The sequence below is a fragment of the Pseudophryne corroboree genome, chromosome 10 (genome assembly GCF_028390025.1).
Source record: "Pseudophryne corroboree isolate aPseCor3 chromosome 10, aPseCor3.hap2, whole genome shotgun sequence".
NCBI lineage: Eukaryota > Metazoa > Chordata > Amphibia > Anura > Myobatrachidae > Pseudophryne > Pseudophryne corroboree.
In genome coordinates this window covers 289,206,589-289,278,677 of record NC_086453.1, presented here as the reverse complement: position 1 = coordinate 289,278,677, position 72,089 = coordinate 289,206,589, and the positions used below count along the sequence as shown (strand labels likewise).

The following is a 72,089-nucleotide window of genomic DNA, read 5'->3' as shown; positions in this document are numbered from 1 at the left end:
ATTTACATGGTTGTTGAAGAAAGGATAAGGAACCTCACCAGAGTTTCCAGATACACATAATAAATTGACCTTCTTATGCATGGGAAGGTAATACTGAAATTGAAATAAAATCCTAAAATCTTAGTATTTTTGTCTGTCCACATATATTAGCTCTACCTTATTGATAGGTATGCTGTCAGTCAATTTCGGCTTCAAGATCTAAGAAATAAAATTATATATAGTTTTACTCGTATGGACGACTACTAACAGATAAGCTGTTTTTTTACCTTTACATTGTACGGGCAACTATTTCATTATTAGGACCAGTTTTTGAATAAATGTGTTTTATTTTTTATAAACGTATTGCACTATTGGTCCTTTCTGCTTTTTATCCTATATATGTGAGGTTAAAACCGGGGAGAAGTACCACCAGGATTACTCTGATGAAAAATATCCCTATTACACATTGAAAACGTGGTATTATGCCATTCAATTAGGTGGTTGGAATTCCACCATCCAAGGTACACCTTGAATTCACTGGAGTGATACTAAAGTTGGAGGTCACAATATATGTGAGATACTGCACTAGGAGGCGCCTATTCTCATTTTTTGTCTTTTAGATTTTAAAAACGGTGTTCAGGAAACCACTGGAGAAAAGGGCTGCCACCCCATTAAAACGAGGGAGTGCATTTATAAGACGTCCGATTACCATAAAAAGGGAAAAGGACATTCATCAAGCTTCAAGGGAAGGAGTAGCGCCAATTACCACCCAAACAATTTATTCATATATAATAAGAATTTACTTACCAATAATTCTATTTCTCATAGTCCGTAGTGGATGCTGGGGACTCCGAAAGGACCATGGGGAATAGCGGCTCCGCAGGAGACTGGGCACAAAAGTAAAAGCTTTAAGACTACCTGGTGTGCACTGGCTCCTCCCCCTATGACCCTCCTCCAAGCCTTAGTTAGGATACTGTGCCCGGACGAGCGTACACAATAAGGAAGGATTTTGAATCCCGGGTAAGACTCATACCAGCCACACCAATCACACCGTACAACTTGTGATCTGAACCCAGTTAACAGCATGATAACAGAGGAGCCTCTGAAAAGATGGCTCACAACAATAATAACCCGATTTTTTGTAACAATAATTATGTACAAGTATTGCAGACAATCCGCACTTGGGATGGGCGCCCAGCATCCACTACGGACTATGAGAAATAGAATTATCGGTAAGTAAATTCTTATTTTCTCTGACGTCCTAGTGGATGCTGGGGACTCCGAAAGGACCATGGGGATTATACCAAAGCTCCCAAACGGGCGGGAGAGTGCGGATGACTCTGCAGCACCGAATGAGAGAACTCCAGGTCCTCCTCAGCCAGGGTATCAAATTTGTAGAATTTAGCAAACGTGTTTGCCCCTGACCAAGTAGCTGCTCGGCAAAGTTGTAAAGCCGAGACCCCTCGGGCAGCCGCCCAAGATGAGCCCACTTTCCGTGTGGAATGGGCTTTTACAGATTTTGGCTGTGGCAGGCCTGCCACAGAATGTGCAAGCTGAATTGTACTACAAATCCAACGAGCAATAGTCTGCTTAGAAGCAGGAGCACCCAGCTTGATGGGTGCATACAGGATAAACAGCGAATCAGATTTTCTGACTCCAGCCGTCCTGGAAACATATATTTTCAGGGCCCTGACTACGTCCAGCAACTTGGAATCCTCCAAGTCCCTAGTAGCCGCAGGCACCACAATAGGCTGGTTTAAGTGAAATGCTGAAACCACCTTAGGGAGAAATTGAGGACGAGTCCTCAATTCTGCCCTGTCCGTATGAAAAATTAGGTAAGGGCTTTTATAGGATAAAGCTGCCAATTCTGAGACACGCCTGGCTGAGGCCAGGGCTAACAGCATTGCCACTTTCCATGTGAGATATTTTAAGTCCACAGTGGTGAGTGGTTCAAACCAATGTGATTTTAGGAACCCCAAAACTACATTGAGATCCCAAGGTGCCACTGGAGGCACAAAAGGAGGCTGTATATGCAGTACCCCCTTGACAAACGTCTGAACTTCAGGAACTGAAGCTAGTTCTTTTTGGAAGAATATTGACAGGGCCGAAATTTGAACCTTAATGGACCCTAATTTTAGGCCCATAGACAGTCCTGTTTGCAGGAAATGCAGGAAACGACCCAGTTGAAATTCCTCTGTAGGGGCCTTCCTGGCCTCACACCACACAACATATTTACGCCAAATACGGTGATAATGTTGCACAGTTACATCATTCCTGGCTTTGATCAGGGTAGGGATGACTTCATCCGGAATGCCTTTTTCCTTCAGGATCCGGCGTTCAACCGCCATGCCGTCAAACGCAGCCGCGGTAAGTCTTGGAACAGACATGGTCCCTGCTGGAGCAGGTCCTTTCTTAGAGGTAGAGGCCACGGGTCTTCCGTGAGCATCTCTTGAAGTTCCGGGTACCAAGTCCTTCTTGGCCAATCCGGAGCCACGAGTATAGTCCTTACTCCTCTCCTTCTTATGATTCTCAGTACCTTGGGTATGAGAGGCAGAGGAGGGAACACATACACTGACTGGTACACCCACGGTGTTACCAGAGCGTCCACAGCTATTGCCTGAGGGTCCCTTGACCTGGCGCAATATCTGTCCAGTTTTTTGTTGAGGCGGGACGCCATCATGTCCACCTTTGGTTTTTCCCAACGGTTCACAATCATGTGGAAGACTTCTGGGTGAAGTCCCCACTCCCCCGGGTGGAGATCGTGTCTGCTGAGGAAGTCTGCTTCCCAGTTGTCCACTCCCGGTATGAACACTGCTGACAGTGCTATCACATGCTTTTCCGCCCAGCGAAGAATCCTTGCAACTTCCGTCATTGCCCTCCTGCTTCTTGTGCCGCCCTGTCTGTTTACGTGGGCGACTGCCGTGATGTTGTCCGACTGGATCAGCACCGGCTGACCCTGAAGCAGAGGCCTTGCCTGACTTAGGGCATTGTAAATGGCCCTTAGTTCCAGGATATTTATGTGAAGTGACGTTTCCATGCTTGACCACAAGCCCTGGAAATTTTTTCCCTGTGTGACTGCTCCCCAGCCTCTCAGGCTGGCATCCGTGGTCACCAGGACCCAGTCCTAAATGCCGAATCTGCGGCCCTCTAGAAGATGAGCACTCTGCAACCACCACAGGAGAGACACCCTTGTCCTTGGAGACAGGGTTATCCGCTGATGCATTTGAAGATGCGATCCGGACCATTTGTCCAGCAGATCCCACTGAAAAGTTCTTGCGTGGAATCTGCCGAATGGAATCGCTTCGTAAGAAGCCACCATTTTTCCCAGGACCCTTGTGCATTGATGCACTGACACTTGGCCTGGTTTTAGGAGGTTCCTGACTAGGTCGGATAACTCCCTGGCTTTCTCCTCCGGGAGAAACACCTTTTTCTGTACTGTGTCCAGAATCATCCCTAGGAACAGCAGACGTGTCGTCGGAATCAGCTGCGATTTTGGAATATTTAGAATCCATCCGTGCTGTCGTAGTACTACTTGAAATAGTGCTACTCCGACCTCTAACTGTTCTCTGGACCTTGCCCTTATCAGGAGATCGTCCAAGTAAGAGATAATTAAGACGCCTTTTCTTCGAAGAAGAATCATCATTTCGGCCATTACCTTGGTAAAGACCCGGGGTGCCGTGGACAATCCAAACGGCAGCGTCTGAAACTGATAGTGACAGTTCTGTACCACAAACCTGAGGTACCCTTGGTGAGAAGGGCAAATTGGGACATGGAGGTAAGCATCCTTGATGTCCAGAGACACCATATAGTCCCCTTCTTCCAGGTTCGCTATCACTGCTCTGAGTGATTCCATCTTGAATTTGAACCTTTGTATGTAAGTGTTCAAGGATTTCAGATTTAAAATAGGTCTCACCGAGCCGTCCGGCTTCGGTACCACAAACAGCGTGGAATAATACCCCTTTCCTTGTTGTAGGAGGGGTACCTTGATTATCACCTGCTGGGAATACAGCTTGTGAATGGCTTCCAATACCGCCTCCCTGTCGGGGGGAGACGTTGGTAAAGCAGACTTCAGGAACCGGCGAGGGGGAGACGTCTCGAATTCCAATTTGTACCCCTGAGATACTACCTGCAGGATCCAGGGGTCCACTTGCGAGTGAGCCCACTGCGCGCTGAAATTCTTGAGACGGGCCCCCACCGTGCCTGAATCCGCTTGTAAGGCCCCAGCGTCATGCTGAGGACTTGGCAGAAGCGGGGGAGGGCTTCTGTTCCTGGGAAGAGGCTGTCTGCTGCAGTCTTTTTCCCCTTCCTCTGCCCCGGGCAGATACGAGTGGCCTTTTGCCCGCTTGCCCTTATGGGGACGAAAGGACTGAGCCTGAAAAGACGGTGTCTTTTTCTGCTGAGAGGTGACCTGGGGTAAAAAGGTGGATTTCCCAGCCGTTGCCGTGGCCACCAGGTCCGATAGACCGACCCCAAATAACTCCTCCCCTTTATACGGCAATACTTCCATATGCCGTTTGGAATCCACATCACCTGACCACTGTCGCGTCCATAACCCTCTTCTGGCAGAAATGGACAGCGCACTTACTCTTGATGCCAGAGTGCAAATATCCCTCTGTGCATCTCTCATATATAGAAATGCATCCTTTAAATGCTCTATAGTCAATAATATATTGTCCCTGTCCAGGGTATCAATATTTTCAGTCAGGGAATCCGACCAAGCCACCCCAGCACTGCACATCCAGGCTGAGGCGATTGCTGGTCGCAGTATAATACCAGTATGTGTGTATATACTTTTTAGGATATTTTCCAGCTTCCTATCAGCTGGTTCCTTGAGGGCGGCCGTATCAGGAGACGGTAACGCCACTTGTTTTGATAAGCGTGTGAGCGCCTTATCCACCCTAGGGGGTGTTTCCCAACGCGCCCTAACCTCTGGCGGGAAAGGGTATAATGCCAATAATTTTTTAGAAATTAGCAGTTTTTTATCGGGGGAAACCCACGCTTCATCACACACCTCATTTAATTCATCTGATTCAGGAAAAACTACGGGTAGTTTTTTCACACCCCACATAATACCCTTTTTTGTGGTACTTGTAGTATCAGAAATGTTCAAAACCTCCTTCATTGCCGTGATCATGTAACGTGTGGCCCTACTGGAAAATACGTTTGTTTCCTCACCGTCGACACTGGAGTCAGTGTCCGTGTCTGGGTCTGTGTCGACCACCTGAGGTAACGGGCGCTTTAGAGCCCCTGACAGTGTTTGAGACGCCTGTACAGGTATTAACTGATTTGCCGGCTGTCTCATGTCGTCAACAGTCTTTTGTAAAGTGCTGACACTATCACGTAATTCCTTCTATAAGACCATCCAGTCAGGTGTCGACTCCCTAGGGGGTGACATCACTAATACAGGCAATTGCTCCGCCTCCATACCATTTTCCTCCTCATACATGTCGACACAACGTACCGACACACAGCACACACACAGGGAATGCTCTGATAGAGGACAGGACCCCACTAGCCCTTTGGGGAGACAGAGGGAGAGTTTGCCAGCACACACCAGAGCGCTATATATATACAGGGATAACCTTATATAAGTGTTTTTCCCTTATATAGCTGCTGTATAGATTCATCTGCCAATTTAGTGCCCCCCCTCTCTTGTTTTACCCTGTTTCTGTAGTGCAGGACTGCAGGGGAGAGTCAGGGAGCTTCCCTCCAACGGAGCTGTGAGGAAAAATGGCGCCAGTGTGCTGAGGAGATAGGCTCCGCCCCCTTCTCGGCGGCCGTTCTCCCGCTTTTTTATGGAAAAACAGGCATGAGTTAAATGCATCCATATAGCCCAGGAGCTATATGTGATGCATTTTTTGCCCCCTAAGGTGTTTATATTGCGTCTCAGGGCGCCCCCACCCAGCGCCCTGCACCCTCAGTGACCGGAGTGTGAAGTGTGCTGAGAGCAATGGCGCACAGCTGCGGTGCTGTGCGCTACCTTATTGAAGACAGGACGTCTTCTGCCGCCGATTTTTCCGGACCTCTTCTGCTCTTCTGGCTCTGTAAGGGGGACGGCGGCGCGGCTCTGGGACCCATCCATGGCTGGGCCTGTGATCGTCCCTCTGGAGCTAATGTCCAGTAGCCTAAGAAGCCCAATCCACTCTGCACGCAGGTGAGTTCGCTTCTTCTCCCCTTAGTCCCTCGATGCAGTGAGCCTGTTGCCAGCAGGTCTCACTGAAAATAAAAAACCTAAAACTAAACTTTTTTCTAAGCAGCTCAGGAGAGCCACCTAGACTGCACCCTTCTCGTTCGGGCACAAAAATCTAACTGAGGCTTGGAGGAGGGTCATAGGGGGAGGAGCCAGTGCACACCAGGTAGTCTTAAAGCTTTTACTTTTGTGCCCAGTCTCCTGCGGAGCCGCTATTCCCCATGGTCCTTTCGGAGTCCCCAGCATCCACTAGGACGTCAGAGAAATATATATATATATATATATATATATATACTTTAAGATATATATATCTTACTTTTAAATATCTCTTACCTTTACAAAGATCTATTTTGTAGTGGCCACGTGAATCTTCCCATGGCAGGGGAATGTCAACAGGACATTATGTCAACAGTGTAATGTTGAAATCATTTTTCTTGACGATTTTTGGGTTAGGCTGCAGTTAGAGTTAGGCTTAGGCTGCAGATAGAGTTAGGATTAGGTTTAGGGTTAGGCTGCAGATAGAGTTAGGGTTAGGTTTAGGGTTAGGCTGCAGACAGAGTTAAGGTTAGGTTTAGACTGCAGATAGAGTTAGAGTTAGACTTATGGTTAGGCTGCAGTTAGAGTTAGGGTTAGGCTTAGGCTGCAGATAGAGTTAAGGTTAGGTTTAGCGTTAGGCTGCAGATAGAGCTAGGGTTAGGTTTAGGGTTAGACTGCAGATAGAGTTAGAGTTAGACTTATGGTTAGGCTGCAGTTAGAGTTAGGGTTAGGCATAGGGTTAGGCTGCAGTTAGAGTTAGGGTTAGTCATAGGGCTAGGCTGCAGTTAGAGTTAGGGTTAAGATGCATTTAGAGTTAGTGTTTGGCTTAAGGTTAGGCTGCAGTTAGGGTTATGCTTAGGGTTAAGATGCCAAGCGGTAAATGGACTACCCAAGAGTTAATCTTGAACTAATATATGAAAACTCTTATTTGGAATAGCCCACAATCTGGTACAAGTTCCAATGTCAATCTTTTTATTCAGCCCAATAATTCAGCACATCTTACAATTTATTGTATCTGCTGGCCCCATGCCTGACCCCCTTACAGCATGTGGTGGCTGGTACCATATGAAATGTAGGTCTGGGAGCCTGACAGATCTGAAGTATCATGTCCCACTAATACTCTGTAACTGCATCGGATGCAAGTGGATGGAACCTATGGTTATCTGCAAACTTCGCATATACACTACACGGGTGTGGTATTGAAAGTCGACAGTAACTAGGTCGACAATGTCTAGGTCGACCACTATTGGTCGACAGTAACTAGGTCGACAGGGTCTTTAGGTCGACATGTTCTAGGTCGACAGGTCAAAAGGTCGACATGAGTTTTTAATGTTATTTTGGTGTCGTTTTCTCCGTAGAGTGACCGGGAACCCCAATTAGTGCACCGCGTCCCCTCGCATGGCTCGCTTCGCTCGCCATGCTTCGGGCATGGTGCCTTCGCTTCGCTCGGCACAGATTACTGTTCCAATCGTAGTCCGCGTGGATCGTTAAGTATGTAAAGGTTCAAAAAAAGAAAAAAATTGTGAAAAACTCATGTCGACCTTTTGACCTGTCGACCTAGAACATGTTGACCTAAAGACCCTGTCGACTTAGTTACTGTCGACCAATAGTAGGTAGACATTGTCGACCTAGTTACTGTCGACTTTCAGTCCGGATCCCACACTACACACAGTGGGCAGAACCTCCCAACATGTATCCAGGGACAACAATTCCAGACCCAGAACTGTGATAAGATGCCCCAGTTTGTCCATATAACAGATAATGCTAACTATATCTGCTTTTGATAGACAGACAGCTGTACTTTAAGTATATATATTTTAGATGTGGTAACTTGCGCCCTTCTAGCCGCTGCTTAGCCTCACTCACAAGAGCACCAAACTCGTTCAAAACATATACACAAACAATGGAGAGCGGTTCTCAAGCGCTGCTAGATGATCCAAATATTTCTTGACGACCTGCACACTATACTGTTGTCACCGTACAGGAACCTTCAGACTCACCGTAGCTTAGTGAGATGCATTCACATAAAGGTTTCTTTAATTGGTCGTTGTTTATCTTCCACCAATAACCATATATAGACGCATATAAAATGACACTCACCTGGGCTACAAAGCCCTATATGCACCAAAAGGTTTCTTTAGTCCAGGTATTCTCCACCAAGCAAACGTGACCCAAGGTTCATAAAAACAATTTATTTTTTCATAAAAAATAGTCCATATAAAAACATATAAATGCTGTATTTCTTCCTGATCTAGCTGAAAGGTGTTTTGTTCCACTCTAAACCCCAAAGGTTATAGAAGAATTTCTTTTAGGAGGCAACACTCCTCACCATCCTGGGAATGGTATGGTGAGGAGTGAATGCATCTCACTAAGCTACGGTGAGTCTGAAGGTTCCTGTACGGTGACAACAGTATAGTGTGCACCTATTGATTGATTGTACCCTTCCACCTATATCAACAGTATACAGGTCGTCAAGAAATATTTGGATCATCTAGCAGCGCTTGAGGACCGCTCTCCATTGTTTGTGTAGCTGTACTTCAAGGGCCTTGGCGAGTACTTCCAAATGTACAAAAACAGACAAATGTGATCCAACAGATAATAAGAAAACAATTCTATTATAATGACAAGTCACCAACAGAATCTAGCTATCAGACAGATGAGTTCCTGCATTCAGTGATCAGATACGCAGTGTCATTCATACAGATGTAACAACTAATACTCCTTTCAGACTGACACAGCCGGGTCGTACCCGGGAATTTGTAGACAGGTGCTTTCCAGGTGCAACCCAGCTTTCAGACGTGCGGCCCGACCTGGCATGTTGCCAGGTTGGTGACGTCACCGCTGACGCTACAGGAAGTGGCGCTTGGAGATAATCATCCCAAGCGCCGCCTCCTCCTATGCAGAGAACAGGGTGGCGGGTCGCCTTGAGCTCATACCTGTTAACACTGCACACATCCTGGGCCGATTCTGGCTTCAACCCAGGCCGTGACCTGGTATGAAATGCCAGGATACTCGACCCGGGATATTTCTTTAGGACCCATTCAGACTAGGCAGAAACCCAGGTTTATGCGTGTTCACGTGCAATAACCCGGGAAATTTTTGCTAGTCTGAAAGGGGTATAAGAAACAAATGCTGCAGTTTATATGGGAGCAAAGAGTGACTTCTGCTTGACTGCTCACATTATGACCTGTAAATTGTAACATAGTGACAGCGACTCTTGTGTGACTACAGGCTGGCCTTAGCAGATATTGTTTACAGACAAAGAGTTAGCATCACACATTTATATCTACAAATATATAACTCTCTATATATAACCATTAAGTAACATAACCCCTTTATAACTTAATCTTACCTAATGTAAATATTTCCCTCTCTCCATTATCCGCCCCAAGTGAGTGGGGAGCCTGGACATTTGTCTTTCACTGCACCATAAGAGGGAAAAATGGGCAAGGCTAAGGATCTGAGCTGACAAGGGCCAAACAGTGATGGCTCAGGGCATCTTCAACACAACATTTCTTGTGGATTGTTCCCAGTATGCCGTGGATAGTACATACCAAAAGTGGTTCTAGGACGGACAACCGTTGAACTAATGCAAATGGGGAGTGAAGGCTAGCCCATCTGGTCCTATTCCACAGAAGTCCTAAATGTTGTACACCCTTCATGGCAGTGGTATTCCCTGATGGCAGTGGCCTCTTTTAGCATTGCTCAGAAGAACCAACTCGGGTTAGTTTGCCTTGTAGTTGATTGCCGCTTTAAAAATATGGATATTCTTGGATGAATTCCCGGACTTTGGGCAACTCGGACCCTATTAAATTTACCCCTAAGACTTCTGTTTTACAAGTATTAATCTGATATCCTGAATATCGAGAATAAAGTTCTATCTCTGGCAAAAGGGCCTGCAAGGGCTGGGGAGGTATTAGCCAGTGAAATTAAAACTTCATCAGCATACAACGCGATTTATGTTTGGAAAAACCAACTGTTATTCCAACAATGCTAGTATTACCACAAATCTTTGCTGCCAGGTGTTCCATGATTTGGGCAAAAAACAAGTTTTATGGTAAGAACTTACCATTGTTAAACCTCTTTCTGCGAGGTACACTGGGCTCCACAAGGATAGACATTGGGAGTGTAGAGTAGGATCTTGATCCGAAGCACCAACAGGCTCAAAAGCTTTGACCTTCTTCCCAAGATGCATAGCGCCGCCTCCGTGTACAGGAGCTCAGTTTTGTTAACCAGCCCAATGCAGTAGCAAGTAAAAGAGACGACAACTGCAAGTTGCCACAAACACCACACTCTCCCAACAGGAGAAATTGTCAGCGGCTATAGCCACACCAACCCAAAGAAGCTAAGTGCATCAGGGTGGGCGCCTTGTGGAGCCCAGTGTACCTCGCAGAAAGAGTTTTAACAAAGGTAAGTTCTTACCATAAAACTTGTTTTCTGCTGCGGGGTACACTGGGCTCCACAAGGATAGACATTGGGGATGTCCTAAAGCAGTTCCTTATGGGAGGGGACACACTGAAGCGGGCACAAGAACCCAGCGTCCAAAGGAAGCATCATGGGAAGCAGCAGTATCGAAGGCATAGAACCTTATGAACTTGTTCAATGAGGACCATGTAGCCGCCTTGCACAATTGTTCAAGGGTCGCACCACGGCGGGCCACCCAAGAAGGTCCAACGGACCGAGTAGAATGGGCCGTAATGTGAGCAGGAGCTGACAGACCATCCTTCACATAAGCATGTGCAATCACCATTCTAATCCATCTGTCCAAAGTCTGCTTGTGAGCAGGCCAGCCCCATTTGTGAAACCCAAACAGAACAAAGAGAGAATCAGATTTCCTAATAGAAGCAGTTCTCTTCACATAGATACGGAGAGTCCGTACCACATCCAAAGACCGCTCTTTGGGAGACAGATCAGGAGAAACAAGTGCCGGAACCACAATCTCCTGATTAAGGTGGAACGAAGAAACCAACTTAGGTAACTATCCGGGACGAGTCCTAAGAACCGCCCGGTCACTGTGAAATATCAGATATGGGGAACTACAAGACAAGGCACCCAAATCCGACACTCTTCTAGCTTAGGCAATAGCCAGCAGAAACACCACCTTAAGGGAAAGCCACTTAAGATCAGCTGAACCAAGAGGTTCAAATGGAGACTCTTGTAATGCCTCCAAAACCACCGATAAGTCCCAAGGAGCCACAGGCTGGACATAGGGAGGTTGGATATGCAACACACCCTGAGTAAAGGTATGCACATCAGGTAAGGTCGCAATTTTTCTCTGAAACCACACCGACAAGGCAGAAATTTGAACCTTGAGGGAGGCCAGACGCAGGCCTAACTCCAGGCCCTGCTAAAGAAAAGCCAACAACTTGGCTGTACTAAAGTTGGAAGCATCATAATTGATAGATGCGCACCAAACAAAGTAAGAATGCCAGACCCTATGGTAAATCTGAGCAGAAGCCGGTTTCCGGGCCCGCAACATAGTTTGAATGACCACCTCAGAAAACCCTTTAGCCCTCAAGCCGGAAGCTTCAAGAACCACGCCGTCAAAGACAGCCGGGCTAGGTCCTGGTAGACACAGGGGCCCTGAACGAGGAGGTCTGGGCGTTGTGGAAGTAGAATTGGACGCTCTGACGATAGGCCCTGCAGGTCTGAGAACCAGTGCCGTTTGGGCCACGCTGGAGCTATGAGAAGCAGGATTCCTCTTTCCTGCTTGAACATCCGAATTACCCTGGGCAGGAGTGACACTGGAGGGAACACGTACGGCAGCCGAAAACTCCACGGCACCGCCAGCGCATCCACGAATGCTGCTTGAGGAATCCTTGTCCTTGCTCCGAAGACCGGAACCTTGTGGTTGTGTCGAGACGCCATCAGATCCATGTCTGGAAGACCCCACCTTTCCACTATGAGTTGAAACACTTCTGGATGGAGGCCCCACTCTCCCGCGTGTACGTCCTGACGACTGAGAAAGTCCGCTTTCCAATTCAGGACTCCCGGAATGAATATCGCCGATATGGATGGTAGATGGCGTTCCGCCAATTGCAGAATCCGTGAGACTTCCTTCATTGCCAAATGGCTTCGAGTGCCGCCTTGATGATTTATGGAAGCCACTGTGGTGGCGTTGTCCGACTGTACTTGAACAGGACGTTCTGAAGTAAATGCTGGGCCAGGTTCAATGAGTTGAAGACCGCCCGCAATTCCAGAATGTTGATCGGGAGGAGAGACTCCACCTTGGTCCACCGACCCTGAAGGGAGTGTTGCTCCAGCACCGCGCCCCTACCCCTTAGACTGGCATCTGTCGTCAACAGGACCCAGTCGGATATCCAGAAGGGACGGCCCCTGCACAATCGTTGGGCCTGGAGCCACCAGTACAGGGACAGACGTACCTCTTAGTCAATGAGATCATGTGAGACCTGATCCGGTGAGGCAGGCCATATCACTTGGCCAGAATTAGCCTCTGGAGGGGGCGAGAATGGAATTGAGCATACTCCACCATGTCGAATGCTGACACCATGAGGCCCAGCACCTGCATCGCCGAATGTATCGACACTTGTGGACGAGAAAGAAAGCAACGATTCCTGTCCTGAAGCTTCAGGACTTTCTCCTGAGACAAGAACAACCGCTGGTTGTGAGTGTTCAATAGCGCTCCCAGGTGCACCATGCTCTGAGCAGGGACCAGGGAGGATTTCTTCCAGTTGATGAGCCACCCGTGGGCTTGCAGAAACCAGACAGTCATATCCAGATGACGCAGGAGAAGTTCTGGGGAATTTGCCATGATCAACAAGTCGTTCAGATACGGTAGAATCCTGACCCCTTGATGGCGGAGTACCACCGTCATCACCACCATAGCCTTAGTGAAGACTCGCGGAGCCGTAGTTAAACCAAAAGGTAATGCCCAAAACTGGTAATGGAGGTTGCCAATCGCAAACCTCATGTATTGCTGATGCGACACTGCTATAGGAATATGCCGGTAAGCATCCTGTATATCCAGGGAGACCATATAATCCCCAGGTTCCAAGGCCAGAACTATAGAGCGAAGAGTTTCCATACGGAACTTGGAGACTTTCACAAACTTGTTCAACGCCTTGAGGTTGAGAATGGGCCGGGAGGACCCATTCGGTTTCAGGACTAGAAACAGTGGAGAATAGTACCCCCGGCCTCTCTGAGCAAGAGGCACCTGTACTACCACTCCTGTGTCCAGGAGGGTCTGTACCACCAAATGTAGAGTTTTTGCCTTTGTCTGGTCCAAAGGGACGTCTGTCAGGCAAAATCGATGAGGGGCACGGTTTTTGAAGGCTATGGCGTAATCTCGAGTGACGACTTCCCGTACCCAGGCATCTGAAGTGGTCTTCAACCATTCCTGGGTATACCCTAGAAGCCGGCCCCCCCACCCTGGGATCCCCCAGGGGGAGGCCCACCCCGTCATGCAGCAGGCATATCGGTCTTGGAAGATGGCTGATGGGCAGTCCAGGCTCTTTTGGGCTTTGGCTTACCAGGTTTGGAAGTGCGGGCCTGCTTGTGGTACGCCTGACCTTTTGCTTTACCTGAAGGACGAAAGGAGCGAAAGGAAGTACCTTTAGCCTTCGACACAGAAGGAGCGGTACTTGGCAGACAGGCAGTTTTGGCAGTAGCCAAGTCAGCCACTATCTTATTTAAGTCCTCCCCAAACAGAATATCTCCCTTGAAAGGGAGTACCTCCAGGGTTTTTCTAGAGTCCAGATCCACAGACCAGGATCTCAGCCACAGTATCCGGCGAGCCAGGACTGACGTAGTAGAGGCCTTGGCTGCTAGAATACCGGCATCAGAAGCCGCCTCCTTAATATAGTGAGAAGCTGTGACAATATAGGACAAGCATTGTCTAGCATGGTCAGAAGAGATTTCAGCTTCCAACTCTAGGGCCATGCTTCAATAGCCTCTGCAGCCCATAGTGGGCCTTTGTGCAGCACCCGTGAGGGTGTAAATCGCTTTCAGACAACCCTTCACATGTTTATCCGTAGGCTCTTTCAGAGACGTGACGGTAGTGACAGGTAGAGCTGAGGAAACCACCATCCTAGCCACATGCGAGTCCACTGGAGGAGGCGTTTCCCAATTTTTGGACAGCTCTGGCGCAAGGGGATAGCGAGCAAGCAGCTTCTTGTGAGGCACGAACTTCTTACCTGGATTTTTCCCAGGATTCCTGATGTATATCAACCAGGTGATCAGAGTGAGGTAAAACTTGTTTAACCACCTTCTGACGCTTGAATCTATCTGGTTTCTTAGGAGGAATGGATGGCTTGGGATCATCCGTAATAGCTTCCAATAGATCAGGAACATCCACTTGTGAACTACTATCCCCATCAGTATTATCAGTGTCAGAATCTGTCGGGTCAGTGTAAACGCCATCCTCATCAGACGAGGTGTCAGTGACAGCAGTGGATTGTGAGGAAGTAATGGCCTGCTTAGAGGACTCCTTGGTCTTAAGCGGGCGAGGGCTAGAGTTTTTTAGTAGTCAGGGACTGGTTTATAACTGAGCGAACAATCTGCCGCTGGGGAACATATACGGTTGAACCGGCATAGGAGGTCCCACAGGGGGCGTTAGTTTAGTAACTAGCATATTCAGTAGCGTAGAGACGGTAGCCCACGGCGGGTCATTCTGGACCCCCGTTGCTATAGTCCCACTTTGGGGGTAAAGAACCCCTAGAACCAGAGCCCTCAGCTGCTGTAATTTCCTCAAAAGTATCTGTGGCCTCAGCACCACTACTAGTGTGTTCAGCCCTAGTTACCCTCATAAGCAGACATGTTATAACTTGCAGTATAAGGTAACATAGTACAAATTGTCAGCAGCACAATACCTGACCCAAACCCCTGCACAGTGTTGTCAGCACAAACAAGGATTCAGGAGAGATATGGTGACTAAAATCACAGAGAAAAATACAATTACAGTATACATATCTTGTAAATATCCTATATTACAGTATTATAAACCTGACGCACCTAGCCCCCTCAGGTTATAGAATAGAGGGATGGCAAGCTGAGTGAGAGACACGAAATGGAGGTCACACAGCAGGCCAATGCACACACATATAGTCACATTTGTACCATGCAGAGGTTATTACAAACAATAATACTGCACTGGACTAGCTTATATATAGCTATGTAATCAATAGATATAACACTGCACAGTAAAGACTGGATGTATATCACAGTGTACTTTTACCAGATAGCCCTGACTAATGGGTCCAGTTACTTACTAACAGTACTCTGCTCCCTGCGCTATTCCTCCTCCTGCTTCGTTTGCTTAACGCTGTGTTCCTGGGTGCATTTACCGCTTCTATTACTAAGATTCTGCTAGACGAAGCGGCTGAACGGTAACTCACCCTCTCTGCGATGACTGTCCTAGTTCATAACGCTGGTATACTGCGCATGTGCAGTTTCCCTTGGCCAATCCCAGGCGGGCCTGCTGTGATTGGTTGAGAAACGCTCCTTACACACTTCACAGCTGCGTCAGCCTGCCTCGAGGACACAGAGTGAAGCCACGTCAGCTGACCTGCTCCAGCAGGATTTTTTTTTACAAACAAGAAAAACTTTAATCAGAAAACAAAAAAAGGACACTGCAAGTCAGCAGATAATGGCTCTGTGCTGCAGGGAGGGCTGTTAATGGCAGCTAAACCTGACGAAGCAGGCACAGGAGGAAAGGGGCAGCGGTGAGTCATCAGAGGTTTTAGTAATAGCAGAGGGGAATATTGCCGCCATAGTAGCCTATGGCAGTGCGATATTAGGCACAGTACTTAGCCCAGGCAGATAACAGTCAGTGAAAATGCTTTAGTACATGCAGAGAAGCGATATGTACAAGCATTTTCACTGAATTTTTCGTTATGGAGGCTTATCTCCGTTTAGTCCATGGACCCCTAAATACACTTTTTCTTAACTAACACTGTCTAAACGACATGTAGAATACTTAAGTGTCTTGTAAAGGCACAGCGCTGACTATCAGGTGGCTTTACAAAGGAGGATTTGCCCTAGCAGTCCCAAGAACAGTGTAGCTGGGGAAATGGCACCCAAACACTGACAGAGAGTGAGGGAGAGACAGATATGCAGCTCCAGGGCGGGAACATTTACTGTAAATGGCACCCTGGGGCTGGGGGAGGGGCTCCAGGTCTAAGCCTTATCCCCTCTGCTGGCAAAACCACCTGGTACTGCGGGCTACTTGTAAAAAGGTTTAGAGAGAAAACCTGACCTGCACCCATGCCCTGGTGATCTAGTGGGATCACCTGTACTGCCACAGTGTCCACCGCCAGCGCGCACGGCCCGCCTCCCACTAGCAGCGCCGGATCGCGATAAAGTGCGGGTCCTGCGAGCGGGACCCACTGACCTCCTCCCGAAGTGCGGCCACGCGATCCCGGAGAGCCCCAGCCGTGTGTGACTGACTTGGAAGAAAACCGGAGCCTCCTGCTGTAGGTACCCGGCAACCAGGGTGCGGGAGTGTACAGCGCCGCTGGGGGAGAGATGGAGCTGCAGCAGGTGATGTCTACTGACATCTAACACAATCTGTGCCTCTGCTGCAGCCCTTGTAGTCTTCTTTTTTCCTCAGAAAAAGTTTTTTCTAGAGCTGCTGTGAGGAGCTCTTCCTGTTACATGCTTGCACTGCAAGCACCAACTACAAAACTGAGCTCCTGTGCACGGAGGCGGGGTGATACAGGAGGCGGCGCTATGCATCTTGGGAAGAAGGTCAAAGCTTTTGAGCCTGTTGGTGCTTCGGATCAAGATCCTACTCTACACCCCCAATGTCTATCCTTGTGGAGCCCAGTGTACCCCGCAGCAGGAAGGAAAGTGGACAACCCTGCCTTGTGACATTGAGTAGAGACACAATAACACTTGTACACCCTCTAGAAGTTTGCCAGAAAAACCCATAGCTCTAAGCACAGCAAATGACCAAGAAATGTGGAAGAGACCTTGCTGATGCAGTATAACTACCTTGCATCTTGTTTCTGTGCTCAGTCTTGCCATGGTGTATGACCTGTGACATGAAACTCTCTTCCACAACCTAACCTTTGTAGCAGAGTTTGGCTGTTCCTCACCCAGTTTTAAGCCTCCTACTCAGCTGTTTCTTGGTTGTGACATCATGTGACCCGGCAGACGGCGCAATGGCGCCCCTGAGCACAGTGATGGGATGGTATTTAGGTAAGCACTGTACCATTGTATTGTTTGATACTGACAAAAGTTAATACAACCAAAAGGTTGATTGAGGGGTGACTCCTGTGTCTGTTTTATTACCTGCTTGATGAGAGTGCCACCCTTTCTGTATATGTATTCAAGTTGGTGATAAACACTGTGGGATTGCACCTGGACATTTACCTGGTTGTGGACTAAGTGCCGGTATCTGTTAAGGGCCCCATACACTACTGCGACATGTCCGTCTGATCACCCTGGCAGCATCCCGGGCAGCAGGATCGCCCAAGTTACATTGTATGCATTCCTTTTGCATATGATATATCTTGGGCGATCCCAGCCATGCCTGTGGGGTCCGACATATCACGAGTACAGCACGTTCAATCTGGGGGATCCGATCCGATGCTCACGGGAACGCGCATCGGATCAGAAACACCTCTAAAATGCCCGATTTCACCCAATATATCGGGCTGAATGCCCGAAATTGGATGAAATCGGGCATTATCATTCTAGTGTATGGGGTCCTTTACACACACATATATATATATATATATATATATATATATAATATGTTTTTTTATTCTGTGGAGGCATTGAGTTTCACTTGTGTCCTATGGCAGCAATGTGTTTACATTTTTCCCTGTGAGGGCATTGTGTTTTTTCCCTGTGGTGGTAATGTTCTAAAAATTTTTTCCTTTGGTGGCAATGTTTGTTTTTTTCCCCCTGTGGGCAATGTATTTATTACTGTGTGGGGACCAAGGTGTGATATCAAGCAAGACCCTACACCCCCTGCAAGCGAGGCCACGTCCCCTTTCTGTAATGCCACACACCTTTTTTGGGTGCAAGTGTGCCACCCTGGTAGATTTTTGGGGCAATTAAAAAGTAAAGTAAGAAGCAAACAATAACCCAGTACAGAACGCTAATAAAAAAAAATAAAGTAATTAAAAGTAACATAAAAACATTTTTATAGTGCACCCTGAACAAATATGCCCATAGCATGTGCTCAGTATGCTGTGAAATACAGCACTGCCTGAAGCTGGGAAATTGCCGGTGATAATGAACAGTTGGCCTAATACCGCAGCTAGGGCCTGATTCAGCTCCTGCTGCTGTAATTGTGAAGTAATGGTGTTCGGTACTTTGCGCATGTGCAGGACCCGTACTGTGCATCTGTAGTATGGGTTCTGCATCATCGGATGCACAGCGGCTGCAGTCCTCAAGTGATTGACAGTCCACAGCAATTTGGGAGCGGGGAGCGGTTGGCGATGGCCTTGTTTCCCAAAATGGAAGCGAGTTGCCTCTGTGTTGTGGGAGTGCCAAGACCAGAGTCTCCGTCTCCTGACAGAGATTTCCTGGCCTCCTGGAAGGAGCTGCAGCGGTCAACTTGTGTGAACCCGTGGGTCACGCAGCCGGCCAAAGGTGTCACAAGTGATCCAATGCTGCATCCTTAGACACAGCACTGGCTCACAAATGCATGGAGGAGCGTCTACTTATACAAGACGCCTCCTGCTGCATCACCATATCTGTGCATCACTGCTGCTTACAAGTATGCAGCAGCAATGCACTCTCCAACCACATCAGATTCAGACCCTTAGTGCCGCACCAAGTGACTGCAAAGCACAATCAGATCATTTTCTTGCATTGGAAAATGCAGAAGGAACACGACAATTACAGATGTAAGTGTGTGAGGCTAACTTTCAATTGCAGTTGTAAGGCATCAGTGTACGGCATAAGCATAGCCATATTAAGGGGGGGGGGGGGGGTCGCAGGGTATACTATCCGGGGGCCCCCTTTGTCAGGGCCCCCCCCGGCCAGAGCACACTGACATCACTAGCTTTCTCTCTTATGCAGCAGCAAAACCAAGCAGCCAGACTGTAAGCAGGACGGTATGCAGTGCGGGCAGGGACACAGGATTATCAGATTTCATGAGCTACCTATGGAGCTTTCCCACAGAGGAGCGTTAGGAGGGTGGAGAGAGCTGTAAGTGACCCAGCTTCTCCTCCTCCCTGCCTGGGTGTCTGGGTCCTGTGTAACCTGTTATCTATTGAGGGTCTAGAGTGAGAGACACACAGAGAGTCCTCCTGAGTCATGTTCCAATGAGTAAGTAGTACAGAAGCTGCTACTATTCTTGCATGTGATAAGATAAATTATAGATTTTCTTTTTCTATGTGTATTTTAGGGGTTAAGTTGTCTTTGTTCCACTACAATACATTTTATAAAATAGTTGTGTCTCAATTAGGTGGAGTTATAAACAGTACCCAGGCATTATTAAACTATTAGTTTAAATCTAATCTACACCATTGGTTTAAATTTAATATACACAGTCCAACATGACCCATTCCTGGAATGGGTGTAGTATGGTATGCCGGCGGCCGGGCTCCCGGCGACCAGCATACCGGCGCCGGGAGCCCGACTGCCGGCATACCGACAGCGTGGCGAGCGCAAATGAGCCCCTTGCGGGCTCGCTGCGCTCACCACGCTGCGGGCACGGTGGCACGCTATGCGCGCAACGCTATTTTATTCTCCCTCCAGGGGGTTGTGGACCCCCACGAGGGAGAAAAAGTGTCGGTATGCTGACTGTCGGGATTCTGGCGCCGGTATACTGTGAGCCGGGATCCCGACAGTCGGCATACTGAAGACCACCCCCTGGAATGGGTCATATTGGGCGGTATGCCCAATCTAATATACACCCCTCATTCCAAAAAGAACCCCCTGTCTTAAGTGCCCGGGGCACCTCCAAGGCTTAATCCGGCTCTGGGCATAAGGCATTCCTCTGCATCACATCAACTCTAAGCAGTGGCGTCACAAGGTGGGTGCAGGGTGTGTGGCCAGCACCCGGGTGTGACGCCAGGAAGGGGTGACACCAAAATGGGGGCTCCTCCGCAGTGACAGGAGCCAGGTGCTGCAGTGAGAAAGTCTCTTACAGCACCCGGCTCTTAGAAGAGGAGCAGTCAGTGCTGGGAGACAGTCTCTGGGGGCTGCCCAGTACAGCCCAGCTGGAACGCCCCCCCAGAGTGACGATCCTGCAAGACCATGCCCCCTATACTTATGACCACACCCCTTCTGCTGCAAGCGTGCCCCAGGCGCGCTGGGATATCAAGGGTGCACACCGGGTGACACCTGGTGATGCCTCTGGTTCTAAGGACCTGTTTTATAGTTAGAGATACTCTAGGTCTATTGCGGCCAGAGGAAGACAGTCTTTAAAGAAAAAAGAGGACATTTTTCTGCACCAGAATATAAATGGTTCTTTTTAGGGAACACAGAACTTAATAATTGGAACGATTATGTCTCCATATTTTATCAAATCGTCTGTATTGGGTGCAACCCACCAATTATCAGAATATGATATACTATGAAAGGGAAAAGGAATTGGATTCAATTAGGTGCACTCCGTCCCTTAAATTTAATTGCTGTTAAAATGTATTTTATTAATTTAAAAACAGGTATCAACAAAATACTCAATTCAACAGCCTATATGGCCTATGATTTATATCTGTTCTGTATTTATTATATCTTTAGCCTATGGTAGGCTGATTGAGCAAAGTAAAAAATATTAGAAAATAAAAAAGTGAAAGAAATATATAGAAATGTGAATAAAGATTTTAAAATTATACCAAGTGTCACGTCTCTTATTTAACTTTTTATATATAACATTCCTATGTGTATGCTACCAGTGAGTTATATATAGAAGACCAGTATTTGTAGTATATTATATACTGACATTTCTGGTGTTTAATAATTATTCCACAAACATGGGAATACAGTATCTCATTTGTAGTATTATGACCCTGAGTAGTTACATTCTAATACCTCGTTCACACTGCCATGAAAAATCCGGGTTATTGCACGTGAACGCACAGTAATCCGGGTTTATGTGCAGTGTGAACGGGGGTCCTGACAAATTCCCGGGTCGTCTGACCCGGTATTTCAACCCGGGAATAAAGAAGGGTTATTCCCGGGTGAATACCGGGTCAGGCGCAGTTTGATGACAGTGTGAATGGTGTTAAGTGTTCCCATGTCGATGCGATCCAGGACCCTTCAACACTATTGGAGCAGGCGGTGCTTGTAGATCATCTGATCTCCAAGCGCCGCCCCCGCATGTGACCCGGTGACGTCATCAATACAGCTATATGCCGTGTCGGGGCCGCCAGTCTGAACGGGGTCTCAAGCGGGTTGCACCTGGGAAGGTCTCGTGCACGAGTCCCGGGTGCAACCCGCCAATTGTCAGTGTGAACGTAGTAAGACATATTTATCACTTTGTATCAATGATGGCCACTCTCATTTTCTGAATTGTAGCTAGTCTGTCTAACAGCTGATGATTACAGTGTTTGGGATATATTGATCATTGGCCTGCAGCCATATAATATTCAGCTGCAATGGCTCTGATGGTTATACTTGGGATTATAATTCCCAGCTACGAATCATTCAGTTTTTTATATATTAGTATTATTATGGTCCACATATGATAATGGTAATAGTACATATAAATCCCTGTTATTACAGGTAATGTTAATCTAGACCTTACTAAACAGTTATAACCATCCGTTTTTGGATGCTGTATAGACTTTATTCAGGGCTACTACACTCCGCACCCATGGATAGTACTACAGTTCAGAATATGCATAATTGTGTTCCTTATATTGGTATGAACATTTTTCTCACTGATAAAACATACATATAAATGTGTGTTTATGCACTGTATCCAGAGGGCGTCCCCGCTGTGCTGGGCCATTCTGATCGGACCTGCTACACACCGCTCTGATCCCACGCGGCTGTCTCCGCCGCTATCTTAATAAAGACCGCGGTGAAGCAAATGCACACACAGGATTCATGGGCTATAACAGCAATACTAGGAATATATAGGTATATTGTATGTCTAGGACACGATACACTGTCCACCAATGCGCATTTTGCATTACTGCCGTGAGGAAGCCCGACACCGGAGCAAAATGGCTGCCATTTTTTTGGAGTCCTGTGAATGCGCTGTAGACTCTGGCACTGTGCCAGAGTCTCTAGTGGTCAGTGCGCTAGCAGCGGTGTGACGGCTATGGGAGAGGAGGGGGCCCACACACAGTCAGCAATGGACTCCGGAAAGGTAAGTATAGGAGAAATGGGTGCAGTGTGTGCGTTGTGGGCCCCACCCTGGACTCAGTGCACCCATTATAGAAACGCCAATGTTACGGCAGCCAGTCCCCCTTTTTACACATTAGGTAGATGGATAGACAGACAGACAGAATAGATGATAGATACTCTCCAGTCAGGCTCCTCGGTGCAGCTGCTCAGCTGCTGGCAGATCCCGGGCAGGGAAGAAGGAGGAGGAGGGAAGGGGACTCGAGAGCATTGCAATGAGTCAAACTAACTAATTACAAGCCGCCTGAGCAAGGAGTGAAGCAGCTCCGGAGGCAGGGGCCTCGGGAGCCACAACAGCAATACTAGGAATATATAGGTATATTGTATGTCTAGGACACGATACACTGTCCACCAATGCGCATTTCGCATTACTGCCGTGAGGAAGCCCGACACCGGAGCAAAATGGCTGCCATTTTTTTGGAGTCCTGTGAATGCGCTGTAGACTCTGGCACTGTGCCAGAGTCTCTAGTGGTCAGTGCGCTAGCAGCGGTGCGACGGCTATGGGAGAGGAGGGGGCCCACACACAGTCAGCAATGGACTCCGGAAAGGTAAGTATAGGAGAAATGGGTGCAGTGTGTGCGGTGTGGGCCCCACCCTGGACTCAGTGCACCCATTATAGAAACGCCAATGTTACGGCAGCCAGTCCCCCTTTTTACACATTATGGCAGCCAGTCCCCCTTTTTACACATTATGGCAGCCAGTCCCCCTTTTTACATATTACGCAGACAGTCCCCCTTTTTACACATTAGGTAGATGGATAGACAGACAGACAGAATAGATGATAGATACTCTCCAGTCAGGCTCCTCGGTGCAGCTGCTCAGCTGCTGGCAGATCCCGGGCAGGGAAGAAGGAGGAGGAGGGAAGGGGACTCGAGAGCATTGCAATGAGTCAAACTAACTAATTACAAGCCGCCTGAGCAAGGAGTGAAGCAGCTCCGGAGGCAGGGGAGGAGGAGGGAGGGGCCTCGGGAGCCACAACAGCAATACTAGGAATATATAGGTATATTGTATGTCTAGGACACGATTCACTGTCCACCAATGTGCATTTCGCATTACTGCCGTGAGGAAGCCCGACACCGGAGCAAAATGGCTGCCATTTTTTTGGAGTCCTGTGAATGCGCTGTAGACTCTGGCACTGTGCCAGAGTCTCTAGTGGTCAGTGCGCTAGCAGCGGTGCGACGGCTATGGGAGAGGAGGGGGCCCACACACAGTCAGCAATGGACTCCGGAAAGGTAAGTATAGGAGAAATGGGTGCAGTGTGTGCGGTGTGGGCCCCACCCTGGACTCAGTGCACCCATTATAGAAACGCCAATGTTACGGCAGCCAGTCCCCCTTTTTACACATTATGGCAGCCAGTCCCCCTTTTTACACATTATGGCAGCCAGTCCCCCTTTTTACATATTACGCAGACAGTCCCCCTTTTTACACATTAGGTAGATGGATAGACAGACAGACAGAATAGATGATAGATACTCTCCAGTCAGGCTCCTCGGTGCAGCTGCTCAGCTGCTGGCAGATCCCGGGCAGGGAAGAAGGAGGAGGAGGGAAGGGGACTCGAGAGCATTGCAATGAGTCAAACTAACTAATTACAAGCCGCCTGAGCAAGGAGTGGAGCAGCTCCGGAGGCAGGGGAGGAGGAGGGAGGGGCCTCGGGAGCCACAGCAGCGCACTGTAATTGGTGGCGGTGCCGCTGCAGCTGTCCCTCTCCTTCCACATTGGCTGGCCACCGCTGTGAATGCTGGGATGAGGAAAGCGCATCCTAGCATTCACAGCAGCGGCGGCCAGCCTATGTGGAAGGAGAGGGACAGCTGCAGCGGCGCCCCCACCAATTACAGTGCACTGCTGCGGCTCCCAAGTCCCCCTCCCTCCTCCTCCCCTGCCTCCAGAGCTGCTCCACTCCTCACTCAGGCGGCTTGTAATGAGTGAGTTTGACTCATTACAGTGCCGCTGAGTAACATCACGGGGATGTGGCCAGTTGTGCCCTCAGTGAGCCTGCGCTGTGAGCCAGGCACACCTGACACACATGTAGTTACGGCCCTGATTCGTGTCACAGGGCGACACTACACAAAGTGCAAACTCATGGGGAGACTAGTTACCCCCCCCCCCCCCCCCAATAGCAGTTCTATCCCCTCTCTCCCAGAACAGCAATGATGATTTGGCTTATTGGACCATCCTATCCCATACAATTGCCACTTCAGCAGAATTTAAAGCTAACACCACCAGCACTGGGGATATGGGGACACCAGGTAGGTGATGGCTGGTTGGAGAAGGGCCATAGAGACTGAGGACACCCCCCTCACTGACAGATATGGTTCCATCACCTGTAAAACCCCTGGGAGCCCTATCCTGCAGCACACAGCCACTCATTTATCACCACACACAACCCCTGGCCTTATCCCCCACATACACCCCATATTCTTCTAACCCCTCAAATCCCTTAGTCCTCCTGTCCCCCCCACATACACAGCCACGCACCTGTTTGGTGACCACCTCCATCTTCCAGTTTGGGCCGGAGCTCCCTCAGCAGCTGCGTGGCCCCCTCCAGCCTGGAGGCTCCAGGTAGCCCCTATGCAGCACGGTCAGCTCCACACAGAAGGAGCCAGCCCCTGCTCCTGTACCCAGCACTGTGTGTGTCAGCCCCTTTCCTGTGCCCAGCCCTGTGTTTCAGCCCCTGTACCCAGCCTTGTGTGTGTGCCAGCCCTCGCTCCTGTACCCAGCCCTGTGTGTATGCCAGCCCACTCTACTGTACCCAGCCGTGTGTGTGCCAGCCCCACTAAAGGGTCAGGAGTTGGTATTAACTGGGTTTGAACCAATTTCTGGGGTGATTCCTGGCTCCATGGATGAGGAGTGATGATATTTGTTATCTTTGGGCAGTGAGTTTGGCCTCTTTGTTTTAATGATTGTGTGTCTATTTGCTGGAGGTTTTGGGGTCTGTGTTCAGTCTCGGTGGTGGTGGCAGCTGGGTGTTATTTGGAATATGGAGGTTTGGGGTTTGTCACTGCAGGTTAAAGGTCTGTGAGTGTTGGGGCCACGACTACCAATAACATTGAAACCAACAACGTTCACACAAGTGTAGTGATGTACTTATCCTGCTTACTTTGGTGTTTGTCCCGCCTACAGTTCATTTGGTGCCGCCCATGTGAGGCCACTTCTATACATTTTTCCCGTATCACTTTTAGTTCCCAATCCGCCCCTGCCACTAGATGTGTTAAGCCTGGAGAAGGGATAAAAAAGTGATAAAGCAGTGATAAGAGCACCAGCCAGTCAGCTCCTAACTGTCATTTTTCAAATCTGTAATGATTGGCTGGTGCGTTATCACTCCTTTATCACTTCTTTATATCTTCTCCAGGTTAATGCATCTGCCACCATAAGTGTTATGATCTCCTGTATATTCTGGATGGAAATGTCATTTGTAAAGCTGTAGGCCCAAAGCACCATTGCGTAATTAACTTCAGGTAATAGACTGAAGGGACATTTACTAAGCAGTGATAAGAGTGGAGAAATGAGCCAGTGGAGAAGTTGCCCCATCAACCAATCAGCAGCTCTGTATCATTTTATAGTATGCAAATTATAGATGTTACTTCAGTGCTGATTGGTTGCCATGGGCAACTTCTCCCCTTGCTCACTTCTCCACTCTTATTACTGCTTAGTAATTGTCCCCATGAGTCTGGAGACATCGGAATTGTTAAGGAAAATGTATGTGTATTCTAACCAGCAGGGCGCCTGTGTAACTGGTAATGTCTCCTGGCTGTCCACAAGAGGTGTCGGACCTCTTTGACGTAGGGCAAGGGAAATTGCTTAAGAGAAGCATTTGGTCTGTCCTTTCCTATTAAGTCCATAACACCTGCAAATTACTATGTATTGGTAGATCCCAGATATTACACTTCAGACAAACGGAAGCAAATAATTAAGGGCCAAATGTATTAAGCCTTAAAAAGTGATACAGTGGAGCTGGATAAGGAGTGATAAATGACCAGCCAGACATTTTTCAAACACAGCTTGTGACATGGCAGTCAGGAGCTGATTGGTTGGTACTTTATCACTCTTTATCCGTCTCCACTTCATCACGTTTTAAGGCTTAATACATTTGGGCCTGGGGGTCTGGTAGGAAAACCCCTCAAATACCTCAAGACAAACCATTAATTCAGGTTTTGGAGGGGTTAAAAACCCCGAAGGGTGTAGGTGTGTGTCATGTGTAGTTGCTGCTGAGATAAATCTGCCTGGCTAGGTGCGTTCTGTGGGGACACCCATGCAGTGAGGGTGCTCCATACCACCTATATCTGTGAAGCTCCCACAGCAGAACTCTTAGGGCGGGATGTACTAAAGAAAAAATGTGATAAACCCCTGTTTTTGTGGGTTTTATCACATTTTCAAATGTACTAGGCCGCAGGGATGTGCGGTGGCGTACATTTCTCAGGAGGCACTGGTTAATACCAGAGTGAGATTTACACACAATATATGAGCTAAATGGTTCATGTGTGCATTATACACAGGTACAACAGTATAAACTCCTGAAAATTTGGTGGGTTTTGATCAGAGATGGGCGGAAAGGATAAACAGGTGCCATAGACTTTTTACTTGATTTGGCTATAAAAATGATTAGAATAATACAAAGAAGATATTTTTATTTTTTAACATATTATTTGTATTTTTCACATACTTTATGCAGTCAAAACTCTGGCACAAATGTTAGTAAGACAGGAAAGGCTCTGCCTCACCTGCCCGATGCAGAGGGTATCGCCATCTTTTTATGGTGATACTCTATAGAAAGGTCTTACCGCAACCCTCCTCCTCCGCCGCCCCACTCACACCAACCTCCCCTGGCATACCTGTGTGTAGGCAGCCCGTGGTCCCGGAGCCCTAACTCCTCCTCCCCCAGCAACACAGCCAGAGTGCCTTACGGCTGCAGGAAGGAGGAGGAGGAGCCTGGGACTGACTGCTGATGTCACCTCCTGGGGCTGGGACGTTACAGAGACACCTGGGAGGTGACAGATTCCCCCCCCCCCACCTTCTCACAGGTATCGCGGGGGGTCTCTGTCATTGCATTGCGATGTTAATTGCATATGTTAGTACATATGCAATTAGCATCGCTGCGGTGAGCGGCGAGGGGCGGCGATGTATTAATACATCCCGTCCTTAAGGTCTTGTTAGTAAGCTCTGGAATTTCTGAAAATGTATCTTTTTATTTTCTGAAATCATCATCTGAGTGTTTTAAAATATAATCATATCTACTTTGTAACTATCTTTGTAACTGTAAGCTCTGAAGTATTCTTATTCTTGAAATTTAAATGTAATTTCTTGTTCTGATCTCTGTGTTCTTAACCTACGCACTGTGAGGTTCATCTTACCTATTTTCAGAAATATTATGTATGCAGGTAGCAGCAAAGTACTACCTGGTGTCAGTACATTGATTCTTTCCTTTGCTGGTGGCAGTTACAGTGTCGGAAGTAACCCATAAGTCACTGGCAGCGATTTTCAGATTGCAGTATCTGGAGAATCAGCTGGCCAATCATGACAAATTCAGGAGGAGTCTTGTGTAAATGGACGCTTCCTGCTGGCCTCCCTGATCCACAGCTGCATCCAAATAGGCAGCACTGGATCATCTGCAGGAACATTTGTCACCTGAGTATCCCTCAGGTTACTTAGGATGGCTGCTTTTGTATGCTGCAAGAAAATGGGGCTGACACAGTGGTGTCGCAATGCTTTTTTGACACCTGGTGTGGCGGAAATACCCCATGTGCACGCTGAAGGTGTACGCTGGCAAAGCAGTGTGGCCTTATAGGAACAGGGTGTGGCTTCACAGGGAGGGGACATGACCTTATTGCCCGACACCCGCATATTATCACTCTGGGGGCCCACGTAGATGCTAGTTTGCAGTGCAGGCTCCTACACTGTCACAGGAGCCGGGTGGTGCACATAATGTTACAGTGCACCACCCGGCTCCTGTCACTGAGGAAAACCCAGCATTTTGATGTCACCCTTGGCGGGTGACACCCAGGCACGGACCCCAATCCCCGCACCCCTGTAGTGATGCCACTGGGCCAACATTCCCCCATTTTCTGAAACACTGACCGAACTGCGAGTCTTCTTTTAGAATGAGATCTGCACATGCGTAGGTCTACATCTGAGCTGATCTCACGCCAATGGAGATGTATCGGTTTACGTACATCTCTGAATTAGGTCCTGTGTCATAGTAAATATGCCTGAAAAACATCTGCAAACCGGCAGTATGACAAAATCGTTGTTTCAGTAAATTTACCTCTGGGGGCTTGAAAGTGGAACAAGCAGGTTCCTCCAACAGCACAAATATATGACTTGTTTCACTTTTTTTACTTTGCCATTCATATGAAAATATGTAATTTCATTGCTAAGATTTAACGAAGTGAAGCTGCTGAAGAAACATAAAGTCCGTAAATTGTTATGCTGTGGTTTTTTTTTTTTTTATTCAGCTTCACATTTATCCTAATACATAACATGGCAAAACAGGATTACATGTTTTTAACTATAACTTCTGTGTACTGCCAATGGGCCAAATTCTTTGTAATCAGCTGAAGTGACCCACATATCCCTAAAAGATTTTAAGCTTGTCAGGACAGAGGCTCCGATCCAGACAGAAAATAGCCTCTGGTTTGGGGCTATTATGTTTACCTGAACCCCGCCAGGAGTCAGTGCTTTCATCTCCTTGCAAATCCTATCTTCCATTCCCAAGAAGAGTGTGGAACCACCGGACAATATAATGTTGCTATAAAGAGCCCCCCGAACATCTCGGTCACACTTCTGAATACTATTAAAAATCATTTTGTGCAATCCGGGTGCCTCTACACCAATGTTACATGGTGAAAATAGGATCTCCGGTGCGCGAAACCGTTGATTGCCAACGACGATGACATTGCCATCTGGAAGGCTATAGTTATTCAAAACATATTTGGGGTCTTTGTTCATTTCCTCACATAGGTCCAAAGCCACATAGCAAAGCTCTTCCTTTATTTCTTTGGCGATCTCTTTCTCTGAGCTGCTAACGAGGGATGTTCCTGACTCCAGTAGAAGCCTTGTGAAATATTTTGTAATGTCTCGACCGGCAACATCAAGGCGTTTCCCAGCATGTGCCATAAAAAAGCCTTCAAAAATGGGAAAGGTGTGGGTGACGCCATCTCCGCACTCCACAACTAAGCCTGTCATGCGGCCATTAGCGTAGAGAGGCAAGGTGGGCTGCAATGCTATGTGCATGGCTGGGACTCTGAAAGTCTCGAACATTACTTCAGCTGTCCTCTCGCGTTGTGAAATTGGATTTAATGGAGCTTCTGTTAACATAACTGGTCTTTCGCTGGGTTCAATCTGAAGCTCACAATTGTAAACGTGCTTCCAGATTTTTTCCATGTCTGGCCAAGATGTCACTATGCCATGCTCCATTGGGTGCTTAAATGATAGGATCCCTCTTAAGGCCTGAGCTTCATGTCCTATATAGAACGGTTTCTTCTTGGCTCCTATCAAAGTGAGACTGTTCCTACAACGGCCAACCACTGAGGGGATTAATGATCTTGGGGTGGTGTCACCAGATATTCCAGCTTTACATAGTCCAGATCCGCTGTCAAAAATCACAGCCGGCTTGTCTAAACTCTGGCCATTATACATTGTAGCTGGCATTGAAAGTTGCTGTTAGAGTTCACTGGCCTAGCAAAGAGAACTTATTGACCAACAAGCTGTTGTTTATGATGCCATGAAATAGATTGTTCTCCTGGCTGTAGCTGCAGATGTATCCAATACCTAGCGCTTGAACTATAAGTAGGCACTTGGCTATAGGTTACACAATAGGTGTTGCCAATGTTGAACTGGAGTTTGCCCAGGAAATTCAACTAAATAGGCCCACTGTAGAGTGAAAAAGAATATATGCTATTAATCAAACATACATTTTAAAGTCTAAGGGGCATATTTATTAATTGGGTTTTAAATTCGGTAATTATAATGTCTTGTTGTTTATGCCTAAATTTATTACAATACAAATGCCCGTACAGGGGTTCAGCCACGCTATTGCATATGCGCAGACAGCATTTTATGCATGAGTAGGCTTACCATAACATCACTTTAAACCAGGAGGCTCTTGGATTACACAGGTTCTGTAAATAGAGAGAAACAATTGAAACTTCAATAGGCGCTGATTAGGATTACATGCAACACAAATATAGATTAGGATTTGCACCCCCTAACATAATTTTATTATAGAAAAAAACCTTCCTTATGTAATAAATCAGCTCATTGAACATCTGGACGATGAATCAGAAATTTCTTTTAATCCTGTTTGATTTTGAAGTTCTTCATCTGTTCGATTCTCAAGAGGATACCCAAAAATGGAAGGAGTAAAAAATATAGTGCAGTACTGTATATACACCAATTGATGAATTTACTGACCCCAAAAGTGAAGGAATAAGTAATACTGTAGTGCAAATACGTTTTTTGAAAACAGATAAAATGTATTTAATAAATCACACTCACAAAAATAAAACATATAAAGGCATATCTACCACACAGTGGGTTTTCCAAAAATTGTGGAAAGAAATAAACGCTCCTCAAGGATGGAAAAAGACGCTGGATCAGGTCCGGACAAATCCACGTGCTAGAGTATTTCATCCCTCCACAATTCCGGGTCTACACACAGTATATGTTTTATTTTTGTGAGTGTGATTTATGAAATACATTTTATCTGTTTTCAAAAAACGTATTTGCACTATTACTTGTTCCTTCACTTTTGGGGTCACTGAAAACGAGTGCTTCGCACTAATCATCCCTATAGAATAAGGACATCCAGCGTCTGAAGTGGAGGACGTCTGTAATTACTCACAGTTAAGTGAGATACGTGCCTATTTATTCCTATTGATTGTGAGTGCAAACGCTCAGTAAATTCATCAATTGGTGTATATACAGTACTGCACTATATTTTTTCCTCCTTCCATTTTGGGGTATCATCTTGAGAATCGAACAGATGAACAACTTCAAAATCAAACAGGATTAAAAGAAATTTCTGATTCATTGTCCAGATCTTCAATGAACTGATTTATTACGTAAGGAAGGTTTTTTTTCTATAAAAATTATGTTAGGGGGTGCAAATCCTCATCTATATTTCTGTTGCATGTAATCCTAATCAGCGCCTATTGAAGTTTCAATTGTTTGTCTCTATGGTTCTGAAGTTGGGGTGTAACTTCTTATAGACTTCTTGGCTGTTGGTGTGGGGTGTGATACGCCTATTCATTGACCATCCACTATTCACTTTACACAGGTTCTGTGGCTGATTACAACCAGGTGAAATGCAGGTTTGAAGTCAGCCAGCCACATAGCCTGTGTAATGCATTAGTGTTCCAGTTTAAAGAGATAGTATGGTAAGCCTATGCATGAGTGAGCAGCCATTGCTGGGGAGGGATTCTATTGATCCCTCTCCTGGTAAATTTTGCGATGTGTAGCCCAAAGTCTACAACGGCTAACACCATCTGAAGATGACGTTAGCTACAGGGTCCAAGGTCCAGAATGCTACAAGGGGACTGGTTTTGTAATAAAAAAGGGGGGACCAATATCTGCTGTGGTCCCCTGTAGATACAGTTAAGTAAAACTTTATATGTGCAGGTGCCAGGTACCCCACAAAAATTCCCATTTTAGGTGATATCCAGCAAATATGTTTTGATAAATAGGCCCCTGAGTATAGAGATAGGACTTAATATTGATCTTGTATCTGAGAGGTATATTTACTAAAGCTTCTTAAACAAACAAGTGACATTGCTAATAGCAACCAGTCAGATTTTATAATTTTCTAGAATGTAATAGAGAAATTATAGCTAATATCTAATTGGTTGCAATGGGCAACACCCCAATATTCCATTATTACAAGCTTTACGAAATCTTCCTTTGGAGAATTAGGATTGAAATAGATGTAAACGCTTGGAGAACAAGATTGGGTAGAAAAAAACAACAACTTTATAAACATGCCGAATGTTTGAACATACTATAGAAGGCCTTTTTATACCTTAACTTTTCAGCACAGCGTGATGTCTCCCCACACAACTGTGTCAATGATCTGATGAGGAGCCAGTTTGTATTGTTCCCACACACTTCCAGCAACATCACAATCAGATGGTGACAACTGAAAACAAAAAGGTGCACATACTCCGTTATACACATCTCAAAAATACCATTCAGGAAAACAGTCTGATTAAACTCTATGCAGAACATATTTAAAAGTTCAAGGAAACGCCTGCACTGAATGGACATCAATTTCTACATACAGTAACAAAGGGGGTGTCTTAGCAGTGTCGAACTGGGGCATGAAGGACTCACCGGTGAATGTAGGTGTAGGGGCCCATGCTTAAGGGTTTGTCCAGGATCCGGGTGGGGTGTGGTCAGCCACCACAGAGGCTAGCCATTCAAAAAGTGTATGGTCTGGGCCCCTTGATAAATATATACAGGTTGAGTATCCCATATCCAAATATTCCGAAATACGGAATATTCCGAAATACGGAGTTTTTTGAGTGAGAGTGAGATAGTGAAACCTTTGTTTTTTGATGGCTCAATGTACACAAACTTTGTTTAATACACAAAGTTATTAAAAATATTGTATTAAATGACCTTCAGACTGTGTATATAAGGTGTATATGAAACATAAATGAATTGTGTGAATGTACACACACTTTGCTTAATGCACAAAGTTATAAAAAATATTGGCTAAAATGACCTTCAGGCTGTGTGTATAAGGTGTATATGTAACATAAATGCATTTTGTGCTTAGATTTAGGTCCCATCACCATGATATCTCATTATGGTATGCAATTATTCCAAAATACGGAAAAATCCCATATCCAAAATACCTCTGGTCCAAGCATTTTGGATAAGGGATACTCAACCTGTACTGTATATAATTATATAGTAAACACTGCTAGTGCATGCATGGAAATGTACAAGATTAATAACAGCATTGGACTGTAGAGCATACACCATAGTCCTGTGCAGTATAATGTATAATGTAAGTGCACTAGGATAGAGTCTGGAACCTGATCCCTAGAGGTGGAGGTGGGGCTAACCAGGGGTTTCCCCCTGTTCCCCGGTGGGCCAGTCTGACCCTGTGTCTTAGTAACTAAGTAGTATGGTAATAAAATCTGTCCAGCTACATTAGGGCTGTTGTCCTGATTTTATATTTATAAATCATGTTTAAGTGACATTGGGCCTAATTCAAGGTTGATTGCAAAATAATATTTTCTCCTAATGGCCAAAACTGTGTGCACTGCAGGAGGGGCAGATATAACATTTGCAGAGAGAGTTAGATTTGGGTGGGTTATATTGTTTCTGTGCAGGGTAAATACTGGCAGCTTTATTTTTACTCTGCTATTTAGATTTTAGTTTGAACACACTCCACCCAAATCTAACTCTCTCTGCACATGTTATATCTGTCCCACCTGCACTGCACATGGTTTTGGCCATTAGAGGATAATTTTATTTTGAAATCAACCTTGAATTAGGCCCATTGTACAGATTTTAACACAGACAAAGTTTGCTGACAAAAGAATCTGTTTAGTGCACTTAAGTGGTTACAAAAATTCTGACTCTATAATGCAGTAGTGTGTTGTTTGGTGGCTCCTAAATATATATTTTTTACATTATGATTGTGTGGAATATTGTGGAGGAAGCCTCAGTAGACTTGCCTTAGTAAGCTAACATATTACATCCTGTAGAAAGTATGACCTAGGTATTACTGGTCTAACACAGTAATAATGTAAATAACCTCATCTTGTGATTCAGCCCTAAAATTTCCTTGAAAGGAAGTAATTAGTGAGAAGTTCCTATGGTTTCAGTGTCATAATAATGTAGTTGTATCCCCTTAACATACATTTTCTTTGTCAGTGTAACATCTGACACTGATGATACTCACTGTCCAAACCTCAAATATGTTTGCGGTGATTTGCAATGTTTTTTATTCTGGGAAATGTACAAAATTTCTGACACTGTTTTGGATTATGCAAAGAAGAATTTGGGCAACTGGTTTGTGTACCAAATAATGTGTGTCAAAATCCAGTAGTGAGCAGTGGTAATTTTGTCGGCAAAATGTTGACTAAAAAAAATTGTTTTATTTCAGGGCTAAAATTAGACCAAAATGAAAACTGAGATCCACAGACTTAATCTTGACTAAAACAAAGCAAGAAAGTGACTAAAACTAAAACTACATTTAAAATCTTTGTCACAATTAACACAGGAAATAGGATTTAACATTTTGAAAGAACAATTATGTATTCTAGATATTTGCAGAAAATAAATGTAACCTGCTTTGAAGGAAATATGATTGTGTATTGCACTTGTTTGTTCTAAGAAACTTAAGGCATTCATTTGTATATGATATATTGGAGTGCTAAGGTAAGTCAGACTCAGTATGTAATACTTTCTCAGACTACTGAGCCAAGATTACATAAACACATAGTTAAAGGTAAGCAAATTTCTCAAGGGAATTTTAGAGAAATGTTCTTCAGCAAATCAAGTAAAATATCATTAAACTGTTTGCAAAAGTTATGACTAAAACAAAAATAGACTAAAATGAAAACTGAGATCAACTGATTAAATCTTGACTAAAACAAAGAAAAACATAAACATAAAGAGACTATGGATGGTATCCTATTAGCAGTGGTAATTTATCGCTGCAAATAGGTAGCCGGGGACTATCCAATAAACCCCGCTAGCTGGCACTTACCAGGGATTATGCTTTGGGTGTATCAGGCACGCAAAGTATAATCTGCTATAAGCAGCTCTCTGAGCCACAATACCACATGGGACAGATAACTTATCCCAGATCCCATGTGTTATCGCACAGTAGCAGGTCCTTTTTCTGAAGATAGTAACCATCGACTAATAACCATCGACTGGTTTTATTAGCCAAAAATTGATTGCAGCTACAGTATTTGGATGCCCCCCTAAAATGTGACTTTATTTTAAACCAACTACAATTTTAAGTAAGCGAGTAAGACTAAAACTAAATTTAAAATCCTTATGAAAATGATGACTAATAGGGCGGGATGTACTAAAAGGAAAATGTGTCCCAAACCCAGAAAACGGGACTGTGATGAACAGAAATATCACTCCAATTGGGTTGAATTAACGGTATGTAATTTGTTTATAATACACAATAAAGCATCACAAGATAGTATTAGTAAAAAACATTATTTTTAGTTTAAAACAGAACAGTCTTTGTGCAGATACAGTAGGTGTGTTGAGCCCTTTTCTGGTTAAAACTAGAATGGAGTCTCTGTATGCATTGAATATGTTGAAAACTCCACCTTAAAATTGGTAAATAAACAAAAATATTTTACAATATACTACAGCTGCAAAAAATACTATTGCTTACTAAAAAATAACATAATTCAAAACACTATTTTATGATAAATGACAAAAACTTTTAAACAAGATTTCCTAATATGTACACACTGATAGATATACTGTATCTGCAGATCAATGGATCTTCAAATATATCTATAGGCGGATCGGGCAGTGTGTTGTGCATACACACTGCCCGAACTGGACGGGCATATACATTCCCCCACCTAGTTGAGCTGTCCATCACCAGCGGCCTCTGCAACATGCCGACCGCCCGTACACATACAACGATGCACCAATATATCTATTGATACATTGGTCATCGTGTGCGCAGCAGGGCCGACGCGATATGTATGAAGAATTACGGCGTTCACAGACCTATTGTTGGTACAACCTGGCCGACGGGCCAGCGATATATCAGTCGTTCAATAGAACGGCCGATATATATTGGTCAGTGTGTACCCAACTTAACAATGATTTCTTTGTTATAAATCATACTCTACTCTCTCGAAAGTTGCGGGAGACTCCTGAATTTTTGGGTAGTCCCCCACACCCACGGAATATAGGCAAATCTCCTGCATTTTACCAGCTTCCAAATTGCGTCCCTTGGCGAAGGGGGCAAGGCTAACTGATGCAAATTGCAGCATTTAGAACTGTGCTCTCCCGGCAGACCCACGAATCGTGTCAGTTTTCTCGAGTTGAGGGTGAGGCCTAATGATGTGAGAGGAGACAGAAAATGTAGGCAAGTATGTTATAAATGGGAGGGGGTTACCATCCCAATGGTCAGGATCCTGGTGCAGGAGATACCGGCGCTGGAATCCCAACACATAGTGGAATACTGACGTTGGAATCTCGATAGGGTACAGAATATCAATGCTGGAATCCCAACCGTCGCGATCCCAATAGTCAACACAGCGGACCGGGTAAGTACTATGCTGGTGATGGGGTGTTCAGGTTAAGTCAACCCCCGAGGAATTTAGGATTAGGGTGCGGGGCAGAGGGTTAGGTTTAGGGTGTGGGGAGGTGGGGTTAGGGTTTGGTACCACCTGGGAAAGGAAGGGGTTAAGGTTAGGCTGCTGGGGTGAGACAGGTTTAGGGTGTGGGGAGAGTAGGTTAGGTTTAGGCACCACCCAAGTTGGGGGTTATGGTTAGGCAACTAAAAGGGAGTGTTAGGGTAGGGTAGGGGGAGGGTTAGATTTATTAACACCCCATGCCGGGATTTTGACTGTCGAGATGTTGCCGTTGGCCTTCTGATCGTTGTAATCCCGTCAGCCAGCATTTCATTCCCAACCTGTTATAAATATGTCAAGGCCCAACCATCGATAGGGAAGTAGAAAGAAAATAGAAATGTAACTAATCGCACAGCATTTCATCCAGGCTCCTGACGGTGGAACATAAAGGGCCTGATTTTGAGTTGGACACAGCGACGATGTTTGTTGTCTGCATATGCGCCGGAGTTTTACCATGCATGATTTTGTTTGTACAGTTTTGCGGTACAAGGTTAGTCGCATGGTAGCAGAAATGCCTGGGGCGTCCCTGGGTCAGATACTGGGAGGTAACAGGGGGGTGGCTAAACAGACAGACAGAGATCTTGCATCATATGTGAGTATCACAGACATGTAGCTGATAGTAGTTGTGTCCATAGATGCAGAATCGTTCATATAGGCGGCCATACACAGACAGGTAATCTGCCATAAGACTGGTGGAAGTTTTGATGGTGCGAACAGTGGTACAAGCGATGGTGGCATCTGGATACACACCAAGCGGTATTACACCGTGTATGGACAGTGTCCGTCTAAGTCCTCAGCGCAAGGCATCAAGTTCCAGAGAGACAGAGCCGCAAAGCTAAAATCTCAAGCCTCAAATGAAGGGGAATTTCTAGGTAGTGCCAATAATCCTTCATCATCAAAATTAAGTAGGTAAATTGGGGTTAAAGGAATCAGAAGCTGCTTCATGTACCGTGGACAGAAAGGAATCATGGCAGTCTCCGTGCAGGTCCCCTCCACTCTAGCCAGCAGCGCAGATCAGTAGACCAAACCATGGGTCTAATTCAGATCCTAAGAGATCTGAGTCGAATGACGCATGTGCTGTACAGGTCCTGCGTCCCTGTACGCACTATGCTGCAGATGTCAGAGTGACAGTCTGCAGCCATTTGGGAGCAGTGGCAACCTCTATTTCCTGAAACAGAGATGTGTCACTGCAGATTTGGGGGCAGTGCTGAGGCCAAGAGCTCCGTTGGAAGATGGAGATTTCCTGGCCTATCGGTCAGAGCTTGCGTGACCCACAGCTGATGATGTTGCAGTTGATCCTATGCTGCATCATAGGACACTGCACTGGATCACTAATGCAAGCAGGAGGCATCTACTTACACCATTCGCCTCCTGCTGCATTACCATACTAGTGCATCACTGTTGTTTCCAAGGAAGTAGCAGTGATGCCACCTCCAACCACAGCTGAACTAGGCCCCATGTTCCCCATGATATCCCCCTGATGTTTAAATGTCAAGCCACAACCCAGGACAACATCAAGATTCCACACCAAGATTTCCAACTCAGCACCCCAAAGCGTACATCCAGTTAGCATAGCTGCAGTCTTGTTCTTTGAATATAAAAGCAAATGACGGCTCTTTCTGCACATATGCAAGCTGTGCGGAGAAGGGATGGGGGGTTGGGAGGGTGGACAGAATGGAGCCCACAGGCTGCTTTAGCTTACACTATGGCGTTGCCTATCAGCAGGCCCGGCCCAAACTTAATTTTTTTGGTGCCCCTTGATGGGATAAACTTTATAAAGGGACTGTGCGTGCAACAAAAAAAGGGGTGTGGTCTGACAAGTCAGGGGTGTGGCCACACAATAGTAGCCCCAATTCAAATTACGCCACACAGTAGCACAATCTTATTCACAATACAGGTTGAGTATCCCATATCCAAATATTCCGAAATACGGAATATTCCGAAATACGGACTTTTTTGAGTGAGAGTGAGATAGTGAAACCTTTGTTTTTTGATGGCTCAGTGTACACAAACTTTGTTTAATACACAAAGTAATTAAAAATATTGTATTAAATGACCTTCAGGCTGTGTGTATAAGGTGTATATGAAACATAAATGAATTGTGTGAATGTAGACACACTTTGTTTAATGCACAAAGTTATAAAAAATATTGGCTAAAATGATATTGGCTGTGTGTATAAGGTGTATATGTAACATAAATTCATTCTGTGCTTAGATTTAGGTCCCATCACCATGATATCTCATTATGGTATGCAATTATTCCAAATTATGGAAAAATCCGATATCCAAAATACCTCTGGTCCCAAGCATTTTGGATAAGGGATACTCAACCTGTATACCACATGTAGTGCTCCTGATCCATGTATTATGACATACAGTATTAGTGTTCCTTATTCACATTCCAACATATAGCAGTGCCCCTTACGCACGTTACGACACACAGTAGTGCCCCTATACATAATGCCCACAGTAGTAGGGCCCGTACACCTAAAGCCCATGTAGTAATGCTCCTTACACACAATGCCCACAGTAGTAGTGCCACTTATACACATAATGCATACAGTAGTAATGCTCCTTACACATAATGCACACAAAAGTGCCCCTTATACACATAATGCCCACAGTAGTAGTGCTGCTTATACATAATGCCCACATGTTAGGGTCTCCTGCCCTGTGCTGCCACGTCGTCATGGCAACCGGGAGACAAGTGCTAGTGGAATAACCTGAGCGCAGCTTATACTCCGGTTCGGGTCTTTTGCTGTGCAGTGGTTATAGGCTCTGTGCACGGCAGGGGATCCGGTGCTGGTTTTTGTGCTCACAGTCTGTGAGGTCTGAGTGGGGCGTGGACAGCACCTGCTTTATAAGGCCTCTTTTCAGGGTAAGCAGATGCTGCTGAATCTTTGTTGGTTAGTCAGTTCATGAAAGTTAGCCAGTACTGTGTAGCTTTGTATTTGTTTGTTGCTTACTGCAAATAGGCCTGGGGATTTGGTATTACACTCTGCCAATCCAGACCTAGCAGTAAGACTGGAGTCAGTCGTTTAGCTTGCTGGGGTTCTGTTACTACTCTGTGAACTTAGCAAGTTTGCGGCTGTATTCTAAGACTTGCCTGTCTAATCCTGTCTCACTGTGCTAGGTGTCAGGGGTCAGTTTAGTGGCAGTAAGCTAAAACCTGTGCACTGCAAGTGAGAATTAGGATTGTGGAGATTCTCCTTGTGTCTATCATTCCATCTCTGACCAAGGAGTTTACTGCCACACCCGTTGGTAACCCTTTAGGGTTTTGCTGTTGCCCTTAGCAACAGCATTTCGGGTTCTCTACGTATTAAAACACAACATCTTGCTTTTCCATCTGAGCAGTTCTAATACAAGGGAGATACCCAGTTCCTTAGCCTCTGGGCTTCTCTGTTCACTTTGTGTGTATTTTGTTACCCTATCACCTTCTGTGTACGTTATGTCATATCCCCCAGTTTGTCTGTGAGTCCATCTGTTTTGCATAACAGTTCAAACACCAGTACATTCCTGCAGACACTGGAGTGCATAACAGTTCTGACACCAGTACTTTCCTGCAGGCACTGGTGTGCATAACATATTCAGCAGCCTAATACTCCTGTTGAAATTTTGTGGGAATATGGAGCATACCCCTCAAAATACGTTGCAACAGGTGGTCGATCAGGTGCAGGTCCTGACTCGACAATTTAATGATTTGTCCATTAAAATGCACACCTCCCAGGCTGCTGGCGGAGCTCCCGCAGCAGCAGCACCTGCAGGGGTTAAGGAGCCGAAAGTAAATCTCCCGGATCGTTTTTCTGGAGATCGCTCGCAGTTCTTTTGTTTCAAGGAGAGCTGCAAGCTATACTTCCGGCTTAGGCCTCAGTCTTCTGGGTCGGAGATTCAGCGGGTGGGCATAGTGATTTCCTTGCTACAAGGAGACCCACAGGTCTGGGCATATGGGTTGCAGCCTGACTGTCCGTCGCTTAAAAGTGTTGATGCTTTTTTTACGGCACTGGGCATGTTGTATGATGACCCTGACAAGACGGCCTCAGCCGAGGCTCAGATTTCGATCCTTAAGCAAGGGCGAAGGCCAGTTGAGGTTTACTGTACGGAGTTTCGGAGGTTGGCCCATGATACCCAGTGGAATGACCCAGCCCTGAGACACCAGTACCGAAGAGGTCTTTCTAACCAGATAAAGGACCAACTGGTACAATATCCCTTGCCTGATAGCTTGGATCAGCTCATGCAGTTATCCATCCGGGTGGATAGACGGCTGAGAGAGCGTAGGCTTGAAAGGGAGACTGAGATTTCCTTCCTTCCCAAGGGAACCTCAGACTCTGAGGAATTTTCTGAGGAGCCTATGCAGATTGGGGCTACCCGCCTCTCCTCGCGTGAGAAGACGCGGAGGAGACAGCAGGGGTTGTGTTTGTACTGTGGGAATAAAGGTCATGTGGTAGTATCATGCCCAGAAAAGCCGGAAAACTTCAGGGCCTGAGGGTGATGGGAAATATCCTGTCAGGCCAGAAGTCAGAATTTCCCAAGAAGACTTTTATCATTCCGGTGACCTTGAAGATCCTCGGTCAAACTGTCAAGACTGAGGCCTTTGTGGACAGTGGGGCCGACGGGGTTTTTATGGACCGCCAATTCGCCCTGAAACACTCTGTTCCCTTAGTACCCTTGGCATCGGAAATTGAGATTTGTGGGTTAAACGGGGAACCATTATCCCAAGGTAAAATTACCTCTTGCACTAGCCAGATTTCTTTGTTTATTGGAGCCACACACTCTGAAAAATTGTCCTTTTATGTGACTGTCTGTACTTTTGCCCCATTGGTGTTGGGGTTACCCTGGTTAAGGGCCCACAATCCTCAATTTGACTGGGTCTCTGGGGAGATTCTTAGTTGGGGTACTGATTGTTTCAGGAGTTGCTTGAGCCTTCCAGTCAGGCTCTCGCAGCTAAGTTTGCCAGGATTGCCAGGGTGTTATGCAGATTTTGCGGACGTGTTCTCCAAAAAAGTTGCAGAGGTACTACCTCCCCATCGCCCCTATGACTGTGCCATTGATTTGTTGCCAAATGCTAAGCTTCCCAAGAGCAGGTTGTACTCCCTGTCACGTCCTGAGACTCAGGCTATGGCAGAGTACATTCAGGAGAACTTGGCTAAGGGATTTATCAGACCTTCACAGTCTCCAGTTGGGTCGGGGTTCTTCTTCGTGGGTAAAAAGGACGGTTCGTTGCGACCCTGCATCGACTTCAGGGAATTGAACCGTATCACGATTAAAAACTCATACCCACTGCCTCTCATTTCGGTCTTGTTTGACCAGCTTCGTACTGCCACCATTTTTTCTAAGATTGACCTACGCGGTGCGTACAATCTAATCCGAATAAGAGAGGGGGATGAATGGAAGACTGCCTTTAATACCCACTCAGGGCATTATGAATATTTGGATAGATTCTTAGTTGTATACTTAGATGACATCCTAATCTTCTCCCATTCCCTGGAGGAACATCAGAAGCATGTACGCTTAGTCCTCCAGAAACTCAGAGACCACCGGCTTGGGGCGAAGCTGGAGAAGTGCGAATTTGAAGTTCAGCAAATCGCATTTCTAGGATATATTATCTCCCCAGAAGGTTTCCAAATGGAGGGTTCCAAGGTACAGGCAGTCCTGGATTGGGTGCAGCCCACTAGTTTGAAGGCGCTTCAGCGTTTCCTGGGCTTTGCAAATTTTTATAGACGATTTATCGCTGGATTTTCGTCTATAGTGGCGCCCTTGGTGGCACTCACTAAGAAAGGGGCGGATGTTGCTCACTGGTCTTGTGAGGCTAAAGCGGCTTTTGCCCGTCTCAAAAGGGCATTTGTTTCGGCCAAGGTGCTGCGACACCCAGATCCAGAGCGTCCTTTTGTGGTGGAGGTGGATGCCTCTGAGATGGGTATTGGGGCAGTGCTTTCTCAGATGGGAGTGTCTGATAATCGCCTTCATCCCTGTGCTTACTTTTCCCGTAAATTTTCGCCTGCCGAAATGAATTATGACGTGGGTAACCGGGAATTGTTGGCTATTAAGGATGCACTCGAGGAGTGGAGACACTGGCTTGAGGGGGCTAAGTTTGTGGTCTCAATTCTCACTGACCATAAGAATCTGGCATATTTAGAGTCAGCGAAGCGTCTCAATGCCAGGCAGGCACGATGGGCTTTGTTTTTTGCTCGCTTTAATTTTTTGATAACATATCGCCCTGGGTCAAAAAACATCAAGGCTGATGCGCTCTCGCGGAGTTTTGCTCCAATCCAGGAGACCACCGAGGAGCCGTTGCCCATTGTTTCCCCATCATGTATTAAAGTGGGCATTACCCAGGACCTCTTATCATTAGTCCTTAGAGCACAGGAGCAGGCTCCTCCAGACCTTCCGGTAGGTCTTTTGTTTGTGCCTCCTAGGTTAAGACAGCGAGTGTTCCTGGAATTCCATGCCAAGAAGTCGGCAGGTCACCCGGGTATTGCCAGAACTCGGGAGTTGCTATCTAGGGCGGTGTGGTGGCCCTCGGTGGCTAAGGATGTGGATCAGTGGGTTCGGGCATGTGACATCTGTGCCCGAAATAAGACTCCTAGAGGGGTTCCTGTTGGCCCATTACATCCACTCTCTATCCCATCTAAGCCATGGACCCACATTTCAATGGATTTTGTGGTGGACTTGCCCAAATCCTCGGGGATGACAGCCATCTGGGTTGTCGTTGACAGGTTTTCGAAGATGGCGCACTTCGTTCCACTGGTTGGGCTGCCATCAGCCAGACGCCTGTCTGAATTATTTATGCTGCATGTTGTGCGTCTCCACGGGTTGCCACTTGATGTGGTCTCTGACCGCGGATCCCAGTTTGTGGCCAAATTCTGGAGGGCATTTTGTTCCGATCTCCAGATTTCTGTCAGCTTGTCGTCAGGCTACCATCCGCAGTCTAATGGGCAGACTGAAAGGGTGAACCAGTCCTTGGAGCAGTTCCTCAGGTGTTATGTCTCCAAGTGTCAGACTGACTGGGTTGCTCATCTGTCCATGGCGGAGTTTGCCTATAACAACGCGGCTCACTCTGCTACAGGGATCTCTCCCTTCCTTTGTGTGTATGGGCATCATCCTAAGGCCAATTCTTTTGACCCCCTGGACTCCACGCCTGGTGGTTCCTCTGTGGTTTCGGTCCTTAGAGGTATTTGGCGGAAAGTGAAGAAAGCCCTTGTGTCTGTGTCATTAGTGACCAAAAGGATTTTTGATAAGCGGAAAAGACCCTGCAGCTTCAAATTAGGAGACTTCGTCTGGTTGTCTACCAAGAATTTGAAGTTGAGACAGCCATCTCATAAGTTAGGGCCCCGGTTCATCGGCCCTTATAAGATCACCAGGGTTATCAATCCGGTGGCATTTCAGTTAGATCTGCCCCGTTCTTTGGGTATCAATAAAACATTTCATTGTTCCCTTTTAAAACGGGCGATTAGTAATCCTTCTTCCAGTGGAAGACCTTCCCCTCTTCTGATACGTGGCCAGAGGGAGTTTGTTGTTGAAAGGATTCTTGACTCCAAGGTGGTTCGGGGTCGGCTGTCATTTTTGGTGCACTGGAAGGGGTATGGCCCGGAGGAGCGGTCGTGGGTGCGCAGTTGTGATCTTCATGCCCCCAGACTGATACGCTCTTTCTTCTCGCAGTTCCCCGATAAACCCGGTGGTAGGGGTTCTTTGACCCCTCGTCAGAGGGGGGGTACTGTTAGGGTCTCCTGCCCTGTGCTGCCACGTCGTCATGGCAACCGGGAGACAAGTGCTAGTGGAGTAACCTGAGCGCAGCTGATACTCCGGTTCGGGTCTTTTGCTGTGCAGTGGTTATAGGCTCTGTGCACGGCAGGGGATCCGGTGCTGGTTTTTGTGCTCACAGTCTGTGAGGTCTGAGTGGGGCGTGGACAGCACCTGCTTTATAAGGCCTCTTTTCAGGGTAAGCAGATGCTGCTGAATCTTTGTTGGTTAGTCAGTTCATGAAAGTTAGCCAGTACTGTGTAGCTTTGTATTTGTTTGTTGCTTACTGCAAATAGGCCTGGGGATTTGGTATTACACTCTGCCAATCCAGACCTAGCAGTAAGACTGGAGTCAGTCGTTTAGCTTGCTGGGGTTCTGTTACTACTCTGTGAACTTAGCAAGTTTGCGGCTGTATTCTAAGACTTGCCTGTCTAATCCTGTCTCACTGTGCTAGGTGTCAGGGGTCAGTTTAGTGGCAGTAAGCTAAAACCTGTGCACTGCAAGTGAGAATTAGGATTGTGGAGATTCTCCTTGTGTCTATCATTCCATCTCTGACCAAGGAGTTTACTGCCACACCCGTTGGTAACCCTTTAGGGTTTTGCTGTTGCCCTTAGCAACAGCATTTCGGGTTCTCTACGTATTAAAACACAACATCTTGCTTTTCCATCTGAGCAGTTCTAATACAAGGGAGATACCCAGTTCCTTAGCCTCTGGGCTTCTCTGTTCACTTTGTGTGTATTTTGTTACCCTATCACCTTCTGTGTACGTTATGTCATATCCCCCAGTTTGTCTGTGAGTCCATCTGTTTTGCATAACAGTTCAAACACCAGTACATTCCTGCAGACACTGGAGTGCATAACAGTTCTGACACCAGTACTTTCCTGCAGGCACTGGTGTGCATAACACCACAGTAGTAATGCCCCTAACACATAATTCCCACAGTAGTATGCCTCTTAAACATAATGCCCCCAGTACTGTAATTTTACCACCATTAACCACTAGGCCTGTATCACCTTCTGTCTGTCTGGCTGTGCTTCTATACAACAACTGATGTATACCTTCTGAGGAAAGCGTTCTAAATGTTATAACGGAGAAACGCATTAAGGATCAGACACCGTGCTAGGAAACATCTGCTGGCTCCCGAGTTTTGCCACCGTGGCCGCATTTAACCCATTTGGCTACGAGCGATCAATACACCTGGCAGACTAACACAGCTGACTCTGACGTCCACCATCAGGTCCGTTTGGCCGGAGAGAAGGGAGACCGCCTGTCCGGGGGCCCCTCCGGTGGAGGGACGTCTTGTTCTGTGCCGCTGCAGTTGCCGGCCGCTCCATCCTGTAAGAGGCTTCACGACGCGGTCAGCGGAGAAGTGAGGTGAGAAACCCTGCATTGACCTATCCGGTCATTGCACCTGTTCGGACCACACTACACGCTGGCAATAGAAAAGTGAATTAGAGCGGCGGCTTGTCACAGCGGGCTCCTGGTTATTATACACCAGGTCTTATTGATCTAGAAAGAAACTGCACCTTAAATTACAAATCAATACGCTTGGATCAAAAATCATACATCTTAATGGTCATCAAATATATTCCTTATAGCCATAGGAAGAAATCAGGCCATTTAAACAACAACGGTCTTAAAACATCTTCGGCCATAGGAGCATAAAAAGAGACTTTTAAATATACCTGACTCTGGACTGCCATGCTATATAGGAATCTTGAGATCATGTTGGAGCTGTGAAATTGATTATCAGACACTCCAGTGTCTCCTAGCATAATAAGTGTTGTTATGTATGTGTATGCATTATTTATGCTGATTTTTAAGAAGTAAAAAACTTTTATATAATAAATGTTATTGGAATATATGCGCTCTCTTTAGATATTTAATTCTTCTATACAGTATGTGCCCCATTCTCTCCGTGCTTCAACCTATGCTACGTTCTGCCTGTGTCTCAATCTGTACCCTTTTCTGCCTCTTTGTGCCTCTATCTGTACCTACTTCCAGTGTCGGACTGGGGCATGAAGGGCCCACCGGAGAATGCAGTGGTAGGGGCCAATGTTTAAGGGTGTGGTCAGTCTCCAGAGGGGGTGTGGCAGCCATTACATTGGATTGCCTAACCATTAGTGAGTGCATGGGCTGGACTCCTTGACAAATATATAAATACTTCTAATGCATGCGTGATAATGTACCAGATAAATATTGGCAATCCACTGTAGAGAATACATCATAGTTCTGTGCAGTATAAGATAACATATGTATAATAATAAGATTTTACTTACCGATAAATCTATTTCTCGTAGTCCGTAGTGGATGCTGGGACTCCGTCAGGACCATGGGGAATAGCGGCTCCGCAGGAGACAGGGCACAAAATTTAAAAGTTTGACCACTAGGTGGTGTGTACTGGCTCCTCCCCCTATGACCCTCCTCCAAGCCTCAGTTAGGATACTGTGCCCGGACGAGCGTACACAATAAGGAAGGATTTTGAATCCCGGGTAAGACTCAAACCAGCCACACCAATCACACCGTACAACTTGTGATCTGAACCCAGTTAACAGTATGATAACGTAGGAGCCTCTGAAAAGATGGCTCACAACAATAAACAACCCGATTTTTTTGTAACAATAACTATGTACAAGTATTGCAGACAATCCGCACTTGGGATGGGCGCCCAGCATCCACTACGGACTACGAGAAATAGATTTATCGGTAAGTAAAATCTTATTTTCTCTGACGTCCTAGTGGATGCTGGGACTCCGTCAGGACCATGGGGATTATACCAAAGCTCCCAAACGGGCGGGAGAGTGCGGATGACTCTGCAGCACCGAATGAGAGAACTCCAGGTCCTCCTTAGCCAGGGTATCAAATTTGTAGAATTTTACAAACGTGTTCTCCCCTGACCACGTAGCTGCTCGGCAGAGTTGTAATGCCGAGACCCCTCGGGCAGCCGCCCAAGATGAGCCCACCTTCCTTGTGGAGTGGGCCTTGACAGATTTAGGCTGTGGCAAGCCTGCCACAGAATGTGCCAGTTGAATTGTGCTACAAATCCAACGAGCAATCGTCTGCTTAGAAGCAGGAGCACCCAGCTTGTTGGGTGCATATAGTATAAACAGCGAGTCAGATTTTCTGACTCCAGCCGTCCTTGAAATATATATTTTCAATGCTCTGACAACGTCCAGCAACTTGGAATCCTCCAAATCGCTAGTAGCCGCAGGCACCACAATAGGCTGGTTCAGGTGAAACGCTGATACCACCTTAGGCAGAAAATGAGGACGCGTCCTCAATTCTGCCCTGTCCGAATGGAAAATCAGATATGGGCTTTTATATGATAAAGCTGCCAATTCTGACACTCTCCTGGCTGAAGCCAGAGCCAGTAGCATGGTTACTTTCCATGTAAGATATTTCAAATCTACCGATTTGAGTGGCTCAAACCAATGGGATTTGAGAAAATCCAAAACTACATTGAGATCCCACGGTGCCACTGGGGGCACAACCGGGGGCTGTATATGTAGTACTCCTTTTACAAAAGTCTGAACTTCAGGAACTGAAGCCAATTCTTTCTGGAAGAATATCGACAGGGCCGAAATTTGAACCTTAATGGACCCTAATTTGAGGCCCATAGATAATCCTGTTTGCAGGAAATGTAGGAATCGACCCAGTTGAAATTCCTCTGTCGGGGCCTTCCTGGCCTCACACCATGCAACATATTTTCTCCAAATGCGGTGATAATGTTGTGCAGTCACCTCCTTCCTGGCTTTGACCAGGGTAGGGATGACCTCTTCCGGAATGCCTTTTTCCCTTAGGATCCGGCGTTCAACCGCCATGCCGTCAAACGCAGCCGCGGTAAGTCTTGGAATAGACACGGTCCCTGCTGAAGCAGGTCCCTTCTTAGAGGTAGAGGCCACGGATCTTCCGTGAGCATCTCCTGAAGTTCCGGGTACCAAGTCCTTCTTGACCAGTCCGGAGCCACGAGTATCGTTCTTACTCCCCTTTGCCGTATAATTCTCAGTACCTTGGGTATGAGAGGCAGAGGAGGGAACACATACACTGACTGGTACACCCATGGTGTTACCAGAGCGTCCACAGCTATTGCCTGAGGGTCTCTTGACCTGGCGCAATACCTGTCCAGTTTTTTGTTGAGGCGGGACGCCATCATGTCCACCATTGGTCTTTCCCAATGGACCACAATCATGTGGAAGACTTCTGGATGAAGTCCCCACTCTCCCGGGTGAAGATCGTGTCTGCTGAGGAAGTCTGCTTCCCAGTTGTCCACTCCCGGAATGAACACTGCTGACAGTGCTATCACATGATTTTCCGCCCAGCGAAGAATCCTTGCAGCTTCTGCCATTGCCCTCCTGCTTCTTGTGCCGCCCTGTCTGTTTACGTGGGCGACTGCCGTGATGTTGTCCGACTGGATCAACACCGGCTGACCCTGAAGCAGAGGTTTTGCCAGGCTTAGAGCATTGTAGATTGCTCTTAGCTCCAGTATATTTATGTGAAGAGACGTTTCCAGGCTTGACCACACGCCCTGGAAGTTTCTTCCTCGTGTGACCGCTCCCCAGCCTCTCAGGCTGGCATCCGTGGTCACTAGGACCCAGTTCTGTATGCCGAATCTGCGGCCCTCTAACAGATGAGTACTCTGCAACCACCATAGCAGAGAGACCCTTGTCCTTGTCGACAATTTTATCCGCTGATGCATCTGCAGATGCGATCCGGACCATTTGTCTAGCAGATCCCACTGAAAAATTCGTGCATGGAATCTGCCGAATGGAATCGCTTCGTAAGAAGCCACCATTTTTCCCAGGACTCTTGTGCATTGATGCACAGACACTGTCCCTGGTTTTAGGAGGTTCCTGACTAGTTCGGATAACTCCCTGGCTTTCTCCTCCGGAAGAAACACCTTTTTCTGAACAGTGTCCAGAATCATCCCTAGGAACAGCAGACGTGTCGTCGGGATCAGTTGGGATTTTGGAAAATTCAGAATCCACCCGTGCTGTTGGAGCACTACTTGAGTTAGTGCTACTCCGACCTCCAGCTGTTCTCTGGATCTTGCCCTTATCAGGAGATCGTCCAAGTAAGGGATAATTAATACGCCTTCTCTTCGAAGAAGAATCATCATTTCGGCCATTACCTTGGTAAAGACCCTGGGTGCCGTGGACAATCCAAACGGCAGCGTCTGAAACTGATAATGACAGTTTTGTACCACGAACCTGAGGTACCCTTGGTGTGAAGGGCAAATTGGGACATGAAGGTAAGCATCCTTGATGTCCAAGGACACCATAAAATCCCCCTCTTCCAGATTCGCTATCACTGCTCTGAGTGACTCCATCTTGAACTTGAATTTTTGTATGTACAGGTTCAGAGATTTCAGATTTAGAATAGGTCTTACCGAGCCGTCCGGCTTCGGTACCACAAATAGCGTGGAGTAATACCCCTTTCCCTGTTGTAGAAGGGGTACCTTGACTATCACCTGCTGAGAATACAGCTTGTGAATGGCTTCCAATACCGTCGCCCTGTCGGAGGGAGACGTTGGCAAAGCAGACTTTTGGAACCGGCGAGGGGGAGACTTCTCGAATTCCAACCTGTAACCCTGAGATACTACCTGCAGGATCCAGGGGTCCACCTGCGAGTGAGCCCACTGTGCGCTGAAATTCTTGAGGCGACCCCCCACCGCCCCTGAGTCCGCTTGTAAGGTCCCAGCGTCATGCTGAGGCCTTTGCAGAAGCCGGGGAGGACTTCTGCTCCTGGGAAGGGGCTGCTTGGTGCAGTCTCTTACCCTTTCCTTTGCCTCGGGGCAAATATGAATGTCCTTTTGCTCGCTTGTTCTTATAGGAACGAAAGGACTGCGGCTGAAAAGACTGCGGCTTTTTCTGTTGGGAGGGGACTTGAGGTAAAAAGGTGGACTTCCCGGCTGTTGCCGTGGCTACCAAATCCGATAGACCGACCCCAAATAATTCCTCTCCTTTATACGGCAATACTTCCATATGCCGTTTGGAATCCGCATCGCCTGACCACTGTCGTGTCCATAGACTTCTTCTGGCAGATATGGACATCGCACTTACTCTTGATGCCAGAGTGCAGATATCTCTCTGTGCATCTCGCATATAAAGGAACGCATCCTTTAATTGCTCTATAGTCAATAAAATACTGTCCCTATCCAGGGTATCAATATTTTCAGTCAGGGAATCCGACCAAGCCACCCCAGCACTGCACATCCAGGCTGAGGCGATTGCTGGTCGCAGTATAACACCAGTATGTGTGTATATACTTTTTAGAGTATTTTCCAGCCTCCTATCAGCTGGATCCTTGAGGGCGGCCGTATCAGGAGACGGTAACGCCACTTGTTTGGATAAACGTGTGAGCGCCTTGTCCACCCTAGGGGGTGTTTCCCAGCGCGCCCTAACCTCTGGCGGGAAAGGGTATAATGCCAATAACTTCTTTGAAATTAGCAGTTTTTTATCAGGGGTAACCCACGCTTCATCACACACGTCATTCAATTCCTCTGATTCAGGAAAAACTACAGGTAGTTTTTTCAGACCCCACATAATACCCCTTTTTGTGGTACTTGCAGTATCAGAGATATGCAAAGCCTCCTTCATTGCCGTGATCATATAACGTGTGGCCCTACTGGAAAATACGTTTGTTTCTTCACCGTCGACACTGGATTCAGTGTCAGTGTCTGGGTCTGTGTCGACCGACTGAGGTAAAGGGCGTTTTACAGCCCCTGACGGTGTCTGAGACGCCTGGACAGGTACTAACTGGTTTGCCGGCTGTCTCATGTCGTCAACCGACTTTTGTAGCGTGCTGACACTATCCCGTAATTCCATAAACAAAGCCATCCATTCTGGTGTCGACTCCCTAGGGGGTGACATCACCATTACAGGCAATTGCTCCGCCTCCACGCCAACATCGTCCTCATACATGTCGACACACACGTACCGACACACAGCAGACACACAGGGAATGCTCTGATAGAAGACAGGACCCCACTAGCCCTTTGGGGAGACAGAGGGAGAGTTTGCCAGCACACACCCAAGCGCTATAAATATATATAGGGACAACCTTAATAAGTGTGTTCCCTTTATAGCAGCTCAAATATTATAAATATCGCCAATAAGTGCCCCCCCTCTCTGTTTTTACCCTGTTTCTGTAGTGCAGTGCAGGGGAGAGTCCTGGGAGCCTTCCTCGCAGCGGAGCTGGGCAGGAAAATGGCGCTGTGTGCTGAGGAGAATAGGCCCCACCCCCTTTTCGGCGGGCTTCTTCTCCCGGTTTTTTTGGAACCTGGCAGGGGTTAAATACATCCATATAGCCCCAGGGGCTATATGTGATATATTTTAGCCAGAATAGGTATATTACATTGCTGCCCAGGGCGCCCCCCCCCCAGCGCCCTGCACCCTCAGTGACCGCTGGTGTGAAGTGTGCGGAGAGCAATGGCGCACAGCTGCAGTGCTGTGCGCTACCTCATGAAGACTGAGACGTCTTCTGCCGCCGGTTTCTGGACCTCTTCTCTATTCGGCATCTGCAAGGGGGTCGGCGGCGCGGCTCCGGTGACCCATCCAGGCTGTACCTGTGATCGTCCCTCTGGAGCTAGTGTCCAGTAGCCTAAGAAGCAAATCCATCCTGCACGCAGGTGAGTTCACTTCTTCTCCCCTAAGTCCCTCGTTGCAGTGAGCCTGTTGCCAGCAGGACTCACTGAAAATAAAAAACCTAACAAACTTTTTCTAAGCAGCTCTTTAGGAGAGCCACCTAGATTGCACCCTGCTCGGACGGGCACAAAAACCTAACTGAGGCTTGGAGGAGGGTCATAGGGGGAGGAGCCAGTACACACCACCTAGTGGTCAAACTTTTAAATTTTGTGCCCTGTCTCCTGCGGAGCCGCTATTCCCCATGGTCCTGACGGAGTCCCAGCATCCACTAGGACGTCAGAGAAACATAATTCATGTGCACAGTCTGGAACCTGATCACTAGAGGAGGAGGAGGAGCCCCAGGCAGTGGGGCCCACCGGTGGTTTCCCCTGTACCCCTGTGGGCCAGTCCGACCCTGCCTACTTCTGTGTCTTTGTACCTCTTTCTTTCTCAGTACTGTCTCTATCTTTATCCCCTACTCAGAGGTGTAACTAGGGTTTTCGGAGCCCAGGGCAAGATGGAAAATGGCGCCCCCCCCAAAAAAAAACACACACCAAAAGAAGCATGTGCGCGCACAGGGAAAAATGGGCATGGCCACACACCAGAAAGGGTGTGGCCACGCACCAGAAAGGGTGTGGCCACTGAAAATGGCCCCCCAGTGCCAGTTACATTGCCCCACAGTGCCAGATACAATGCCCCACAGTGCCGGATACATGCCCCACAGTGCCAGATACATGCCCCACAGTGCCAGTTACATTGCCCCACAGTGCCAGTTACATTGCCCCACAGTGCCAGATACATTGCCCCACAGTGCCAGATACATGCCCCACTGTGCCAGTTACATGCCCCACTGTGCCAGATACATGCCCCACTGTGCCAGATACATGCCCCACTGTGCCAGTTACAATGCCCCACAGTGCCAGATACAATGCCCCACAGTGCCAGATACAATGCCCCACACTGCCAGATACATTGGCCCACAGTGACAGTTACAATGCCCCACAGTGCCAGATACATGCCCCACTGTGCCAGATACATGCCCCACTGTGCCAGATACATGCCCCAATGTGCCAGTTACATGCCCCACTGTGCACCCCCCCCCACCCCCCCGGTCACTCACCGCTTGTGGCTCGCCTCTGATATGTAAAGGGAGGAGAGCGCAGCGCCTCTCCTTCCCCTCACCGCTCCAGGTCTCCGGCGGCTGTGTGGCGCCGGTTCGCTAGCCAATCAGAGCTCGCGGACCGGCAGCCAATCAGGAGCCAGTCTGCAAGCTCTGATTGGCTAACGCCGCCGGAGACCAGACACATGCAGCGCTGCTGGCAGCGGCGGTGAGGAGAGGGAGAGACGCTGCGCTCTCCTCCCCTCACAATTCGGCGTGACGGGGGCGAGTGGGGCATGTGCACCACTCGCCCTACCCTAGTTACGCCTCTGCCCCTACTGCCTCGCTATGTCTCCTTTTACTTCTCTGTGTATCTAACTTTACCTTCTTTCTGCAAGTTTTCCCTTTCTATACTCTCCATCATTTATTTCACCACCTCTGTGTTCTCCCCACCTACCCCTGGATTTTCTCTCACCCACTGTGTCCCCCCTTCCTCTCCCCCTGGGTTCTCTCTCACCTACTGTCACCCCCCACCCATGGGTTCTCTTTCACCCACTGTGTCATCCAACCACCCTCCCCACCTGCTTATACTGATTCCCCACTGTCTGTTGGTACTGCTTACCAGACCAGGTGAAGCTGCGCATCTTTACTGCCTGTGAGGTCTCCCACTGGCCATCACTGAGTGGTGCGGATACAGGTGCTCTGACCCTCCCCCTCTGCGTTGCCACCAGTGTCAGAGACTCTTAAAGCCCGGCAAAAATCTTACCTCCCAGTCCCAACCTCTACCCTTATGATATTGGTCCCCTGCTCCTACCCCACACTACCCCTCCTCCCAAAGCAGAGTAGAGCTCACCGAGACTGCTTTGCTTCCACCAGCGCTGCACTGCGCCGCTCTGGCTCAAGTCAGAGTCCTGTGGCTGTGCTACTGCTCAGCAGAGTGGCAGCACTGGCAGAGCAGGGGAGCGCCTCTCTGCTGAGCGGTCTCTGCTCCCGTTTACGAATGGCAGCAGCAAACGCCACATTTGAAAAGCTGCTGGCGCTGTTTTTCTCCATGGTGACGTGGCACCCTCCTAGCTGTGGCGCCTTACTCAGCTGCGTAGCTGGCGTATGGGTCAGGCCGGTGCTGCCTATCAGATACAAGTTCCAGAAAGTTTTGCTTTAAGAAGCTTGATACATACTGTATGGGCATTGTTGGATACCCAAGAAATCAGCAGTTTTCATAAGTTTACCGCATTTTGGCGGTCATTCCGAGTTGTTCGCTAGCTGCTTTCGTTCGCAGCGTGGCGATTAGGTGAAAAAGCGGCATTTCTGCTCATGCGTATGGTGTGCAAGTGCGCACGCGTGACGTAATTTCACACAAAACTATGCAGTTTCACACAAGGTCTAGCAATGTTTTTCAATTGCACTGCTGATCGGTGAGTGATTGACAGGAAGTGGGTGTTTCTGAGCGGAAACTGACCGTTTTCGAGGAGTGTGTGTAAAAACGCAGGCGTGCCCGATAAAAACGCAGGAGTGGCTGGGGAGACGGGGGAGTGGCTGGCCGAAAGCAGGGCGTGTTTGTGACGTCTAAACAGGAACTAAACAGTCTGAAGTGATCGCTAGCTAGGAGTAAGTTTCGAGCTGCTCAGAAACTGCAAATCTTTTTTTGGAGCAGTTCCGAGATCCTTTCGTTCACACTTCTGCTAAGCTAAGATACACTCCCAGAGGGTGGCGGCCTAGCGTTTGCACTGCTGCTAAAAGCAGCTAGCGAGCGATCAACTCGGAATGAGGGCCTTTATCCTTACAGTACATCCCGCCCATAACAACTATCCCATCAGGATTTTGCGACTTCTTATTGAATAATATTTAGATTTGTGCAGATGTGCAATGTCGGAAGTACTGTTTTGGAGGCAACATTTTTAACTTTTAAAACAGATGTAAATATTTCTCATAGCGTTTGTAGAGGTGATCATGACATTGCTGAAATGAAACTTGCAGCTATGTACGCTCAGTCCATTATAATATAGTATGTTATAAGCGCCATGCAGCCAGTTTTCCAGCATGTAATTGAACCTTATTATTTAATGACATTAGCTGTATTTTACCATCATCGTTAAGAATGAAACATTTTTTATTTGCAGACGAACATGGTATTATTTTTTCTTTTACGTAACTACTTTGTTACTTTTTTGCAGGGTAATGAAAGGAGATTGTGTAAGACTATATAAATTGGCAAGTAAATTCTTTAAATCCCTTTCAGGCTTTTTACAGTACCCATTTTTTGGCTGGCACATGTGCCTCTGGTTTGTGTCAGTAAGCTGTACCAGAACAGAGGTTCAATTAATAGCTAAAGCCACAAAGCTTGTGTTGGTGCATTTTGCAATTTTATAGAAGGAGTCTGCAGAAAACCTCTAATTAAATTAAGCATGAGGCACAGCATGGAGCTAATAATGGGGCAAGATGTGTCTACTAAGCAATGTGTAAATGGTTCCAATGCAAATACAACAGATCAAGTTCTAGATCAGCACTTACTTCTTACTTAACCAACATAACCATCTTCTCTTTGCAGCTGCTATAAGATTTTACATTTTGTAAAGTACTCCTACAACCACACACACAGTCACACACATAAACCAACTATACAACTTCTCTACGTCCCTGCCGTCACCGATTAGTTGACCTATAAGCTAAATCCCAGCCCTCGTTCATCTTACATGTTTGACTCACAAGCACACACATCAATAGTTTACTAGTGAAATGCTGCAAAATGTTATAATAATATGTTGTTGGTGCACATGCAGGAATTAAAAAAGCTGAGTTGGGCCCGGGTCGTAAATGAACACTGAAAATGTCACTCAAAAGTTCCTTGACCAACAACTCTTCTTACAGTGGCCCCCATTTATCAAGCAGCACTAAGTGAAGTGGTAAATACCGTTTTCACTCGCCGTGGTATAGTGGCATCGCGCTCTTCTATTTAAGAAGAGCCTATGCCACGGCGAGCGAATGCAGTATTTGCCACGTCAGCGCTGATGTTTACCTTACATCAGCGCTGACGAATGAACTGTGTCCCCAGATCGGCCTCCTACTGCACATGCGCCGGTTTATGCTAATTCCCAGCACATGCGCCGTAGTGATTTCCGGAAAAATGGCCATTTTTGTTTTCCTGTCTCTATAGCAACTCGGCAGGCGTGATGCGTGCCGGGATTGCTGCGGGAGGGGGGAACCGGAGCGCAGGACGGAGTCTGCCCGGAGGAGACGAAGCCATTTCAGGTAAGCGAGCGCTATTTCAGAAATAGCGCTGGTTCTTAAATACAGTTTATATGGCCACAGTATAGGGAATATGAAAGGCTAATAGCGCTGCTAGTTAGCAGCGCTATTAGCCTTGTTAAATAGCAATTGGTCCCATTTACCACCAAAAACGAGTTCCCAGCAAGGAAACTTGTTGATAAATGGGGGCCATCATCTTAGGGGTCTATTTGCTAAGCCAGTGTTTCCAAACCACGGTCCTCAAGGCACACCATCAGTGCAGGTTTTAGCGATATCCAGGCTTTAGCACAGGTGACTTAATTAGTAGCTCAGTTATTTTGATTTAACCATCTGTGCTGAAGCCTGGATATCACTAAAACCTGCACTGTTGGTGTGCCTTGAGGACCGTGGTTGGGAATGCCTGTGCTAAGCCTTGGAGAGAGATAAAGTACCAGTCAATCAGCTTCTAACTGCCATGTTACAGGCTGTGTTTGAGAAATGACAGGAGCTGTTTGTCTGGTACTTAATCTCCAGCCACCTACAGTATGTGGCAAATTACTCTTTTTGTTTAATAGTGCTTTTTCTGTAGATAAACTATTGTACAGCAGCTGTTTGATAGAGAGGCTGCACGCTAATTTACCTTGAGCTTAATCTGATTAAAGGGGGTAATTCTGAGTTGATCGCAGCAGGAACTTTGTTTACAGTTGGGCAAAACCATGTGCACTGCAGGGGTGGCAGATATAACATGTGCAGAGAGAGATAGATTTGGGTGTGGTGAGTTCAATCTGCAATCTAAATTGCAGTGTAAAAATAAAGCAGCCAGTATTTACCCTGCACAGAAACAAAATAACCCACCCAAATCTAACTCTCTCTGCAAATGTTATATCTGCCCCCCCTGCACTGCACATGGTTTTGCCCAACTGCTAAAAAATTTTTTGCTGCGATCAACTTGGAATTACCCCCAAAGAGCATTATTTTTCTCTATTCAGTACAATTAGATCATTACAGAAACAATTCATTGGACCTATTGATATACACCAATATTGCTAATGCTGATGTGATACATCTATTTGAACATTTTTTTTTTCTCAGTGCAAAACATGCTTGCGCAGCAACAAACTGTATGAAGATATTGAATATACTTATATATCTGATAGAAATATTGTAATACACCACCACCACAAATATATACTTTCTGTGACCTTTTCTTATTTGAAACGTGGTGTTTTGGATCCTGCAAGGCATTAAGCAAAATGACCCAGCCCAGCCACCACCAGTACAGACAGTAGAAATTTAATTTTCATCTCCCAGGGATTATGTCCATGATACTCTCTCATCCCTGGTATAAGGCACTGCTCCACCAGGGACAGCAGAAGTGAGGTGGTTCTATCCTGGTACTATTCCTACAGTACTACTTCTAAATTTCCAGACATCTTCTCAGCTGAGACCTGGGGAGTAAGGGTCCTGCAATGCACTATTTGTAACAGGACCCGCTTACCATCAGTATGGATAGTAGAGACGTTTTACTTTTTACTACCCAAGGTCATGTCTACAGAACTCTCTCATCCCTGGTCCAATGCATAGTAAAACCAGGGACAGCAGAAGTGAGGTGACATAAACAGTATGTGACCTTGGCTCTTAATTTTTTTATCTTATTTATATTACTGGAGCAAACAGATTTTAAATTTGATGAACTGTCCTTGACCATCTAGGAGAATACCCTCTCCAACTAATCTCTGTGGGTTTAACCGTGTATAAACCAGAATATTGCTGAAACATTGGGGGTAATTCTGAGTTGATCGCAGCAGGATTTTTGTTAGCAGTTGGGCAAAACCATGTGCACTGCAGGGGAGGCAGATATAACATGTGCAGAGAGAGATAGATTTGGGTGTGGTGTGTTCAATCTGCAATCTAAATTGCAGTGTAAAATTAAAGAAGCCAGTATTTACCCTGCACAGAAACAAAATACCCCACCCAATTCTAACTCTCTCTGCACATGTTATATCTGCCTCCCCTGCAGTGCACATGGTTTTGCGCAACTGCTAACAAAGTTCCTGCTGCGATCAACTCGGAATGACCCCCATTATCACAATAATTGAATTAGGGCTGGAAACGCTGTGTATGCGAGATCCTTTGTATTGCTTGAATTATTGAAATTGAATATACCGCATTATAAGGATCTCTTTGTGAAATTCTGCCACTTGACTACTGGTGATAATATTGCAAGTTTTAGGATATGACATAATTTTTGTTATATATGATACATTTTGTACTTTTACAAAAGTGCCCCAGGATAAGAATACTTGTTTTAATAAGCATCTTTGCCTAACTTGTAGTTTTGCATCTACAAATAAGTTCCTGGGAGCTCCACCAACCCTTGTGTGATAGGCATTTCAGCTAGTGACCAGCCCTAACGTTGGTTTCTAATTATAATCACTCATTCCCTAAGTGTCTATACACTTCACTGGTGAGAGCGTAAATCTTCTTTGTCCAAGGAATATACCACCCAACTAGCTTTACTGCAGGCTGGGTGCTTAGCGGTTTGCCTCTCTACATTATTTCACCGCGGCTGCTGCTGTACTTTAATATATCTCTGGATAAATAATTTCTGCTGCCTAATCTGACAGTTGCTTTCTATGTTATATTCCCCAGTATGTTTATTTAATGTATTATTTTTCTGCCATGTTCTTTCTCTTCTCTTGACTATTGAGCTTGCAGGATAATACTATGTAATATGTTACATCAAACTTATTTTTGTATGTGTGTCAGTTCCTCAGCAACTCTCGGTCAGCATCCTTCCCAACTTCAGCTGACTCTCTCAGATTCACTCCCCTTGGCCAATTATCTGCTTTTACTGTGGAGGGCGCTGCTTTACCTCTCTCTCTCTCCTCTCTTTCTCCCCCTATCTTCTCCCAGGACCACAGTCATCAACATACATACTTACCCATGCTCAGCCAGGCAACTCAGGGCTCCCTCCAACTGTCACTGCCCATGAGCTGCATCAGTTTTTCCTTCTCACTGGCAGCATCTATGGTGCTATGGAAATGCTGCTACTACCCTGTACGGGGATACATAAACTTTGCTGCACCTTAAAAATAAAGAATAGCTAGTAAAGGACTATCCTACTATCTCTAATCATCTTTTTCCCCAGTTTTTGTCTCTCTGGCGCCAGCGGCTACCCAGGGAGGACCATCACCTGTGTCTGCCTTTCTGCTAAGTCCAACGCGTTTTTAGCCTAACCTGTATCTCTGCAAAAGTAGATGATGGATGATTTTCTGAGACCAGCTCCTGCAAGTTTAACATCAGCATGCATCTATGTAATGAGCAAGGTGGCCAAGCAAACACGTTAGTGCATAATGCCATGTGCTGCCCTCATTTCTTCTGGTTCACAACTCAGCAGAGGATTAACACTACACAAGTATTATTATTGATCATTTATTTACTTCAATTCTAGTATGGAGACATTTGCTGACCTGGAATAAATAGGAGGTGGATGGGCCGCTGTATAGCCCTGTCTTATGCCAGTGGTTGGTCACTTAATGCTAATCTGCCCAGATGGCAATGTCCATAGTTGCCTACCCTCCCTCATTCTGCAGGAGACTCCCTGAAATAGTAGAAATCTCCCTGACTCCCTGAATAGACCAGCAATCTCCCTGATTGCACCTTACCCCATTATATAGCTGCTACATTCTTGGGGGGAAAAATATATCAGAGATATAAACATTCAAATGGGATCATCTGTGCCATTTCCCTGCATTGGTTATAAGGCACAATGGTCCCTATGGCTATGTGCATTTTAAATAAGGTTTTTGGTGGCCACTTACAGTATATGGAACCTCTTGTAAAACACAACACACAAACAGAACCTGCAAATAAATATTAGTGTCTTTTCTTCAACAGGTTGCTCTTTCTTTTTTTTTAAATATCTTTATTGGCTTTTTTTTCATAAGAAAGAGCAAAAAAGAAAAAAAGGTAAAGAGTAATTGTATACAAAATACAAAATAAATCAATACGGGTCAGGCATAAAAAAAAATTCCAGCACTAAGATAGGCTATAATAATACTGAAGGTGGAATCCATAAATGCTCCAGGAAAGTGCTACAGAATATTGTAACCACCAGGCCCGGAGTAAAACACAAAATAAATATGCACACAATCACTCAGTAAAACACATCACAATATTAAACAAAGAAGAAAGAGGGACAAAGACAAGGAGAAGAGTTAGAAAGGGAGGGAGGCTGTGGTTGTCAGTGAGAGAATCACCCAAAAGGAGAACAGAGGCACAGAAAATATACAAAGATTATAGAAGAACAATATTGGTACATAATAAGAAAAGACGCAAAAAACACATGGAGCCTAAAGGGAAACCATAGGCTAACTGGGAATACAGAGTCTGCGGTAGGATTCCCAACTAAGGGAGTCAAATAACTGCAATATGTGCCGTTGTTGTGAAGGGGGGAGAGATTCAATGTAGGGGCTCCATTTCCTATAGAAACGGAGAGCGTTGCGGTCCAAATAAGGGAGAGTGGACTGGCGTTCAAGGTACAGTGTAGTAGTGAGAAGGGATTTTAGGTTCTCAAGGGAAGGGGAGGTTTCGGAATATCCAATGGTTTAAGATCAGTTTTTTTCCCCAGGGTCAATAATACATACAAAAAGGGAGTATAATGGACTTGGGAAGGGCGAAGGTGCCAAGCGGTAGTGTTCAGGCCAAGGATTGTTGTTGGATCCATAGGGAGAGAAATCCGAAAAGTAGATTTAAGAAACCACAACACCTTATGCTAAAACTGTTTCACTTTCGGACAATGCCAAAAATTATGCATCAGGAGAGCATTAGGCGCTTTACATTTAGGGCACTGTCCGGTTTCAGAGGAAATCATGTATTTACGCTGCCCAGGGGCAATATAAGCTCGATGGAGAAACCTCTGGACAGAAGGAAGAGGGGAGAGGAAGCAATCCGTGGTTGGGGTCCAAGACCAATCAAGGGACCATCTAGAAATCATAGGGGGCCAGAAAACATCAGGTTTATGCGGGAGTAGGTCCGGGTATAACCAGCAAGTTTTATTGGAGAAATGTTTTAATTTTAGTAAAAGAGGGGACAAAGGGTCACTCCTCCGCTTATGCACTGGAGGAATAGGTAAAGATTGCACATAATGGCGAACTTGGAGAAACATATAAAAATCAGACGGGTGCAAAGCATGTCGCTCAGCTAAGTCTCCAAAAGACACAACATCCCCACCAGGATCAAACACATCCCTAATAATATCAATATCCTTAGACTTCCAGGCAAGAAATCTGCTATTGTCCAGAAATGGGGTAAAACATGGGTTCCCACACAAAGAGATGAAGGGGGAATATATAGAGTTCCTATGTAACGCTTTATTGATAGCCCACCACGAGAGGTAGGTGTCCCAGAAAAGCATGTTTGTACATGCAACAGGTGAAAGCAGGGCCTTGGGAGTGTGGAGAAGGGCCCGAAGATCATAAGGATGCATAAGGGCTTGTTCAAAAGCACAGTTGACACAGGAGGAAGTGCCCAATAACCAGTCAGATATGTAACGAAAATGTACGGCCCGAAAGAAGGCTAAGAGGTCAGGGACAGCAAGACCACCATCCTTGCGGGAGAGTTTAAGTTTGGTAAGGGAAATTCTCGACTTCTTATGTTTCCATAAAAATTTAGAGAATAGACGGTCACACAATGCTAAGTCATGTCGGGGAGATTGGACAGGTAATATCTGAAGAAGATAAGAGATTTTAGGAAAAACGATACTCTTTAAAATAGCAACTCTCCCCAGTGAAGATATAGGAAGGGAGGACCAATTAGTGAGAAGTTGGGACACTTTCATGAAGACTGAGGCATAATTAACCGAGTACAAATCCAGTATATTGACTGTTATATAAACCCCTAAATACTTCAATTTGGAGGTGTTCAGCTGGAATTGGGTAAGAGTGGGAGAGGAAGAAGGGACATGTGCACCCGGGGTGAGTGGAAAGAGTACAGACTTTGAAGCATATATCCGATAACCAGCAAAAGAGCCAAAATGAGAGATTACCTGCATAATTAGGGGAATAGAGGTCTCAGGATTTGAGATGAAAAGGAGCATGTCATCTGCGAACAGACTAACATGCAGCTCAAAGTCTCGGGCCATAACCCCAGAGTGGTGAAGCATGATGGCGTGGGGTTCTATGGCGATGGCAAACAATAACGGCGAAAGGGGGCAGCCTTGCCTAGTGCCCCTATGATGGGTAGTGATGAGCGGGTTCGGTTCCTCGGAAACCGAACCCCCCCGAACTTCACCCATTTTACATGGGTCCGAGGCATACTCGGATTCTCCCGTATGGCTCGGTTAACCCAAGCGCGTCCGAACGCCATCATCCCGCTGTCGGATTCTCGCGAGATTCGGATTCTATATAAGCAGCCGCGCGTCGCCGCCATTTTCACTCGTGCATTGGAAATGTTAGGGAGAGGACGTGGCTGGCGTCCTCTCCGTTTATTAATCTTGATGCAAAAATATTTGTGCTTATTCCTTAATTGTGGGGACTGGGAAGCAGCTGTATTATATAGGAGGAGTACAGTGCAGAGTTTTGCTGACAGTGACCACCAGCATACGTTGTCTGCCTGAAAAACACTCCATATCTGTGCTCAGTGTGCTGCATATATCTGTGCTCACACTGCTTAATTGTGGGGACTGGGGAGCAGCTGTATTTATATAGGAGGAGTACAGTGCAGAGTTTTGCTGACAGTGACCACCAGTATACGTTGTCTGCCTGAAAAACACTCTATATCTGTGCTCAGTGTGCTGCATATAACTGTGCTCACACTGCTTTATTGTGGGCACTGGGGACCACCAGTATATTATATAGGAGGAGTACAGTGCAGAGTTTTGCTGACCAGTGACCACCAGTATACGTTGTCTGCCTGAAAAACACTCCATATCTGTGCTCAGTGTGCTGCATATATCTGTGCTCACACTGCTTTATTGTGGGCACTGGGGACCACCAGTATATTATATAGGAGGAGTACAGTGCAGAGTTTTGCTGACCAGTGACCACCAGTATACGTTGTCTGCCTGAAAAACACTCCATATCTGTGCTCAGTGTGCTGCATATATCTGTGCTCACACTGCTTAATTGTGGGGACTGGGGAGCAGCTGTATTATATAGGAGGAGTACAGTGCAGAGTTTTGCTGACAGTGACCACCAGTATATATAGCAGCACGGTACGGAAGGCCACTGCTCTACCTACCTCTGTGTCGTCAAGTATACTATCCATCCATACCTGTGGTGCATTTCAGTTGTGCGCAGTATATATAGTAGTAGGCCATTGCTATTGATATTGGCATATAATTCCACACATTAAAAAATGGAGAACAAAAATGTGGAGGTTAAAATAGGGAAAGATCAAGATCCACTTCCACCTCGTGCTGAAGCTGTTGCCACTAGTCATGGCCGAGACGATGAAATGCCATCAACGTCGTCTGCCAAGGCCGATGCCCAATGTCATAGTAGAGAGTATGTAAAATCCAAAAAACAAAAGTTCAGTAAAATGACCCAAAAATCAAAATTGAAAGCGTCTGATGAGAAGCGTAAACTTGCCAATATGCCATTTACGGCACGGAGTGGCAAGGAACGGCTGAGGCCCTGGCCTATGTTCATGGCTAGTGGTTCAGATTCACATGAGGATGGAAGCACTCATCCTCTCGCTAGAAAACTGCAGTGCCACTCCTAGATGGGCCAGGTGTTTGTGTCGGCCACTTGGGTCGCTTAGCTTAGTCACACAGCTACCTCATTGCGCCTCTTTTTTTCTTTGCATCATGTGCTGTTTGGGGACAATTTTTTTGAAGTGACATCCTGCCTGACACTGCAGTGCCACTCCTAGATGGGCCAGGTGTTTGTGTCGGCCACTTGTGTCGCTTAGCTTAGTCACACAGCGACCTTGGTGCGCCTCTTTTTTTCTTTGCATCATGTGTTGTTTGGGGACAATTTTTTTGAAGTGCCATCCTGCCTGATACTGCAGTGCCACTCCTAGATGGGCCAGGTGTTTGTGTCGGCCACTTGTGTCGCTTAGCTTAGTCACACAGCGACCTTTGTGCGCCTCTTTTTTGTTGAAATATGTACAACAGACTATGGGTTTGTTTATATGCATGTAGTTACCGTACAGGGGCAGCAGATGGCGCTGTATACTTACAGAGGTGTAGTGTTTGTCTGTTGCATATGTTTGTACTTGTTTGTTTTTACCTCACATGTGTGTTCTAGAAAGAGTCTCTGAGAGAAGGAGATGAGCTGATGATACTGAAACTTGTTGTTATATTGATCCTGCTATTCAGTACTATATAAAGAAGATATACATCTCAAGTCTCGTTCTGTCTGTATACAAGGTAACTCCTGAGGTGATACTTTATCTATAAGACTTCCCGCTGCACACCTATGGTATCGATCCATCGCACTATGCCAACAGGTTATGGGCCCAGACTGGAGTCTATACAAGATAAAGTTTTCAGGAGTGCATCCTAAGCAGCATCCAGATCACGAGTCGCACTGCAAGTCCCAGCAGGCGCAGACAGCAGACTGTGTAACGCACACAAGAAACAACCCAGGAGAACCTTGGAAAGAGAAAACTGTGAGTAAAACAAGTTTAATACCACAGAAGAATAGAGAGATCTATACAAGGAAGGGTTATGGCAAATTACACAGATCTCAGACTAGCTGCTAGCAAGCTTTCTAATGAGAACTATCAAACATGGAAGTTTAAAGTAGAAATGCTATTAACCAGAGATGATTTATGGGATGTTATAAATGCAGACAGACCTGAAGGAGAGGATCAGCAGTGGATTAAGAAGGACAGACAGGCAAGAGCCACTATAAGTTTACTAGTGGAAGATGAACAGCTTATACACATAAGACAAGAGAGTACAGCTAAAGGCATGTGGTGTGCTTTACAGAGAGTGCATGAAGGATCAAGTTTGAACAGCAAACTATTCCTATTAAGAAAATTATATCAAATAAGATTTAATAAAGGCAAGACAATGCAAGAACACATCAGTGCACTACTAGAGATAACCATACAGCTCAGGTCAATGGGAGAAGAAATCAAAAGCAACCACATAGTAGCCATCCTCCTTTGCAGTTTACCAGATACATACAGTGCACTAATAAATGCACTAGAAATGAGACCTGAAGCAGAAATCACACCAGACTTTGTGAAGAACAGGCTCATAGAGGAGTATCAACGCAGAAAGGAGCTTACAGAGTGCAATACTGAAAGTGACACAGAGAAAGCACTTAAAATGGCGGACACTAAGCCACACACCAGGGAAACAAGAGCTTGTTTCAGATGCAAGAAAGTGGGTCACCTGAAAAAAGATTGCACCATATGGAAGACAGAGCAGCACAAACCACCAGAAAGATTACACAAACAAAGAGCCAAAGCCACACTTACAGATACAGGAGCACACAATTGGAATGGAACATTTAAAGCGACAGTAACCCAATTATCAGAAAAGTGGTATGTAGACTCAGGAGCGACTAGTCATATGACAAATAACAAGGACTTCTTTACTGAACTTGATTTGAACCATAAAGAAACAATCTACCTAGCAGATGGAACAAATATCATTGCAGAAGGGAAAGGGAATGGTAAATTCCTATGCTCCAAGGGTAATGGCAGCTATGCAGAAATACCCGTAACAGATGTGCTATATGTTCCCAAGCTTGAGGGAGCACTGCTATCAGTAAAGAATCTAGTAGAAAAAGGACTTACTGTAAAGTTCCAGAATAATAAGTGTTTTATCCAAAACGGAAGAGAAACACTAGCTACAGCCAGAATAAAAGAACATTTATACTGTCTGGATATCGCAGCACAGCAGGCAAAGCTGAGTACACAGAAACACGCTGACTGTATTCACAAATGGCATAGAAGATTAGGACACAGACACCCAGATTGCATAAAGGAAATGCAGAAGAGAGACCTAGCCAGGGATCTCAAAGTGTCAGACTGTTCGGAAATGATGAAGTGCCAATGCTGCATAGAAGCAAAAGCAACAAGGACGTCAATTCCTAAGAAAAGTGAAAACAGAGCTTCCAGACCACTAGACCTGGTACATAGTGAAGTATGTGGACCTATGAAAACGCGAACCGTAGGAGACAAAAGGTATATGCTGACATTCATTGAAGACTACTCCAGGTTCACAGTCACTTATCTAATAAAAAGTAAAGATGAAGTCTTAGAAAAGCTGCAAGACTACGTGACCATGACCAGAAACAGGTTCAAGAGGAATATGCTAACTCTTCGCAGCGACAATGGAGGCGAGTTCACAGGACAGAAAATAGAACGGTACTTAAGAGGACTCGGTATTGAGCATCAGAAGACAGTACCATATACACCAGAGCAAAACGGTGTATCTGAGAGGAAAAACAGATCACTAACAGAAATGATAAGGTGCATGCTTACAGATTCAGGACTACCTGATAAATATTGGGGCGAAGCAGCAGCAACAGCCACCTATCTTCAAAACAGACTACTTTCCAAAGCAGTAAGGAAGACACCATATGAGCTGTGGCACGGTAAGAAACCCAGCTTAAAGCACATTAGAGTTTTTGGATGCAGAGCCTTCGTCTACATTCCTGCTGAAAAACGAAGCAAGTTGCAGAACCGAGCAGAAGAGGGAGTTCTAGTCGGCTATAGTGAACATTCAAAAGGCTACAGAATCTTAAATCCAAGAACTGGAAAAGTAGTTATAAGCAACAGTGTGACATTCATAGAAGAAACACGAGATGATGTCATAACTCCAGTAGACTCTACTGAAGAAGAAGAAAGCACTGAATCCAAAGAAACAGATGAAGTAGAGATCACTCAAGAAGTTGAAGTACAACACAAGACAAATACCAGCGACACTCATGAGAGTGCATCCGAGGGGGTGAGACGCTCTTCAAGAGAAAATAAGGGAAAAGCACCTACACGTTTATCTTACAAAGCAAAAGCCATTAACATACAAGAACCTGCATCATGGGAAGAAATTGCTAATTTTTCTGAAAGAGAAGCACAGAAATGGCTAGGAGCCGCAAAAGAAGAAATGGAATCAATGGAAGACAATCAGACATGGACATTGACCAGACTACCATTAGACAAAAAGGCCATAGGATGTAAATGGACTTTTAAGGTCAAGTATGATTCTGAAGGAAAAATAGAAAGATACAAGGCAAGACTCGTTGCTAAAGGATATTCACAGAAATTTGGAGAAGATTATGATGAAACGTTTGCTCCAGTTGTGAAGCACACTACCATTAGAACCTTACTCCTAACAGCAGCCATAAAGGGTATGCAAGTGAAACATTTCGATGTAAAGACGGCTTTCCTACATGGTGAACTAAAGGAAGATATATACATGGAACAACCACCAGGCTTCGTGAATTCTCAGAACCCAGATCATGTATGTAAACTGAACAAGAGTATATTTGGTCTTAAACAAGCAGCAAGAGCATGGAATACAAAGATAAATGGAGTTCTGATAGAAAAGGGATTCGTCAGAAGCAAAGCAGACCCATGTCTCTATACAAAGTTGATAGAGGAAAGATGGTTCTATGTATTAATTTACGTGGACGATTTGCTAGTTTGTTTTGAACAAGAAGGGGACGAAGTTGAATTGTTACAAGAACTAAACCGTCAGTTTGAAACAAAAGACCTCGGCCACATAACGCATTACTTGGGAATGCAAATCTCAAGAGAAGGTGATGGAACATTCACACTAAGTCAGAAATACAAAATTCAGGAAACCATCGAGGAATTTGGTATACAAGATGCAAAGACAGCAAGCACTCCTATGGAGACAAGTTATGAAAAGGAACCAAATGATCAGAGCAACCTGTTAGAGGATAACCATCTATACAGAAAAGCCATAGGAAAATTGCTATACATTGCAACCGTCACCAGACCAGATATCTCCACAGCAGTCGGGATTTTAAGCAGAAAAGTCTCAAAACCAACAAAGATGGATTGGAATGCAGTTAAGAGGGTAATTCGTTACTTAAAGGGAACGATTAACAAGAAGCTTAAGCTCTCAGCAAACACAAGTCACAAGTTAACAGGATACGTTGACGCAGATTGGGCTGGAGACACAAGTGACAGAAAATCCACAAGTGGATATCTATTCTCTATTGGAGAAGGATTAATCAGCTGGACAAGCAAGAAGCAGTCTACCGTAGCACTATCTTCTACAGAAGCTGAATATATCGCAGCAGCTCACGCCAGTCAAGAAGTGGTATGGTTAATGCAACTACTATCAGACCTAGGAATGCCTCAAGAAGAACCTATCAAGATATATGAGGATAATCAAGGATGCCTTGCATTAGCGCAAACAGAAAGAGTGAACCCAAGAACCAAGCACATTGATGTCAAGCATCACTTCCTGAGGGATCTACAGGAACAAGGTCTTATAGAGTTGAACTATTGCCCAACAGAAGATATGACAGCTGATATCATGACTAAACCTCTTACCAGAGAGAGACATTGGAGACTTACGTCAAAGATGGGTCTAACTGAAGAAACCCAGTCCGTTGAGAAGGGGTGTTGAAATATGTACAACAGACTATGGGTTTGTTTATATGCATGTAGTTACCGTACAGGGGCAGCAGATGGCGCTGTATACTTACAGAGGTGTAGTGTTTGTCTGTTGCATATGTTTGTACTTGTTTGTTTTTACCTCACATGTGTGTTCTAGAAAGAGTCTCTGAGAGAAGGAGATGAGCTGATGATACTGAAACTTGTTGTTATATTGATCCTGCTATTCAGTACTATATAAAGAAGATATACATCTCAAGTCTCGTTCTGTCTGTATACAAGGTAACTCCTGAGGTGATACTTTATCTATAAGACTTCCCGCTGCACACCTATGGTATCGATCCATCGCACTATGCCAACATTTTTTTCTTTGCATCATGTGCTGTTTGGGGACAATTTTTTTGAAGTGCCATCCTGCCTGACACTGCAGTGCCACTCCTAGATGGGCCAGGTGTTTGTGTCGGCCACTTGTGTCGCTTAGCTTAGTCACACAGCGACCTTGGTGCGCCTCTTTTTTTCTTTGCATCATATGCTGTTTGGGGACAATTTTTTTGAAGTGCCATCCTGCCTGACACTGCAGTGCCACTCCTAGATGGGCCAGGTGTTTGTGTCAGCCACTTGTGTCGCTTAGCTTAGCCATCCAGCGACCTCGGTGCAAATTTTAGGACTAAAAATAATATTGTGAGGTGTTCAGTGTTCAGAATAGACTGAAAATGAGTGTAAATTATGGTTATTGAGGTTAATAATACCATGGGATCAAAATGACCCCCAAATTCTATGATTTAAGCTGTTTTTGAGGGTTTTTTGTAAAAAAACACCCGAATCCAAAACACACCCGAATCCGACAAAAAACGTTCAGGGAGGTTTTGCCAAAATGCGTCCGAATCCAAAACACGGCCGCGGACCCGAATCCAAAACCAAAACACAAAACCCGAAAAATTTCCGGTGCACATCACTAATGATGGGTGATGGGATTCAGTAAGTAGCCAATAAACATGATGCGGGATGCTGTTGGGGAGTAACCCAAACCTAGCTAAAGCGGTGTATAAGTGATCCCAGCTAACAAGATCAAAAGCCTTCTCAGCATCTAAGGAAAGCACATATTGTGGGTCAGGGTGGTCTGGGTAGATAATAGAAGGAAGAAGCCCGTTCATTCTATCCGCAATAATTTTAGTAAATAATTTATAGTCAACATTTAAAAGAGAAATGGGGCAATAAAAGCCAGGGAGATGAGGGTCTTTGACAGGTTTGGGAAGAAGACGGACCAGCGCATCATTGAAATACAGGGGGATAGAGTGGGAAGTTAAAATTTTATTAAATACCAAAGTCAGAGGTTCCACCAATTTGGGCAGTAGCATTTTATAGTACTCTCCAGAGAAGCCATCAAGCCCTGGAGCCTTCAACGGTTTAAGACCTTTAATATCTCTCTCCACCTCTTGCGTATTAATTGGGGAGCATAAACCATTGGCTAGGGATGGAGATATCTGAGGGAGGGGGAAGAGAGCCCCAAAAGGATTCTTTGGCTTGTTCATCAATGGTAGTTTGGAAATATATATCAACGTAAAAATCCGAAAGGAGTTGTGCCATATCACTAGATTTTGCAGCCAACGAGCCATCAGCATGTTTAAGCGTCTGTATTATAGAGGAAGGCACAGAACCTTTCAGGAGTTTGGAAAGGAGATGGTCCATCTTATTGCCAAACCTATAAAACCAATGGTTTTTGTGAAAAGTATGACGGTCACCCATGGCTGCCAGAGTGGCATTAAACTGGGACTTAGATTCCAGGTATTATTTCTTAGAGGAGGGGGAGGAGTGTTGTTTGAAATTCTAGTAGGCCACAGTTAAACTAGGATGAGAATGCTTAAATTCAGAGAGGATATGTTTTTTTCCTCGAGGTGACGTACGCTATAAGTTTGCCACGGATAACGGCCTTTGAAGCCAGCCAGAATGTCAAAGGATCATTGGAGCAAGCATGTGCATTGTCCAGTCTGAACTCTTCACAGAACACATCCAATTTATTACAAAATTGTAGTGAGGAGGTAAAAGCAGTCGGAAAGCGCCAGCATTTAAAGAAGCCACAATCTAGGGAAGTAGTGAGGGACGTCCAGACTAAGGAATGGTCAGAGAGAGATATAGTGTCCATTTGCAACTCGGAAGTCGTAGGGACCTATGAGTCTGACAATAGAAGGAAATCAATCCTGAATAAGGTATTATGAGCAGCTGAGAGACATGAGTACTCCCTGTCTGTGGGGTGGAAAAATCTCCACACATCAGTCGATTGCAGTTGCTGTGCAAAAAAAGGAACACCAAGGGCAGGGGGAGAGCGTGCACGGGCAGAGGAGTTAGAGTCCAAAAAATTAGAAACAACGATATTAAAGTCTCCGCCCACAATCATAGGGAGGGAGGCAAACCGGTATAATTTAGCCAAAAGGGTTTTAAAAAATAACTTAGAATATGAGTTTGGGGCATATACAGTGCACAAAACATATTTGGTATCATGCAAGTTAACCTCTACAATAAGAAATCTGCCATCAGGGATACAGACAGAGTTGAGAACCTCAATTTGCAAGTTACGTTTAGCAAGGATTAAGACACCCCTAGCTTTAGAAGTGTAAGGGGCATCAGAGAGCACCTTCCGTCCCAGAACACTCAATTTTTGGGCCTTCGGGGAGAGGAGGTGGGTCTCCAGCAGAAACACCAAGTCCATGTGTAATCTATTTAAATAGAGCAGAATCTCCTTCCGCTTAACAAGGGAATGAATTCCTCCAACATTCCATGTACCCACTTTAATTAATGACATATAAAAACAGATATATAACGTTTAAAATTGCAAACAACCTACACGCCTAGGAACCCCGGGGGAAGGAGGTAGACACATGAGGAGGGGAAGGGGAAGGGGGGTGGAAGTAGTGAAAGAAGCATAGAAAAAAAAGAAGAGAGAGAAAAAGAGACCCTTGATGGGGCCCCACAATAACAATTCCAGAAAGACTTCACGGGAAGTAGAGAGAATAACTAACAAATAGCATGTGCCA

At 46.0% G+C, this 72,089-nt stretch overlaps 1 protein-coding gene across 4 annotated transcripts; it reads right to left on the bottom strand.

The window, feature by feature from the left end:
* Positions 1–28,890: 28,890 nt before the first annotated feature.
* Positions 28,891–59,543, bottom strand: ACTRT2 (actin related protein T2). 4 transcript variants are annotated; one of them, XM_063943341.1, is made up of 4 exons: positions 59,450–59,543; positions 32,487–32,603; positions 30,548–30,591; positions 28,891–30,343 (listed from the first exon to the last, which is right to left on the bottom strand). In XM_063943341.1, exon 4 carries the CDS (start codon positions 30,119–30,121, stop codon positions 28,976–28,978), a length of 1,146 nt encoding a protein of 381 aa, XP_063799411.1. In that variant the 5' UTR covers positions 30,122–30,343; positions 30,548–30,591; positions 32,487–32,603; positions 59,450–59,543; the 3' UTR covers positions 28,891–28,975. The 4 variants fall into 4 exon arrangements, with proteins under 4 accessions (XP_063799411.1, XP_063799408.1, XP_063799409.1 ...); XM_063943338.1 differs by lacking the exon at positions 30,548–30,591; XM_063943339.1 differs by lacking the exon at positions 30,548–30,591 and having other exon boundaries at positions 59,381–59,457.
* Between the last annotated feature and the right edge of the window lie 12,546 nt (positions 59,544–72,089).

Excerpts from the sequence above, each read along its gene's own strand:
- ACTRT2 (XM_063943341.1), bottom strand. The coding sequence starts at position 30,121 with ATGCCAGCTACAATGTATAATGGCCAGAGTTTAGACAAGCCGGCTGTG.